Here is a 72,089-nt window from a genome sequence, read left to right on the forward strand (position 1 = left end):
ATAGCTAAATAAATAAAATTATAACATAAAAATAAATAAAGGAAAAGAAAAAAATTAAATAAAATAAAACGAGTCTAGTCCTCGGATAATACCTTAAATTCGGTATTGACGATTGAAGTCGGTTGATTCCACGAATCGTGCTTTTCCGGTGTTTTTGGTAAAATTTTAACTTTTAGGAGATTTGGAATTTTTAGGAATACCTGGAGCGTAGATCGAGCTTAGTGAAGTATTTGGCTCCACTGAGTTGATCAAACAAGTCTGATATTACAGGAATTGGGTATTTGTTGCGCACAGTAATCTTATTGAGTGCTCGGTAATCAACACACAACCGCAGACTTCCATCTGCTTTCTTCTGGAACAGTACTGGGGCGCCATATGGGGCCTTTGATGACTGGATGAAACTTGCCTCCAGCAATTCATCTAACTGTTTCCTCAATTCTGCCAATTCAGGGGGAGCCATTCGATATGGTGCTTTTACTGGGGCCTTCGTACCTGGCAGTAGATCAATAGCATGATCAACATCTCATTGCAGAGGTAATGTTTGTGGCAACGTCTCTGGCATAACGTCTTGGAACTCCCTCATCACTCCTTCCAATATTCGAGGGATGATGACACTACCTTCTGAGTCGTCACCTTTAGGGACAATCACATATGTCTGCTCCCCCCTCTTTATACCCTTCTTGAACTGTATCGCTGAGATATACTTCTTCTCTCGAATTGAGCTCATCGTTATAGGTATGATGCACGGGTCCTGGTTCATAAACAGAAGGCACCTTGCTGATGCCATGGGTACTGCAAAACTCTATTTCAGAAAGTCCAGCCCCAACACGACATCGAAGTCATCCATACGTGCTATTGTGAACCCAATCGTGCCCGTCCAGGGTCCCAATTTGTAAGGTACATGTTGGGCCGTTCCACTAATCGACTGAGCAGCTGAGTTCATGGCCTTCATCATTCCTGTCCCCCTTACCACATGGAGTCCTAAGCGGGAGGCTTCAGTGTCTGTTATGAAGTTATCAGTTGCTCCAGTGTCAATCAAGGCTCTCGTGTTCTTGCCATTTATTACTATCTCTACATACATGAGTCCCTTCTCTGAACCGTCTCCCGTCTCCTTTATTTGTGTTGCCAGAGCTCCCATGAATCGAAGCGATCCCATTACTGAGGGTTCTGAAGGTTCGCGTTCCCTTTCCCTTACGACACTCCCTTCTTCTCGTGTTGCGAGTAGTGAGGCTAGAGATGATCTCTTTGGGCAATCCGCGGCCTTGTGTGATCCTGTGCAAAGGAAGCATGACAATGGTCTCGGTGTGTATGACTGGTTCTTTTGCGAAAGTCTACCTTGGGTTTGTGTGTAGGGACTTGCCGTCCTTGGTGGAAGGCTTCTTCTTTCTGAGTAGTTCCCTAGGTAGGGTCGACGCTCAGAGTTGTTGGCGTTCCATGGTCGCCTTTCACTTTCGGATGAGGAATAGTTTCGGTCACCTCCCCCATTCCATGGTCTGCTCCATTTGTCAGTCCTGGGGTTTGAGTCTACTCCAGAAGGGAATTTCCTCTTCGTGTTACTATTAAAATCCTCTATGCTTTCAGCTGCCGCGATTGCTGAGGAATGATCTGTGGCTCTCCTTCTCATCACCTCACTGTGAAACCAAGGGTTCAATCCTTTCATGAAGCTAAAGAATTTTTCTTCCTTTTGCATCTCCGGAATTTCTAGAGTAAGAACTTGCCAACTTCGAACATAGTCTCGGATGTTACTAGTTTGTCGGAGTTCGCTTAGCCTATTTCGGGCTGAGAACTGTACATTTATGGGGGAGAATTGAGATTTTAATTCCCGTTTGAAGTCTTCCCACGTGTTTACTGACCCTGAACTAGTCTGGTGTCTCCACCACAGTTTGGCATCCCCCTCCAAGTACATCGGTACAATTGCTAGTCGTTCCGAATCTAGGCTTGTCTTTGTAGCTGCAAAATAACTTTCCACGTCGAACAAGAAGTTATCCACTTCCTTGGAGTCCCGAATTCCTACAAAAGGTTTCGGTTCTCTAATTTTGATTTTTACGGCCCCTTGATGACTTCCCCTATTTAGGGAGAGAGATTCCACCTTCCCCTGCAGTTCATTCAACTCCCGTCTGAGGGGTATCAAATCCATCCCCTGTTTGGTCACGAGTTTTCTCCACTACCTCGAATAACTTTCTTTGATCTGCTTCGACATGGCCCATGGCCATTCTAAGCGTATTTATCTCTTCTTCACCTGCAAAATGAGCATTCTCATTAATTATGTTTCTCCCTTTTCCTCGAGTCACACCACTCTCCGGTGGTTGACCGGTAAGGGAATTGTTTTTCGCTATTAGTTCTCGAATAGCTTTGGCATTCGTCATCACGAATTCAAAAATTTCTGTTCGGGCTATCATCGCCCTAAAGATATCAGCATGAGCCACAATGGCTTTAAACAATTCAACATTAGCCCCCGTGGCCTCGGCTACCGCCGGATTTTCATTAGCCCTCAAGGCCTCGGCCCCTGCCGGATTTATAATAGCCCTTCAGGCCTCGGCCCCTGTCGGATTTATATTAGCCATCAAGGCCTCGGTCTCTGCCGGATGTATATTAGCCCTCAAGGCCTCGGCCCCTGCCGGATGTAAATTAGCCCTTAAGGCTTCGGCCTCTGCCGTATGTATATTAGCCCTCAAGGCCTCGGCCCCTGCCGGTTGTAGATTAGCCCTCAAGGCTTCGGCCTCTGCCGTATGTATATTAGCCCTCAAGGCCTCGGCCCCTGCCGGATTTTTATTTTCATCTCCGCATTGGAGTTTCGACATTGCCTCCTCAAGGCTATCAATACGTAGAGAAAGTTCTTCAGTACTGGCCCCCTGGCCTACTCCATTTTCATCTTGGAGTCTTATAATGGCTTCTTCAATACGCTCGATCTGCCTGCAGTTTTCTACCACTGCTATAGAAAGATTGTCAAGATCGAGATCCTCAATTCGCTTTTCTATGGCATCCATGCATTTAGCATTTGCAATCGTCATGGTTCCTCCAAGTATCGTTACACCAAGCTCTGATACCAAATGTCACGGGGCCTACCGTCGGGGCCCGTGCGGCGCTTACTTGTCTCCCCCGAAGTAAGCCAGCCAAGGGAACTAGATCACTCTAGCTGCAAAGATCACACGCAAGGGTTAGATAGGAACCACATATAGTGAATATAATAGCATACATACGATACCAACATAAGGGCAACCATCTCAATCATGCACACACATGGATAACATATAGAACACTCAAGAAGGAACAATACACGGATAACGTTATTCATAGATAGGCAACAGTGTTACACCACGGGTCCCATCTCGTAGTAGTAGGGGGGCAACTACTAGAGATGGTAAACTACCAACAACCGAGTGACTGTCCAGTATGACAGGTCACTCCCCCCTATAGTGTTTCTTATGCTAACTCGAGTCCTACCGCCAATGGCTATTACAAAGCTCCCCACAACACAATAGAGTAAGTCTCTCCCCATTGTTACATAGTTTGATTACAAAGATAATCCCCCCTTACACTGCGCACTATGATTTTCAAGGTCTTCCATGGGGGATTGGCTCTATTGAATTAGATCAAACTCAAGTCAGGGTAGTGGCGGGGATGAGCGAAAACGGGAGGGCAGCGGCGGTGATCGACAGTCGTCAAAGGCGGCAGCAGAGCTAGGGTAAAGGACTTTCACTCCTCGTCAATAGCAAGGACTTTCACTCCTCGTCACTAAACAATATGTTACATACAAAAACTAAAGACTACTAAATTATTTACCCAGTATATAATAGATCAAAATACTTGATTCATTAAATTATTGTTTAAATATTTTTCGTGTAAGCAATCAATATCATATACATAAAGAAGTTTTTGTTAGGTGCTTTCTTTTCCTTTCCTTCCATTCCTTTTTAGTGAAAATGAAATTGATGTTTCTTCATGTTTTTTTTTTTAATATTTATATGCTTGACGTTTCTGAGGACAAAGAAAAAGCATTTTATACTATCATAAAGCCTCACTTCATTTGTTGGTCTTGTTAGCACTCATCAGTAATATATTAAAAATACGTTAAACAAATATATGGAAAAAATAAAATAAAAAATTTATCGTATTTTGTACTGGATCAAAGACATGTGTACGTACGAGATCGTTTGGTTTCAATTTTCGAAACTGTTATATTGCTTTTTAAGTCTAAACAAGAGACAAAACGCATTTGGTAAAAATTTGAAACAGTAACAGCTAACAATAGCAGCAAATAGCAAACAAGAACAGATGAAACAAACAGACCCTGCATATACACTCAATGTAGCAAGATGGTAAAAATGATTCTTAATATATTATATTTATTTATTTTCAAATTAAGCTAATACCTATCTTTAACTAAACACATCTTAAATTTTGAGACTCTGGGAGTGTTTGGTTGCTCATTTTCATACTCTTGTTTGCCTTTTCACTTCAAAATGGAGAGTTTTAAGTGTTTGGTTAGTGATTTCCTGTTTGCCTTTTACATCCGGAAAAGCAGCAGTAGGTGTTTGGTTAGTGACCTCATGTTTGCATTTTACACCAAAAAAACAGCATTTTACAAAAGCAGAGAATCTCTGCTTTTTGTAAAAGCAGTTTTTTCCAACAGCAAACAGCAAACCGTAACAACAACAATAAACAACAACAGCAAACAGCAAACCGCAAACCGTAATAGCAAGCAGCAAACAGCAACAGCAAACAATAGGTAAAACAAACGGTCCTTTATGCGGAAAAGCTCCTAACGCCCCATTAGAACCCTATACTCCCGTTACAATAATCTAACCAATTGATTAATGTTGTTTAATATATTTATTTTATAACATTAATCCTCTTAGTAATCATCTCTCGTAGACGAATTTTTTTGGAGATTGATCGAGTGTATTATTCTAAAAATGTGTAACATTTCTCATTAAACAATATAGCAAGATGAAGATGAAGAATTTAATTCTAAAAAAGAAAAAAATTATGATCATTTAGCCTTAGAAGTGCATCTTTTAGGTATATAGCTTCCATTAGATCTATGAAACTTAAGCTGACAATCCAAATGGCATTGAAATCCAAATGAACCAAGAGGTCCAACTCTCCATCTTGCTTTCGCATCCCCTTTCAAACCAAACTTAATCAAATCTTCATTAATCGCCACATCCACATCTCTCTGTTGATTCATATCCAACGGAATCGGTCCGGCCGTCGGCAAAAAGTTAAACACAACGGAATCGTTCTTCCTCACCTCGTACGGCCCCGCCACCAAATGCGCAATCTCCATATCATCGAAAATCAAGGTCAGATTCAGCCTCGAAAAGCTCGCGTGAGCCTTACTGTTATCGTTTTCCGATCGAACATCTATGCTTACTTGAGTTACTAAAACACCTCCCATGTCGAACTGAAATCTATTCAGATGAGCATTAACGACGCTGATAATTGGAATTCTCGGGTGAATTACTATATAGCCGACGAAAATTACGATTCCGGCGATGATTACGGCTAGGGTTAGGATAGAGCAGATGATGGCGGCGCACCACCAGAGGAAGTGCGTTTTTTCTGGCGGATGGTGGGGCTTTTTGCGGGTGGTCATTGGTGGGGAATTGGAAGGTTGAAGAAGAGAAGAAAAGAAGACATTAATGGGGGGGGGGGGGAATTGGAAGAAGATTGGAGAAGGATTTGAGGATGTTGAAGTGTGATTGGTGGGGAAGGTTAGGTATCTTCTTTTCCTAGTTATAAAGCATTTGGTTGTTCATAGTATATGTTTTTGTTTGCAAATGAAAATTATTAAAAAAATTAAAAGCCCTTCGCCATTAAGGAATCCTTGCTTGTTGCTTTTATCTTCTCAATTATACCAAACTTGTTTTGTTAAATAAATTCTATTTCCTTTCTCTTATCTTTCTAATTCACACTCTACTCTTTGTAAATTCTAACAAAAATTACATTATATTATCTTACTTATAAAATGAATCAATTTCAACTTTTTTTTTTCCAAATTTTTCCAATTTTATCCTTCAAACTTCTTCCTTTTCTGCCCTTGCTATCTGTTTCACATTCCACCCATCTATCTATAGGGCTGTAAATGGGCCGAACAGCTCTATGTCAACTCGATAAAAACTCAATCCTGTTCCGCTAGACGATGAGCTGAACTTGAGCACGACGAAAGTCGGTTGGAAAGCTTAAGCGCAAGCTCGATTATAATGTTCATGAACACGCGAGCATGTTCTATTTCTATAAAGGGAAAATATAGTACAAACTAGTTTTGTGTAACGTGTATACAATGAACATGAATATTAGTTAATGAATTGTTCGAGAGCAAAGTTCGTGAACAAGCTTGTGGGCAGCTCACGAACAGAATGTCGAAACTTCTTTAATTGATTACTATCCTCCTCCTTCCCCATCCCAGGCGTCTCTCTTGTCTCTCCATTTTCAGAATTCAGCTTTCTTATCTCTTATGTACATGTTCTTATTAGGTATTTGCAGGTAGATATTCCTTTTGGGTTTAAGTTTTTATGCATTCTTCACTTTAATTTTCCCCCTAATTTAGTATCTGTCATTTTTTTTTTTTTTTGCTCATTCTTTCAGGTTCCTCTGTTTTTACTTTGTTTTTTGGGTTGTTCTTCTAGGTTTGGATGTCTATTACTGTTTGTTTGGCTAAGACCAGATATCTACGACAAAGTTAATAAGAGCGGAGAGATTCTGCTGAAGGTAATTTATAAATTGCATTTCAGTTTTCATATTATACTTGATTTGGTAATGTCAGATTTGTGAAGGGCATTAGAAATTGATATATATACACCAATTTTTGTGCCTGAAATGCCAATTTTTAAGGCACAGAGCCTATTAATATGTAGTTGAATTGAACTAAGTGTGAAAACCTGAAGTTCTCATCCTAGAGTAGCAGCTAGCTGCAAGTGCCTCTCGCAATTTGTTACCATTCGTATGATCAAACTTTTTCAATTTCTGAACTTAATTTTCCATGTAGTTCCTACATGTGAACCATCATCTTTCCTCCTGTTGAAAAAATCAACATATGTGTAGGTGTGATACAGTTTTAATTTATTCACTTGAAAATAGAGAAATTCTACTATGATCCCGGTCCATTGGACCTTGAAAATACATTTTGAATTGAAATATATGGACACGAATTACAAAGGAAAAAATGTGACCATTGATACAAATAACTAATATTTTGTACCTCAGTTTGGTGAGAATTTCCGCTTCAGGTCTGTCTCTGTCACTCAATATGGGAAGGTTGTTTTTAATAGGGTAAATTTCAAATAAAACCCCCGTGGTTTCACTAATTTTCAGATAAAGGATTGTGGTTTACTTTTTGTCAAAACGAGGATTGAGGTTTCACACTTGAATTAATGCTATTAAAACCATCTTTAACGACCTGAAAATGAAAATTTTCAAGAATTAAAGTTGTTCAATGTCATATTTTTTATGGAACTATATTTTCGACTTTTGAAAATCATCTTTTTTTTAACTTTCTCTCTCTAAACATTAACTTTCTCTCTCTTTACCAAACATCATCTAAACAATCTCAAAATAAAAAAGTTGAAGAATTAAAGTTGTTTAGAATATTAGTAGTTCTTAAAATATGTCATTTTTGAAGTCGTTAAGGATGATTTTAATAGTATCAATCGAAAAAGTCCTTATTTTGCTAAAGTTGAAAACCTCAATCCTCGTTTTGACAAAAAGTAAACCACAGTCCTTTATCTGAAAATTAGTGAAACCACAGAGGTTTTATTTGAAGTTTACCCTTTTTAATATGAAGTAGATCTTTAACTATCAGTTTAAGCTTTTAATTTAATTGGCCATTTGTAGATTTGTGGATTTAATTGTAGAACATGGTAATATGAGTCTATGTTGTGCACGTTTTAAGTCCACTGGACATTCATGTGTGAGGGATATCAGATATTAATATGAAGTAAACCTTTAATTGCGTCTTAAACTTTTAGGTCATTTCTTCTCACTTTCATAATATATAATATTCCTTTGCTATGTCTAAAACTAACTTTTTCTCTTTTGGTTGCAGCACCAAACTCAAAAGAACAATGTATCCCAATGCTATTATCAACTATCTTCTCCTTTTAATGTATAAATTCAAATGATCTAATCTAATGTTATCTTTTTTATGTATAAATTCAAATGATCTAATCTCATGTTATCTTTTTAGGTATAAATTCAAATGATCTACTTTGTTTTTGTTGAACTCCTTCCAGCTTTTTATTCCTAAGGTTATTTGTCTTATTTAAGACTTTATGAACTCTTTACTTTAATCTCTTCCATATTTTATGTTATATTTTTTATTTTCTCAAAACCAAATCATACATTCATTTCCTCTAACATTTTTTAATTTAATTTTTATAGTACAAATTTAACATTAATGTTTCCAATCAAAATTAATTTTAATCTGATATTATTGAAAATTTAAAAATGATGATTTGGTTGTTATTTAATTGTTACACCAGTTTTATTCAAAAAAAAAAAACTGTTACACTATATTTTCCAAACAAGTTTATCAGTTCCAATATTTTTTTATATTACTAATGTGAATGGTGTTTATGGTTGAGGTTTGTTTCTTTATTATTTCTAATTTGTGGATTCATATAAGAATGAGATAGAGAAAATAGATATTGTAATTGTGTAGTCTCAATTATGTTGTTGTTATAGATATTAGGTAGAATAAATACGAAGTTAGACCTAGTTGATATATAGGATAGAATAAATCATATTTTGAATTTTAAACTTAGCTAATCCTAATAGGAGAATATATTTAATTGCAACTAATTACAAGTAGGAGATAATTAAGGGTAATTATTTGAGTTTAATAATTATCATTAACAACCCCCTTCACGTCGACGTCGAGATGAAAGACAGAGTCGATCCCAAAGGAGTTGGAAGTGAGTCATCGGTAGTGACTTGGTCAGAATATCAGCAACTTGATCATTTGTAGAGATAAATCGGATGCTGAGAGAACCAGATTGGATGTGCTCACGAACAAAGTGATAATCTCATTCAATATGTTTGGTTCGAGCATCAAACACTTGATAGTTAAGTAGATAGCACCAACATTGTCACACCAGAGGGTGACTGGGTGAGGAATAGGATATCACAAGTCATTAAGTAGATCGAAGGCATACGAGCTCAGTAGTAGCGTTGGCGACGACTTTATACTCACTTTCAGTGGATGAGCGTATATTGTTGGTGGTTTCTTTGTATGCGAGGAAGCAAGACTCTTGCCCAGATAAATACAGTATGCACCCATCAAGCGTCAATCATCGGGGCACCACCCTAGTCACTATTAGTGTAACATTGTACTTGACAGATGGGATCTCGATGGAAAGTGAGACCATTATCAGAGGTCCCCAAAATATAACACAAAATGCGTTTGACTATTTTCTAGTGTCCATCAGTCGGACAATGAAGAAACTGATATAATTGTTGGAGATTAATCATCGAAAATCAACGAAGCGCAGCAGAATGGTACCGTTGGAATTTTCTATAATCCAGTTAAACCGTGTTAGATTGCCACATGATGAACTTCAAAACAAAATTAAAAGATGAAAATTAAGAGCTCACTAGTGATGTCTCTTCAGGAATCCACAAGTCGAATGAATCTCCAAAATCACGTGCACCAACCGTATAGGAATTGAACCGGTGCTAGTCGTAATCAACACAAAATACTATGAACACTAAGAACGCGAAGAACTATGGTGCAGGGATGAGGGGGTCGAAATTCACAGTATAGGGATGCTAGGTTAATTAACTTTTTTAACCTAACGAATATATACCTGCACCAATTAGGTTTAGGTTAAATGGTTAATATCTAACTAGTCCCTACTTGATCCCTAATCATAAATATAACCATATAGATTATATTTAATTCAATTAGGATTAAATAGACCTAATTCAATTACTCCACTTTAAGTGGCTGATATCTAACCAGTCCCTCCTTGATTCCTAATCATACATATAACCCTACAGATTATATTTAATTCAATTAGGATCAAATAGGCCTAATTAAATTACCTCACATATATAATTAAGGCCATATAAAATTAAATTATATTATGGTTCAATTAATAATTTATCCCATGTAATTCAATTAATCAATTGATTGATTAATTACATTTGGAAACTTAATTAATTAACCATAATCAATTTAAAAAAAACATAATCAAATTAATTATTAAATTGATTAACTTGTTAAATAACAAATAATCAATTCATCCCTTTACTAATTAATTGACAATTAATTAACATGTTCCATTCTGATAAAATAGATAACATGTATTTAAGATTATACATTTATTCAATTCCACGAGTTGTGTGTGCACGATCCTAAAGGTCCGTCCTCAACCAGTTATGGGCCTAAAGCCTAATGACCATAAGTGGGTTCTAACAAACCATTAAGGCCTCTGGCTGATACGAATTATTTCAGCCGTCTATAGAAGACACATGAAACCCAGTAGATGATCTCTCAGTATCTTTTACCATTTGCATATCCATATTATAAACCGGAGACATGGTGACTGTCATTCTCTGTGCGGTTTATTATATTTCTTGATCTTAAGTGAACTGATGAATCAGATAAGTAAACTACTTATTGGGGTATGGCCATACACTTCTTCAGTTCCACTTATCAAGTGGTTGTGATATCGACTTACCGTTAGGTGGGTGGTAATTCCTTTACTTCATCTATCTGCAACAATGTGTTCAATGATCCACCCAACATACCCATATTTGGCATCATGTTACGCACCTGTTAGGCGTATATCAAAGTGAACGGCATCCCACGTCATTTACTATAATGAAATAGGTCTGGAGAAAATAGAGTTTTACACTTAGAAAGATCAATGACACGTCCACCATGAATCTTTCTAAAGCGGATCGGTCTAGTCCCACATTGAGCTACATCAATGCGTACTTGCATCCATATTTGATTATACAAGTGTTGTAATGGTGCTACCTATACAACTACATAGATACTGGATGCATAGACCTTTAGTTGTATTCGTTCCTACAAATAGAACAAGTCTCAGACATTTCATGATTATCAATCAACGGATACTCCATACATGTTTCATAGCACAATATATAAACATTATGAATTATTGCCTCTATTCATATAACACATATACAATGTATTCAAACAATATAGAAAATATATAATACATATTCCAGAACCAATGCCTACGAACAAGGGCACGCCAACAATAATTTGTTGACCGAGAAGGAAAGATACAGGCGGGTGATGGTGAGATATAGAAAGGCCCTCACTACACTAAGATACTCAGTCGCCGAGGTGAGGAGTGTACCAAATGCCTTAGATAAGGACGAGGTAGTTGCCATAGGAGTCAAACATAGCTTGATATCAATCATTTTAACACAGTCTAAAATATCATTGATATATTTGGCTTGACAAATATGAATGTCAGTTCGAAGATACCTGATTTTAAAACCCAAACAATATGATGTTTTACTAAGATTTCAAATGGGAAATTGGTGCTCAATTTGAGCAATGGTCCACTGAATGAGAGTTGGAAGTGTGCCGGTGACGAGAATATCATCAACATAGCATAATATATAGATCTTCTTTGCGCTATTTATCTTAACAAAAAGAGAGTTGTCTGCGAGGGACAATACAAAGCCAAGGTGAATGAGAAAGACCTTTAATTGTGTAAGCCATTCCCATGGTGTTTGTTAGAGGCCATAAAATGACGACACACAAAGTCAGGATGATTAATGCATGTGAACCCCTGAGGTTGCTCCGTATAGATTTTTTTTGTCAAATGATCGTGAAGGAAGGCATTGGAAACGTCAAGTTGCTTGACGAACCAACCATTTGACACAAAGAAAAAATGTGCGAACAGTGGTGGTTTTAACCACCCGCTAAAAGTCTCCTTATAATTCAGTCCGAATTTGGTTGCATAAGAACGATTTTGTGTGGAGAGGTAGTAGGACTACTGCTAATGTTTCGTATAGGCTGATCATCATGGTTTGAAGGGATTAGCAGGAAGCAAGTTAAGGATGAACAACATATACTGCCACTATAACTTCTCTTCTTCGAGCAACCCTCATAGGGCACTTCACTCGTCCAAGCATCCAAGTTTGATCCTTAAGCTTAATATTGATGTTTCCGTAATCCTTAAGCTAGTCTATTAAATCATTGGTGTTGTTCTTCTAGACTATCAAGACTCCTTTTGTAGAGCTTTTTCTATGCTTTTGATGGACCATTTTCTAGTTAGAGATGGGAGACGGTGAGGAACCGTGAAAAGTTAAGTTGACTCAAACACATCGGAATGGATGATTGTTTGATTGAATTGGATGCACAAGTTGTGGTTGATCACTTGAAGCAAAATCCAAACTGTTCTACATATGGCCTGATCCTGAAAGATCACAAAAACCTCATTCATTCTTTAATGGTATTAGCATCATATTTATTAACCCTTTCATGATGGTGTGACTTATGAATTAGCTACAACCTTTTATTGTGTGCCAAGACTCATGGGATTTGTATTTCGATTCCAGGTCCGTTCCTGAGCATGGGCAGGAGGGGCACCTGCCCAGGGCCCATTGATGAAAGGGCCCCAATTATAATAATGTATGGTACTATTATAGGCTTTTAAATTATACTTGATTAAATACAAAAAGAAAATATACTTTGATTAAAAACGTTGTTATAAGATTCTTTCCAAATTAAAAATCTTGGCATTAGATTAATTTCAAAATGAAATTATACTTGATTAAAAACATGGGCATCAGTTACTAAGTAGTGTTTCCAAATTCTCTAATTTATCTCACATTCTTTCCAAATTTCTTAATAAAAATGTTTGACATCAATTCCCTAATTTATCTCAGTGTCTTTCCATAATTATCTCTCCCACCCATTATTCCTATCAAAATTTCTAATTTATCTCTCCCGTCTTTGCAAAACTTATTCGATTCTGATTTACTTGGTATTCATAGACAATTTGGGAGAAACGCATCAAAATCTTTCAATTTCAAGAACTTAGCCGCTAAAGCCCGTTAAGTGAGATGATTTTCATATTTGATTTTTCATTTTTCTGTTATCATAATTTGTATCCTGAAGAGCATAGAATCTAGTAGAACTATTTCATAATCTATTAAATTTGAAAATTTTGCATTTAGAAATGCTCATAGACATCATTTTGTATAAGAAATTGGGCACTTAAAGGAATATAAAATGTTTTTTCATATGAAATGTTTTTATTAGATTGTTTGTTAAATGTAACCAAAAAAATGTCATTTTTAAGTAATATTCTTTTATATAATTGACTTTTCTATTTCATTTCTTACTTGTACTTATTTTTTAGGGCCCCAATTAGTAACTCGTCCTTGGGCTTCTAAAACCTCAGGATCGGCCCTGTTCGATTCCTATTAGTATAAGACTATTTTCTCCTAAATAAATAAATAAATAAAGAATTAGGTGCTGTTGGATAAAACTGAAAGTATTGAATGATATACTTTTTTTTATAAAAGTATTAATTGATAATGTTTAACTTAAAATGTTAAGACGCTCTCGAGAGAAGAATGGGTTTCTGCCTAGGTCTTCACTCCGCCGCCGCCGTTGCCACTACACTTTTCTCCTCCGCGGCGATTCCGATCTGGTGATTTCGCTCCGGTTGATGAGTCCCTGTGTGCGATTCATAAATAAAATACAGTTCTCTCCGTCTTTGTCGAGAGCCTTGGTCTTCACTCCGCGTTGAGTTTCCCTACCGCCGCGGTTGCCGTTCGTTTTTCTCCTCCGTTGAGATTCGGATCCTGTGTTTTGGCTCCGTTTGTTGAGTCCCTATCTCCGCCGTTGAGTTTCCCTCGCTGTCCGTGGTTGCAATTTTGTCCTCTGTTGAGATCCGACTCGTTTTTGATCTGTTTTGCTGAGTCCCTGTTTTGATTGAGATTTATCCTGCATAAACACTTGTGTATTTTTTGATGGATCAGCATTTTTCTGATTTGTCTTTGTTGGACGATGAGGAAGAAGAAGTCTTATTGGAGGTTCCGGAGGATGATAGCCGAAGGAACTTGGTGGATTTCAGTCTGGTAGGCCGTCTGCTTACGGAATCTTCCATCAATTTCCTTACTATGAAGCACGGACTTGCAATTTTATGGCATCCCTCTCAGGGATTGTGCATAAAGGATATTGGGGATCAGAGATTCCTGTTTCAGTTCTTCTCTGAGGAGGACGTTAGATTGGTGATTGATACAGGACCTTGGACGTATGATAATCGTATGCTGGTACTTGAAAGACTAAAGTGTGGGGATATCCCCTCACAAATACCTCTTTTTCATGTAGCCTTTTGGGTGAGGATTTTTGATTTACCTGTAGGTTATATGGCGGAAGCAGTAGGTAGACAGTTAGGAGGCTTTGTTGGGGAATTCCTGGAATATGATAGCACAAATACTTCAGGACTCTGGAATACCTATATGAGGATTAGAGTTAGGGTGGATATCCGGCTACCATTGAAACGTTGGAAGAAGATTAAAGTGCCTAATGGGGGTTCATCAATAGTGCAATTCAAATATGAGAGGTTGAATTTATTTTGTGTGTTATGTGGTTGTCTGAGCCATACAGAGAGCAATTGTGGGAATGTGGGAGATAAGGATAAGAAGACAATGACCAGGGAATGGGGTCCTTGGCTCAGGGTTGCCACACGCCAAGGGGGTGATGGGGGGGGCTGATAAGTGGCTCCGGAACCCCAGGGATATCAATCCATCGACTTTTGCTGCGAAAGAACAAGGGAAGAAAGCTACTACTCAAGTAGGGAAGAATGTTGTCGATGGGGTGGAGGGGAGCAGCGGGGGGAATAAGGTGAAGCAGAATTCAACCATGAGGGTGTTGAGCAATACAGTCAGGCAAGTGAAGGAGAGTGTTGTTCTAAGTGAGATGGAGGAAAGGGAGTCTGAGCTTGAGTCACAGGACATGGTTCTTGATGAGGAACGGAAAAGGAAAAGAATTGCAAAGGAGCATACGAGCCCTTTATCAGTTGACACTACAACTCCGATCACTGGGAGCTCAAACAGTGAGAAACATTTATCGGCCGGGGTCCAAGGGACGCCCCGCCGGTTACAATGATAGGTGTTAGCTGGAACTGTCGTGGACTTGGCAACCCGCGAACAGTGTTGGCTCTTAAGGACATGGTTAAGAGCTGGAAGCCGACATTCATTTTTCTGATTGAGACACTTGTACATAGTGGAAGAATGAATGAAATTAAGAGAAATTTGGGGAGAAGTGGCGGTTTAGCAGTGATGTGGAACGAGACTATTCGGATTGAGATCTTGGGCTATTCAAAAAACCACATAGATATGAAGGTGTTGAAGAGCAATTGCATTCCATGGCGATGTACTGGCTACTACGGGAATGCGGATAGGAGTCGGAGGCGGATTACCTGGGATCTTTTACGCACGCTACGTTCCAATTCTGTTTTGCCTTGGTGTGTCATTGGTGATTTCAATGATATTCTGGGGCCTGAAGAGAAGAGGGGAGCTCATGAGCATCCAACTTGGTTGCTTAATGGGTTCAGAGATGCTGTTTTTGACTTTGGCTTACATGACCTTCAGCTGGAAGGGTTCAAATACACGTGGGAGAGGGGACGAGGGGCGGATAATCATGTGGAGGAACGATTAGATAGGTGCATGGTCAATAGGGCATGGCTGGACTATTTTCCAAAGGCCCATCTTACATGTCTGGTTACGACTACTTCTGATCATTATCCGTTGAAATTAAACACGTCGTTGGAAGTTCATAATTGCAGGGGTTGGAAGTTCAGATTTGAAAACATGTGGCTAAAAGAAGAAGGGTTCATAGATTTGGTTTCAACAAAATGGAAAGGACTAGAAGGGACAATATTACTTGAGAAATTGCAAAGTTGTACTAGATTTATGGGAGAGTGGAGCATGGAGCATAGCTTTCATTTTCGGAGAGAAGTCAAGAAGCTCCAACGCCGATTGGCTGTCAAAATTCAGAGTAATGATCATAACTCTGCGGGTGAAATTGCTGAATTGGGGAAGGAAATTGAACATTGCCTAGATCGGGAAGAGGCATTCTGGAAACAGAGGTCAAAATTGTTCTGGCTCCAGGGGGGCGACAAAAACAGCAGGTTATTCCATGCTTCAGCGACTGTTAGGAAGAAAAGAAATAGAATTCTTTCATTACAGACAGATAGTGGGCAATGTGTGAAATCTCAGGAGGATCTCGAAATGCATATCAGTGAGTATTTTACAGATATATATATAGTGAAGAACAAAACAGCTCGGATCCGATGGTAGATTACATTCATCAACGATTATCCCACAATGAAGCATTGTCCCTGCAACGACCATTCATCAAAATTGAATTTGATAGGGCAATCATGGAGATGCATCCGGACAAGTCCCCGGGCCCTGACGGCCTTAACCCAGGGTTTTTCCAGAAATTCTGGGCGGTTATTGGTGATGATGTTTTTCTAGCCTGTTCACAGTGGCTAAGCGATGGTATTTTGCCTCCATCAATCAATAAAACACTGATCACTTTGATTCCAAAAGATGCTAATCCGGTGTCAATTAAAGAGTTCAGACCAATATCCTTATGTAATGTGATCTACAAAATCATTGCTAAGGTGCTTGCAAATCGTCTAAAGCCACTTCTACCGGGTCTTGTAGGATCGGAACAATCGGCTTTTGTGAAAGGGAGATCAATACTGGATAATGTCATGATTGCCTTCGAGATAGTACACTATATGCGCAGGAAAACGAATGGTAAACAGGGTTATGTGGCGTTAAAGATTGATATACAGAAAGCATATGATAGGGTAAGATGGTCGTATCTTAGGGCGGTTATGAGGCGCATGGGTTTTACGGATGTATGGATCAGTTGGATCATGCAGTGTGTCACTCAGGTGGAATAGAAGGTTTTAATTAATGGAGAGGAAAGTAGAGCAATCACACCTAATAGAGGACTTCGTCAAGGCTGTCCGCTTTCGCCGTATCTCTTTATTTTATGTGCGGAGGGGCTGACTCAATTAATTAAGCAAGCGGAAGCTAGTGGTAGTCTACATGGTATCAAAATTTGCCCGCACGCACCGATTGTCTCACAACTTCTTTTCGCTGACGATAGTATCTTATTCTTTCGTGCTTCTCTAGAAGAGGCGGGTATAATACAAATTATTCTGCAGCAATTCGAGATTGATTCGGGTCAAAGTGTCAACTTCCAGAAGTCTGGGATGATGTTTAGCGCAAATGTGAGAATGGACCTTTAGGAACAGCTCAGACTGCTGCTAGGTGTTCAGAGTCCTCTGAATGGAGGGAAATATCTGGGATTGCCTTCTCTGATTGGGAGAAAGAAGAGGGAAGTTTTTGCCTATCTGAAAGAGAGAGTTTGGAAGCGGATAAATTCATGGCAAAACACTATGCTTTCACAAGCCGGGAAAGAAATACTTATCAAATCAGTGTTACAAGCCATCCCGGCTTACACTATGAGTGCTTTCCTCTTGCCCATTGCTTTATGTGAGGAAATTCAAAAACAACTTAATTCTTTCTGGTGGGGGAAGAAAGAGAATGGGCAGCGACGACTGCATTGGGCATCTTGGGATCGGTTATGTAAGAGGAAGGAGGAAGGTGGAATGGGATTTCGTCACTTACGGTCTTTCAATCTGGCTCTCCTTGGTAAACATGTTTGGAATATTGTGCAAAATCTGAATGCTCTTCTAAGTAGGCTACTCAAAGCTAAATATTTCCCTAGAGGGAGCGTCTTCTCGGCATCCTTAGGTACTAATCCGAGTCAGACATGGAGAAGCATTCATAGTGCTATCGATTATGTTCGGGAGGGTTATAGATGGAGGATTGGAGATGGTTCGAGGGTGGGAGTGTGGAGTGATCCCTGGCTTCCTAGAGATGATTTCTATGTTAATCCACAACCTGCAGTGCCTGAAGGTATAAGGATGGTAAGGGATTTATGGTTGCCTGGAACTACGGATTGGAACTTGAATATTCTTAATTCGATTTTGTTACCAGAGGAGGTGGGAGATGTTCTTAGTCTGCCAGGAGGTGACTTAAGCAGGCCGGATGTGCTAAGATGGCACTTTGACTCGAAGGGGCGTTACTCAGTCAAATCGAGTTACCGTGTTATTTTTAACCAATCTTCTCTGGATGTAGGTACAACTACTGAAGGTAGAGCGGAAATTTGGAATAAGATATGGAGGCTAACACTTCCGCCGAGGGTGAAAATGTTCCTTTGGAAGCTTGGTGCGGATTTTTTACCAACCCGTGATCGGTTATGCAGAAAAGGATTGGACATCACGAATAATTGTGGTTCGTGCGGAGAGTTTGGGGAACACGGCCTTCACGTCTTCATGGATTGCCACTACGCGGTAAGCTGCTGGTCGGCAGCGTCAATCACTTTGGATATTCCGCCGGTCGATTCCTTCAGGGACTGGTTCGAGCTTCTGATTTCTCAACATACAGAACATGAAATGGGAAGGATTTGTGTTATTCTCTGGTGCATTTGGCGACACAGGAATGGTAAAATCTGGGATCGGCCGATCCTTCCTCCGTCAATGGTTGTGCGATCAGCGTTGGATTTCCTTTTTCAGTACGTTGCGGCTCAGACTAGGGAGGAACAGGGGGTGGTGAGAGCACAAACAGATAATGGAAGAAAGGAATGGGAAAGGCCAGCTGCAGGTCTTCACAAAGCGAACATTGATGCAACTATCTTTAGGGAGACTCGACAAATTGGAATTGGTGCAGTGGCGAGAGATTCACAAGGGAATTTTCTATGGTGCTATACGAACATAAAGGCTAATTTGGTTGATCCTACAATGGCTGAAGCGATCGGATTAAAAGAGGTTCTGTCATGGCTGGTTCTACAGCAAGCACAAGCAGTTCAAATTGAAATGGATTCAAAACTCGTTGTGGATAGCATGAAGAAGGAAACTATAAATCTCAGTGAGTTTGATTTGGTAATTTGCAATGTAAACATCTTGCTCAACAGCTACCTACTGCTAGCTTTTCTTTTGCTTTCAGGCAAGCGAACTGTGTCACCCATGCTCTTGTTAGGGAGCCACGTTCATATGCTAGCTCGTCTTCATTTTTTAGGATCCCTGATTTTATTCGGTCCTTATTACTTATTGATACTCTTGGTCTAAATATTGAATAAAAGAACATTCTTGTTTGTTCAAAAAAAAAAACTTAAAATGTTAAATTAAATATTTTGACTTATCAAAATAAGTGATTTTTAACTTACTTAGCTAATTTAAGTGGTGGAGAAACAACCGTTATCAAACATATTTAAATTAAATAAATGCTTAATATTTTAGTGCAAGTGATTTTATCAAACGTCGGACATTTCTGAATGCTATATAAGTCAAGAATTAAAGGAGTTTAATTTCTTGTAACTTTTTTTGGTTAAATTAATTTCTTGTTACTTGATATTATTTCCCTCCTTTTCAAATCCCTTAAAAGTCAAAACTCTCGGAAGCCAGGGAGAGCAGTCGTAGCTCCCGAACGACGAGTGAGCAAATGGCCAACTACAATGTATCAGAAGATGAATTATAAACTGCAAACAATCAGGTTACTTTCCATATCCAATTCTCTACACGTGGTCACGAATTTTTGATGATAGGTTTTCATTTTTTCCGTTCGATTTCATATCTAGGGTTTTTCGCCGTTTGTTTGCGAAGATAATCCGTAACCATGGAGGCCGTGGACGAACATTCTCCCTATCGACCCCAATTGCAGCATTACAGCACTAAATTGGGCGCACCTGATGTTCACTCATCAGTTAAACTCTTTTCTGAAATTCTTACCGGAACTGATCTGCAAGATATTGAAGCTGCACTCAATTCAGTTGGAACTGCTCCCACTCCTGAAGTTGTTCATGAAGTTCTTAAGCTATCTTACAAAAACCCTACTTCAGCGATCGAATTTTTCCGCTGGGTCGGGGGTTTTCAAAAACCCTCTCCATATGCTTGGAATCTTATGGTGGACCTGCTTGGTAAGAACGGCCTATTCGAGCCTATGTGGGATGCAATTCGCTCTATGAAAGAAGAAAATGTGTTGTCTATGGCGACTTTTGCTTCGGTTTTTGGGAGTTACTGCTCTGATGGTAGGTTTGATGAAGCTGTAATGAGTTTTGATGTTATGGATAAGTATGGTATTCAACAAGATGTTGTGGCTGTGAATTCACTTTTGAGTGCAATCTGTCGTGTGGATAATCAGACTATGAAGGCATTGGAGTTTTTTGAGAGGATGAAGTCGAAGATTTCTCCAGATGCTGACTCATATGCTATTTTGTTGGAAGGGTGGGAAAAGGAAGGGAATGCAGCTCAAGCAAAGATTACATTCAGTGAGATGGTAAAGCAGATTGGATGGAGTCGCGACGACATTCCTGCATATGATGCCTTTTTGAACACACTCGTTCGAGCTTCGAAAGCAGGTGAAGCTGTCAAGTTCCTTAAAGTTATGAAGGACAAGGATTGCTTGCCAGGTTCTAAATTTTTCTCCCATATTCTTGATGTGCTTTCTAAGCAAAATGATTATGTGCATGCTGTTCCACTGTGGGATATAATGATCAGTAGTGGGTTATTACCCAATTTGACTATGTACAATATGATGATTGGCTTGCTATGCAGCAAAAACGACAGTGACAATGCTTTTCGGTTGCTTGATGAGATGGTTTTATACGGAGCTTTTCCAGAATCTTCGACATATAATATGATTTTCCGATCTCTAATTAAAAACCAAAAGGTTTCTGAAGCGGGCAAGTTCTTCCGTGAGATGATCAAGAATGAAAGCCCTCCAACATATTTTGATTGTGCTGCAGCCATCTCAATGTTGATGCATGGCGATGACCCTGAAATGGCAATTGAAATATGGGACTACATGCTCAAAACCAATGAGTTGCCTCTTGATGAAAGTGCAAATGCGCTTCTCAATGGACTCTGTAATATGCGTAGGTTCTCAGAGATCAAGAGATTTGCAGAAGATATGCTTGATAGAGAAATCAATATATATGAATCAACTATGGCAAAATTGAAAAATGCTTTTTACAAGGAGGGTAGAAGTGCAAGAGACAAGTTTGATAGGCTTTCTAAGCGATGGAAATCGTCCTGATATGATGCTGTAAACTCCTTTTTTATACATGTTATTTATGAGTTATAGTTCCCTTGTTTTGCTCAATACCACTTGTGATATGCGGTAGTTATTATTTGAAAGCATTGAGCAATCTTTTGTCTCCTTGTTCCTTGGTCTTGTCCTCAACTCACATAGTTACGTCTTGGATTTTGATAGAGAATGGTCTCGCTCATTATTAGGAAGGTTCTGGAAGGGTGAATTGTATAGGATAGGGGTATTTATGGTATAAGTCATTAGTATATAAGTTAGTGTTAGAGTAGGGAAACGGGAATTTAAGTTTTGGGATTGTTGTTTGGCTGCTATTGCAGTGGATCTACTTAGTAGAGAGGGAGTTTTCTCCTGTGGGGATTAGGGCATTAGTTCTATCCATTGTTCATCATTGTTTTTCTTCTATATTTATCAATATATATCAGTATTTCTCCTCTCTATTTTCATCTTGGTGTTTGAGTTTCTAACAGATTTGATAGCCAGCAATTTTTGCAGCTCATCCCCCTGTACTTCTTCTAGTGCTCCTTTAGTCCTCACTCTGGGTCCTCTATTCCTATGCAAACACCATTCAGTTTAACCGTTTGTCTTGTTATGCCCGTCTCGCTATTCCACTTTTTCTATCAAATGTGCTAGAAATGTCAGTAACTCTGTGTGTATGCATAGATAGATATAGATATTCTATTCTGTGTTGGCTCTAAACTTTCTTTTTACTCTAACTCTAGATTTTGTGACTGTGTTGTGCGATCTATATGTATGTGTATAAAGAACATCTGCATTTTAGAATGGTTGGGGGATGTGACTATGAGGAACATGGATGTTGTAGGTTGATTTTGAGGGGATGGAGAACTTCCTAGATGCATGATTATTGAAGGAGCAAGGCACAGTTGAAGCTTAGGTCCAAGGAGCAGTTGCGTGCCTTTTAAGAGGTAAAGAGAGAAACAATAAAGCCCCCTAATTAATAGTTACTAGTTGCTCTCTCTTTTCATTTATGGAGCTTGAGAACTTATTGACAGTTGATAAATCTCTTGTATTTACCAAGCCCGAGTTGTCCATACAATCTCAACTTAATGATTGAGATTGACGTTCCATGGATGTACAAAGGCATCAGGCAGAGGAGTTGAGAAAAAGGTTAGATTAGAATCCAACTGGTTTGGACCAGAAAATGTAAGTTAGTTCCCAGCTTCATATGAATGTAGGAAAAAATGTTTTATGTTTTTCTTAATATTGAGCTCTGTAGAATATAGGAAAATAAAAAGAACAAAGAGATTAACAAAAGTGAGAGATTAAGTAAAAGATGTTGAATAGTCTGAATAGATAAAGGAAAAGAAACACCAGAAAGCCAGATGGAGGAAAGAAAAGAGTAGCAAAAGACAAAATGAAGGAGGATATGCAAGAAAAAAGATAAGGAAAGTGGACCAACTAAAAAAAAAGGTGTTCCAGCAAAAGATGAGTGGAAAATAGAGGAGAACGATAAAGGGAAAGAGCTTCTGTGAACTTGTTTGCTTGTTTTCACTAGGGTTGGGCACGGTGGGTCCAGTTCGGAGATTAGAAATTCTCCGGAATTGAATTGAAAGTTAGAGATTTCTAAATATAAATCCCCAAAGTTGAATTGTCCTAAAAATTTGGTCTGGTTCAGTTCGGAGATCTGGGTTCCGGTTCAGTTCGATCCGGATACTTAATGCCTAGCTGACACGCTGTAATGTTCCTATTGCTGTTTCTGTTTGAGAATTTATATGACATTAACTTGATGAAAGTCTTGTTGGCATATTCATTAATGAAATTTATAGAATTCAGTCATTTTTTACATAAGACAAGCTTAATTTGTTAGAATTGTAAATCATATAAGAATTCATTTCTTTTAAGTGATTTGTTCTAAACAGTGCCTTTCTGCTTTGAGATTGCAGGTTTCTTCTGCTTTTTATGAACTATATCATTGCATTTTTAGTTCAGTTCTGTTATTTTATTTCAATCTATGATTCTTGCCTGAGGATTTTCAGTTTCTTTGTAAAATCATGCTAATCTTTGATGAATTTACAATGTCGTTATCGCAAAACGGTTAATCAGATTTTTTCAGGTGCTTGTTTTCTTTATGTTTTGATTGAATGTCTTGGACATGAAATGTTAGTCACCACAGTCCCTCTGAAAACAACTATTCATATTTTTGCTCTTTTTTAGGCTTAATATATGAATTCCCCCTTAAACTTGGATTGTTTTCCAATTGGCACCCCAAACTTTTTGAAGGACCCGTAAACTTGGATTATTTTCCATTTACTCCCCTTTTTAACTCCATTTCTATTTTCTTCCTCCCTCTTTCATGATGGGTGTTGCCTTTCCTTCCAATCGAAACCCATCAGAATTTAAGCAACTTAATGAACCAAGAAATCAACTTTTGTTTTTTGGGGTTAACAAAAGTTCATTAGCTTGGAGCAATAAAATCTTGTGGCAATTTATGATATGTTTCTTCTGGTTGTTCATGGTGCTTCAATGAAAGATTCAACTTTCAATTTCGATTTTGTTCCTCATAATTAGTTCACAGCCAAAAATAAGCAAGTGTTTATATATAACGGAATCAAGATTGTATTTGTTAGTTCATAATTACTGTTCACTTAGTTGCTAATGGATTAATAGATGAAATAAGAGAAATTCTTAATGGAAGTTGAATCTTTCGGTTCTTGCTAATTCTGTGGATTTTTTATAAGTTGAAAATTCAACGAAATTAGTGAGGACGGTATTCCTGCATCAGTAGGGTTCAAGTTGTGTTCACTTGAACCCTGAAAGACACAAAAATCATACAATCTAATGTGATTCCTATATTCAGCGCCGAATACAAGATTGTTCGGTTGGGGGGCCGATTTTACACGTGGTGTGTAAAAAAAAAATTTGCTAAATTGAATTTGTTCAAATTTTTTTCGGATATATACGTGTTATAATCAGAATGGTTAGTACCAATGTAAAACTTTTCAAAATTAAGCTATATTATGTTTAAGATTCTTAACATGTAAAAAAAATTTGTGATTTTTTTTTTTTGTGTGTCTAATAGAAAAAGTCGGATTTAGGAAGCCTAATAAGGCAAAAAAAAAAAAAATTTGGATTCAAGGAGGGTCTAACAGGTTCAAAAAATTAGAATTTTGGATTTAGAGTCTAACAGGATTAAAAAAAATTGGAATTTTGGATTTAGAGATAACCTAATTAGACATGGGCATGGGCCGGGCTGGGCCGGTCGGGCCGAACCTGTCGGGCTTTTAATAAAGCCTGATGAGCCAAAGCCCAGCCCGCAGGAAATTTAATCGGGTTCGGGTTTGGGCTCGGGCTGGCTCGGGCCTGAGATACGAATCACAAGCCCGCCTGTCCAAGCCCATCTGTATATTTAAAAAATATATATAATTAAACTTAAAAGTCATTTTGCTTCATTGATGTTGTTAAATTTAAAATATAATTGGTCCGACTAGAAGCAATTTTGCTTCATTGTTGTTAATTTTTTTGAGAATATACAATTAGAGAAGGGGGGAAGGGAAGTCCAAACATGTCAGAAATTCATATTCCAAATTTACAATTATGAATCAAAACAACATCAACAATGAAAAGATTTTTTGGGGAGGTGATGGATGCGGCCGCGGTGAAGGAGGGTTTCATTCAATAATGATCTTCTCTGTGTTTTGTTGTGCAGTGTATAGGGCTGTAATCGAGCCAAGCTGAGCCGAGCTTTTGCCTGTTCAAGCTCTGCTCGCTATAAAATTAACGAGCTCGAGCCCGAGCCGAGCTTGCTATAAAATTAACGAGTCGAGCCCGAGTCGAGCTTTGGCTTGCTCAACGAGCTTGAGCCGAGCTTCGAGCTTGTTTCGAGCCCAAAATCCTCTTTTGGACTTGGTTCATTAAGAAAATTATCTAACCATGAATTGTTTGTGAGTAAATTGTTAATTATATTTGTGAAGTTTACTTGCAAATAACTCTTTAATTGTGTACATAAACAAGCTCACAAGCAAAGTTCGTGAATAAATAAACAAGATGCTTACAAATAGTTCGTCAATTACTCATTTATTATGTTTGTGAACGAACTCATCTAATAGCAAATGAAATAATATTAAGTTTAGATATTTGTGAACTAACACAAAATTATATAGTTTTCTACAAAACTAAAATTTGTTCATAAATGTTCTAATCGAGCCTGCTCGTGAGCTTTAGCCTGCTCAAGCTTGGCTCATTTACGAACCGAGCCAGTAAATCGTGTTCACGAGCGGCTCGTTTACAAATCGAGCCGAGTCGAGCCGAGCTTTTATCGAGCCGATCACCGAGCCGCTCATGAGCGGCTCTGTTCATTTATCGTCCTAGCAGTGTAAACTTTGAATGGAGGAGAAGAGATTAGGTTTTAGAAGCAGCAAACCTTAAATATTTTCATTTTTTTTTTATAAAATTATAATTAATATTTATATAATTATATAATATATTTAAAAAATATATATATGTGTTATATCGGGCCGGGCCGACCCGATGTAAAATGTATAAAGCCCAAGCCTGCCCAGTTTTTGACGGGCTTATACGGGCTTGGGCCGGACCGGGCCTGAATGCATTTTCATGTGTCCAAGCCCGGCTAAATGGGCCTGGGCCTGGGTCGGGCGGGCGGGCTCGCCGGTCCATGCCCAGGTCTAAACCTAATAGGACCTGAGCCTATTTTGGGATGCTAATTCAACACCCGATCATTATTTTTTGGAAACAGGAGGGCCAGAACTACTCGTGGACATGGTGGTTTCGGCGGCCGGAAGAGCCCGGTCCCCCGGTGCCCCTCTGTCTCCACCTCTGCATATATTGTTGGTTAGGTTAAATTTAATTGAATTATAGAGGATAAATTGATTGACTTGGATTGGATTGGATTGGATTAATTGATTTAAATGGTAGGATTAGGATCCTTTTCTTGCTTGATTTCGTGATTCAAAGGAATTGACTTAAGTTGGTTTTTCACTTTTATTTTTTCGTTTCGTTTTTTTTTTTATTTTTTCGTTTATTTTCATTTTCCTCCATTTTCTCTTATTTTTGTTTTTTTATTCATTTTTTCATTTTTTTGCTTTTTCCTATTTTTCTCCATTGCTTTTTTGTTCTTCTTTAGTGTTTTCTCCTTTTATGTTGTTTCCCTAATTTTTCGTATTTTCTGTATACCAAATAAGGATAAAACAAATCCAATTCATAACAAAACCATTCCAATAAGTATCGATTTCTATCTTGAATTTGAATAACAAGTGTGTCTTTTTGTTCGAATTATTCACATTTCTTTTATATTCTCGTTTTCACATCAAATCTTCCATTGATTAAATTCTAACTGCAAACATTGCTTCCCATTTGCTAGTATTTCTTTTGCAACTTTATTGTCCCTTATTGTCGATGATAGTGACAGAAGCATTGTTTTTCTTTGAAGCAGAATTTCCGTAATCCCATGGATTATAATAGCAGACTTACCCTTTCTCATACAAGAAATATCTACCCTATCCAGATAGTATCTATGGTATTACATACTTTCATTGCAAGTTCGTATACTTCTTATTTTATCATTTTCTGCGTTTTTACAAAAAAAAAAATTGTGTTTTTTTTACCGTTTTTACTTTTTTTTTTACCATTTTCCATGTTTTTACCATTTATCACGTGAAATATGAAATAGATGATCAATAGTTAATTTTGGAATTAAAGAAAAAATTAATTACAGAATAGCTACTTAGGTTAAATTAAGGAATCTCATTCTCCGAAACGTGGAATATAAATTTCATAAAAAAAATGAACCAAATGGTGAAATAAAGATTTCCTAAGAAAAACTATTTTGTTCTTAGGTAATGTTCACATAAACTCTGAATAACCAAATGAATTTGATATTTACCGATATCTATGCTTATTAAATCTAAACATTGGGATCCTTTAAAAATCTCCATTTTAAAATTTTCCTAAGTCTGATCTAATAATAAATGATTAAATTCATTTCGTCATCCAGGCTCCACGTGAATTCCATTAACCAAATGCCACTTATAGAAAGTGATACAAACAACAGCGATCATAGACATGCATACATATGAAACTTATATTATATATAAAAAAAAAAGCTTAATACACCAAGAACTTAGCCAAAAAACATTGATTTGCCCAACTCATCTCAACTTGAGGTGTTGGAAAAATTGAATTGTATGTCACTTTAGCAAATTCAGAAAATCAATAGAAATAATCACTTAATGTAATAAGGATAATAAAAAAAAAATGTCCATGTACATACATAGATTGTGTGCGAGTTTATGGCCCTGTTTGGGAATTAACTGTTAGATAATTACATTAGCTGATTTGATTAGCGATTTGACTAGCTGTTTGTGTAGACCTGTTTGGTAAAAATTAGCTGATTGATAATAGCGGTTTGTGCAAAAAGACGAATAAGGGCATTTCTTTTTTTAATACATAAAATAATTAGGGTTAAAGAAGTCCATTAATTTTAATATTGCAAAACGCTAATTGAAAAAGCTCCTAAAATGAGCTTTTTCTAAATTAGCGTTTTCATCCCAAAACTCTCTCACAAACCTCTTTCCACCAAACACTCCAATCAACGGTTTCAATGGTCAAACCGCTAAAGTTGGTCAAAACCGCTCTTTTTATCCCAAAACGCTCTTTACCAAACAGGGCTATGTGCTTGTGAAAGTTTGTCATTAAAGTGTGACCATTGAACATATTAACACTATTAACGTCGGAAATCACAAGAACATATTATAAATGTAATATTGATTTGATAACTCTTGGAAAAGACAAAATTTGTCTATTCAATATAAAAGTATACTGTTACAGTTGAAATGGTTCCTTAAATAGGATAAGAAAAAATCCTAAAACTAAACCCTAAACGGAATAGAAAAAGACTAAAAAAGAAAATTTCACAAAAGCCAAAAAACCAGTAATTTGCAAATTTGAATGCCCAAATGAATGAATTTGATCGAAAAAGCACACACATCACAATGAAGCTGTGAGTTTTGCTCGTTGGCCAGTTTCCATCCAAAATAGGGCCCGAAAACACCAAAAAAAACGACACTTCAAAATTTGGCAGAAATTACAAAGCTGCCACTGCATTACAATTTATCAAATTTCTCCATGAATTTGCAAGCTAATTCTTCAACTACATCAATCAACTATTGACAATACGAACACTACTAAATTAAGAGGTTTTTCAATTTTTCCAAATTTATGCAAGAAGGTGAAAATCAGAAGCTGATGTCTAAAACAAGTAGAAAATTAACTCATGTTCACAAGCTTCATTTTCAGTAGTTGTAAAATAAGAACAAACAAACTAACAGAGTACAGTTAGACACTTTTATATGCAAATTTAGCAGAACAAGAGATGAAATATGTTACTTTTACTTAAATAAACTCACAAAGTTTATGAAGACGAAACTCTAAGAACAATTCCAAGAAGAAGATCATCGTATAACACGGAGCCTATTACTCTTCATGTTGCCCCCGAATTTTCTTCCTCCGGTTCCTTGCTTTCAGATTCATCGGTCTTTTTATCACTAATTTTAAGGCTAATTGGCCGACCCATCAATTCCTGCAGAAAATACAAGGAAAGATCATGTATCCGTACTTAATAACGAATATCAAAATCAAGTAAATGCTGGTGCAACTGATTTGTCTGTGTTACCTTTCCATTGAATGTAGAAACCGCGGCCTCTGCTTCCTCCTTTGTGGCAAATGAGACAAATCCATAGCCGGAAGATCTTCCTGTAGGGCTATCAAAAACAACTCTACTTGAAATTGGATTGAAATTCACAGCAAAAAAATCTCTTAGATGAGTTGATCTAACTTTCCAAGCAAGATTCGATACATAAAGCTTATGTCGTGTTTCCCCTCCAATAAGGGCACCTGGAGGTAGGGGAGGAGAAGGTTTCTTGAATGCCTTTGCAAATTCCACCTTTATGATCCTCCCAGACACTTCCTGCAGTCATAACACGAAAAACATCTCGTATCTAGCCTCCAACATAATGTAAATGGCAATTGAATTCACTGGTAAATTGAATTCCCTGAAACTTTTGGCACCCAAGTTTGAATCATTTTCACTACAATTAAACAACAAAACTGGCTGCTGCAGTACAATACACAAGAAAGCAATACATACAAAGGTATGATGAAGACCAACAAGCTCTGATTGAGCACAAACATAATAAAAAAGATAAAAGCAATCAAATAGATGTACCAAATGTGTATTTGAAAAGGAAATTCTTATCACAACTAATTTCACAACAATGAAATTTGGAAAGAAAATCCAAATAGAAAGAGGGATAGGTATCTATGTGGAACAGACACGGACACGGGATATGTTAATTCTAAAACACAACCTTCATAAAATAGCTTACATGCAAAAATGGACATGAAACGCAGAAACGCTACTAACTAGAAGTGTCCGTGCAACATAGATAGGTATAAAGGTCTTCAGGAGAGAAAACAAAACATCACAATATTCACTCCATGATAGAAACACTAGCACACTTTTTCATTTTTCAAGTAAATATTGATGAGAATTGTTGATGAACCAAAGTTTATCGACAAGGCGATGTACATGAGGAGCCCCCTGCACTTGGCCCAAAAATCCGATTGGCACCCTAAATTTTGGAGCGTCTTTAGCCCTGAACTTGCTTATAGTGACCTACTGACCCCCTAAACTTACTTAAATAGACCTATTAGACTGTTGAACTTACTTAAAGATACTTATCGACCCTGAACTTGATTAAAGTGGTAAGCATTTCAATTGGGGAAAAAGCCACGTAGCAACAGGGGGTTAATCATAAGCAAGTTCCGGGAAAACCGGTTCTAGGGCCAAGTTCAGTGGGGGCTTACCAACAGATTTTTTCTCTGGAATCCCTTCTAAAAGGGCAGAATCTAGACTAGAATTTCCGTCATGCAAGGACACTGCAGCAGTTTCAGTTTGAATTTTGAAAGATAAGAGTTAAATTGCTCTTCAAAAAATACTAGGGCAACATTAGACCTTATCTCATACAAAACAAAAGTCAAATTCTCTGCTAAAATTGAGGATAATTGGGCTAAGTTTTTAGCATGTGTGAACATTACACAATGAAAGATAAGGTTATATTGTTCTTCAAAGAGGGGTCTCAAAATTGGTCCTTAGAAAAAGTAAATTTCTCTATTGAAATTGGCAATTATCCACTAGATTATCAGAAAAGGGGAAGAAAAAACTCTACAGAGGCATACCTGAGAGTCAAATTTATCAATAACCATCTGAGCTTCCTCCGGAGAATTCATAGTCACAAATGCAAATCCTCTACTCCTCCCATTTTTTTGCTTTATAATCTACAATTTCACCACAAAAATCCCAAACCCTAATCAGTAACAACATGAATAGAACATTCACAATAGAAGCAGAAACAGGAAAAAAGAGCAACCTCAACATCTGCCACAGTACCACACTGGCCGAAAAGGTTTTTGATATCAACGACGGAAAGAGACCAAGGCAAATTCACCACACAAAGCTTTCTCTTCTGGAGTAGCTGACGCTTTGTATCTGCTGAAATGTCTTCTACAGCCGTACATCGTTGAATAAAGGAAAGCTTTCTAGTTGCTGGATTGGTTTTGAATTGGAAAGGAGAGAGAGGAAGATTTTGGGTAAAAGTGGAAGAATGGAGATTGAGAAACAGAGGACGTGGTGTGGAAGAAGATAGGGTTTTAAAGGAGGAAGAAGAAAGATGGGGATAGAAGAGAGAAGATAGAGCCTCTAATGCCACCATTGGCAATTGCAGTGATAACAAAACATTTGAGATGGAACCCAATTCAAATATCTTAGCTTTATTTACATTTCTAGAATTTTGTATATTGTTTTTGGGCTAATACAAAAATAAATAAATAAAGAAATAATGCACATTTTAAGTTTTTTAAGTAAATAAAAAAAAATCACCTGGTTTAACGTTTTTCTTAAAATAGGACTTGCGTTTCTTTTTAAGAATTAGTGTATGCGGTTGTCAACGTTACCAAAATCCTTTTTTTAAGAATTTATTTCTTTTTCTTTTTCTTGTTCATATTTGTTGTTCTTCTTCTATTTTCTATGATTTCAGAAGTGCATAAATAGAATGGATGAATCAAAGCTGAAATTCATGAAGAATTCACTTTTTTTTCGATATTCAGATTTCAATGAATCCAATTGGGAAAGAAAAAGAATTAGACATTTTCCTATCAAATCCCAAAAGCTTTTTCTGAACTCATTTCTTCTTCTTAATCTTCGTTCTGGAAATTCAAGAATCAATTCTAGAATTTCCAGAATAATTATAGATTTTTCATAAGCTCAAATAAAAAAATGAGAAGAAAAAGATAACCCTGTGTTTTTGTTTTGTATCACATTTCTCTTTTCTTTTGCAATGGTTTCCTTATGCTAAAAATTGACCCTTTGTTAGAAATTGAGGAAATAGTTTTCTTTTATGTTACCTTTAGCAGGACAAAACTTTACCACGACAGTCATCAATTTCAAAACGCATGGTCTTTAGAAATAACGAGAGATTATTAGTTATAAACTTGTAGTCTAATTTGACACTGAAACTTATTAATTAGTTGAGTCGGTTGGTACAAATTGTTAAAACCCGATCTTTTGTGAGTTGTTTGAGATTTAGCATGAGCATACCTTTACACAAATTGCTAGGAACATTTTTTTGCTTGAGTTTGTCCCTATTAGTCTTTGTTTATGGAATTTGCACCAAATACTCGAGCATACTTAAAGGCTAATTAGAGCTTCAAAAGATTAAGAAACTATGAGTAGTCGTTTGCGTTATTTGACCCTTTATCTTGTTGAGACAAAAATATGTTATACACCGTGTCTAGTTAAACCCCATTTAAGCCTACATTTTCCCCTTTCTTTGTTTTTTTGCCACATTACAATCCCACAAACTTCTTAAATACCATTTCTCACTAAATGAATCTTAATTGTTGTGCACAAAGTTAGAAATTTGTCGAAGCATTGTTAATTAATAAATCCGAGAAAGAAGAAATATAATGTTCAGAAATGGATAAAAGGAACATTTAAAGCTCGTAGAATATTTTGTATTAGGCTTTTATTTTACTCAACATTGAAAAGTTGCAGAAAAAAGAGCCGCAGAAAATGCTTTGAAAAAACGGAAAAGGGAAGAAAACAAAACAAAAGATTTATAACAAGAAAAAACAAACAAATCCTTCCTTGATAGTTCTTTGAGCTTTGGTTTGAGTTATCACGGTGCATGACCTTAGGGATTCATTTTCGCCTAATCTACCCCATCAAAACCCGTCCCTAATCCAAACATTGCAACCCTCAAAAGATTGTAGGATCTTTCTTTGGTTAGTTTAGCAAAATGGTAGAAGTTGGATGCAAATGCAAATTTAATATAGGTAAGGCTAGTAGAGGATTTGTGCGACACAAAAAATTTACACCTGAAAACTGGAGTGAAATTGAGTGCCCACTTGCGAGGTACCAACTTGACTTGCCCTTTTGATATTATGATGTGTTTGAGTTACGCATGCTTGCGAAAGATTATGGAGAAACGGTTGAGATCCTCATGCTTCCTACATTTCTATTGTAAGTTTGAGATTGGTGAATGTCATGTGAAGCTAGTCATGCTTTTGTGAAATATTATTGAATTGTTGTTTTCTTAATTTAAATTTTCAGTTTTAGTCTTGCTTAAGGGCAAGCAATATTCAAAATGTGAGGAAGTTGTTATCCTCACATTTTATTGTGTTTTGTGAGTCTAATTTAGTTTATTTTTATGTTATTTTAGCTATTGTTTCAATGGTTTTTATTATATTTGGATCTCATTACGGATTAGTGCATTTTTTAGGGGTTTTAGCTTTAGGACTTAAACTTTGGGTTATTTCATGAGAACCTAACGCTTTTTTCGTATCTTTATTCTTGACTAGATCAAGGCGAGGATAATTATACAAGAAATATATTAGTCTTAACTGGACCAAAGATGTCTAGTTACTAGGGCTAGTCACAGATCTTAAAGATACTATATTAGATCGAATATCCGAGGAAAAGAATTCAAAATTGGATGAAATTGTTGACTTTTTTTACCGAACTAGTCAATTTTGGTCAAAATTAGATTCTAAACCCAAATACTGACAGTACATTACATTCAGCACGATGCTTTTGCTATGGACTTAATTTATTATTGTGGCAGGTTGATCAATCTGGAACTGCACTTGCGATACTAGTTGAAGATGGAAAACCAATTAGCTTAGACATTGTATATCTCAGTCTACCTCTTTTACTTCATTATTAATTTACTTTTGTATTTAAAGATGGCCTAATATGCGATATATATATATATATATCGGGGTGAGATCCAGTGTAACAATGGGTTAGAGTGTGACAATGAGTTTATTGTGTGACATAACAAAACTACGTAGTTTTGATGATAATTGAAAAGGGCAAGGTGGTAAATTTGTAAATAAAAGGAAAAAGAGGATATAGAAAATTGTTTTATTTCTTTTCTTTAAAATACATTTTCCCGACATCTCTAATATTGTTTTTCGAAAATTTTTATACTATTAGACTCGTCTAAATTAGACGGTCATTTTAAGATCCCTGAAGTTCAAGTAAAAAAATTTCCGGTGAACGGAATCCGGGTGTACGTTTTCCGGTGAGAAAAAAAGTGCCCAGAAAATTCTCAAAACAATCCAGAAAATGTAAAACATTATTCTAAGAAACTTTAATTCTTGGGTCGAAGCGGGATTTCTTATAGTTTAGTCCCAATCAAACTTTTTCCTTAAGTTTATCCATTTTACACGCTTCAACAATTTGTTGGGTCAAAAACTATAAGGAATCTCGCTTTGAGCTAAGAATTAAAGTTTCTTAAAATGATGTTTTAAATGTTTTGGAATTTTTTGATAATTTTCTGGGCACGTTTTTTGTCTTACTTACATTGTTCCAAATTAGTGTACCATTTGTTCCAACATAATACTTATATTGTTCCAATAGAAAATTGTTTTATTTCTTTTCTTTAAAATACATTTTTCCGACATTTCTAACCTCGTTTTTTGAAAATTTTTATACTATTAGACTCGTCTAAATTAGACGATCATTTTAAGATCCCTGAAGTTCAAGTAAAAACAATTCCCTTGAACAGAATCCGAGTAAGCGTTTTCTGGCGAGAAAAAAAAGTGTCCAGCAAATTCTCAAAAACTTCCAGAAAATGTAAAACATTATTCTAAAAAATTTTAATTCTTGGGTCGAATCGCGATTTCTTACGGTTTAATCCCAATAAAACTTGTTCCTTAATTTTATCCATTTTACATGTTTCAACAATTTATTGTGTCAAAACTATAAGGAATCTCAATTTGAGCCAAGAATTAAAGTTTCTTAAAATAATGTTTTACATGTTTTGGAATTTTTTTATAATTTTCTGGACACGTTTTTTGTCATACTTATATTGTTCCAAATCAGTGTACCATTTGTTACAACATAATACTTATATTGTTCCAACAGAAAAATGTTTTATTTCTTTTCTTGAAAATATATTTTCCTAATATTTCTAAATTTTATACTATTAGAATCATCTAAATTAGACGGTCATTTTAAGATCCCTGAAGTTCAAGTAAAAAAAATTCCGGTGAACGGAATCCGGGTGGACGTTTTTTGGTAAGAAAAAAAGTGCCCAGAAAATTCTCAAAAAATTTCAGAAAATGTAAAACATTATTCTAAGAAACTTTAATTCTTGGGCCGAAGCTGGATTTCTTGCGGTTTTGACCCAATAAATTATTGAAGGATGTAAAATGGATAAAATTAAGGAAAAAGTTTTTTTGGGACTAAATCGTAAGAAATCCTACTTTGACTCAAGAATTAAAGTTTATCCAAATAATGTTTTATATTTTCTGGAATTGTTTGAGAATTTTCTGGTCACTTTCGAGTTTTTTTATCGGAAAACGCCCATCTAACCGCCGGATTCCGTTGATTTGCGACTAAACCGTAAGGAATCTCATTTTGAGTCAAGAATTAAAGTTTCTCAGAATAATGTTTTACATTTTTTAAAATTTTTTGAGAATTTTCGGGGTACTTTTTTTCTCGCCGAAAAACGTCCACCCGGATTCCGTTCACCGGAAATTTTTTTACTTGAGCTTCAAGGATCTTAAAATGACCGTCTAATTTAGACGAGTCTAATAGTATAAAATTTTTTGAAAAACGATGTTAGAGATGTCGGGAAAATTTATTTTAAAGAAAAGAAATAAAATAATTTTCTTTTTCCTTTTATTTACAAATTTGTCATCTCCTTTTGGTTAATTACAAAATTGGTCACATCATAAGAAATGTGTCACACCTGATCTTTCCTCTATATATATATATATATATATATATATATATATTAAGAAAGACTTAATAGGTGAAAAAAAATTTAAAAATTTAGATTTAAGGAGAGTCCAAAGGTAAAAAAAAATATTAGAATTTTGGACTTAGAGAGAACACATATGCCAATTTTTAGGTACTAATTCAGCACATGTCTAATTTTTTTTTGGAAATAGGTGGTCGAAACCACTACAACCTTAAATTTTACAGAAACAAAAGCCAGAACTACTCGTCCGAACCCGTGTATCCACCACTACTTCCATCTATCATTTCCTCCTCAATGTCAGATTCTTCACCGGCTTTAGCTACTTTCTGTTTGGTTAATGCTGCCATTAAAGTGACTGTGGTAATTATCTAAAATAGATTCAACTGAATCTGATTAAACCAAATAATAAGAATAATATCCATATTCCTAATTGGTTTATGATATAAGTAATCCTACTTCTAGTCTTAATAATAGGTTTTCCATTATCTATAAATAAGTTTCCTTTTTACTCCATTTTTTCATTCTCCATTCTGCGATCATTTCTATACATTCTTCTTAGTCTGTTTTTCTTCGTACGATAATCTCTATATATCATATTCTTTATTCAAACAAAATCATGCTTTCAGCTTTTTCTAATTTCCTGACTCCTTTTGGTCAACCACCGATCCCGCAATACCCAATTTGTAACCAACATATACAACTACAACCCGGAACCGGTAAAGCACTTAAAATGATAGGTTGGTGTCCTCCTCCACTTGGGTGTAGGGATGGCAACGGGTAGTGTACCTGCGGGTACCCGGCACTATCCGACCCTAATGGGACTACCCATACCCTGTATAAAAGGGTATGGGACGGGTATGGGATCAAAATCATTACCCGTTAGGGTAATGGGACGGGTATGGGAATACCCCCCAGGGTACCCGGTACCCGTTACCCGTCATAAATCTTTTATATATGAAAAAATATTATTGTTTCTTGTATGTAAAATGTGAGATTTGAACCCCAACTTTTTGTTCTTCAACCATTGAGTGATAGAACTAAGTTACTTTATTCTTATTTATTAAGGTTCAATTTATTCAATCTTTAGATCTATGATTGATTACATTTATACTTTGTTAAATTTGTAATATTTTTTGTTTTATTTATTGATTCTTAACGGGTAAGGGTACCCGCGGGTACCCGTGAATTAAATGGGACGGGTATGGGATGCAAAAAGTATACCCGTTAGGGTAATGAGACGGGTACGGGTAATTAAAAAATAAAAGGGTAAGGGTTTGGGATTGGCACTACCCGCGGGTACCCTACCTGTTGCCATCCCTACTTGGATGGGTCAAGATTAATACAGACGGGTCTTTTACAAAAATCAAAAGATTTAGGTAGTGTCGAAGGATTGGTTCGAGATACTGACGGTAACTGGTGTGCTAGTTCTTAGATGAACTTAGGCAGTTTTGTTAGTCCATTAGAGGTTGAATTTATTGGCATTTTGGGAGGTCTGGAACTAGGTTGGAAATTAGGATTCAGAGACATTATCTTGGAAAGTGACTGTCAGGTTGCTATTGAGTTCTTTAGGCACTAATGGTGAGACCGACGATCGATTGGTACAAAGTATCAAACAACTGTTGGGAAGAAATTGGAATGTGATCATACTGTTGGATGATTCGGTATTGAGGAGAGAGAGAGAAGCCGAATCTTAGAGAGAGAGAGATAAATTGAATGAATAATAATTCCCTTAGTTAGGGTTCGTATTGATCACAAGTATATATATTTCAGACACATGAGTGTATACTAATTAGGTTTTCTGTGTCCTAATTAGTTCTATAGTTTAGATACAACTCTAAGACTTAATCCTAGAGATAATAGGAATCTTATCTCTGCACACTAAATAGACTTGTGTACTGAGTACAACTCTATTTAGTGTGAGGATAATTATCGGTAGAGATAATACAAATATTATCTCTAACACTCCCCTTCAAGCCGATGCCGTGGAGAAACCAACAGTCGAGAGCGTAACTGAGTGAAGCGAAGACTAGGTAGCGGCTTGGTTAAAATGTTGGCTACTTGATCATCAGTAGGAATGAATCTAACATTGAGAAAACCATTTGTGACTTGTTCACGGACAAAGTGATAATCCAGCTCAATGTGTTTTGTGCGAGCATGAAACACATGATTTGAGGTGAGATAAATCGCGCCTACATTGTCACACCATAATTGCACAGGAGGCGATATATGAAATCCCAAATCTTGCAACAGTGATCTGAACCAGAGTAATTCTGTTGTTGCATTTGCAACCGCTTTGTACTCACTTTCAGTAGACGGATTTGAACCGTTTCCTGCTCTGATACCATGTTGGATGATTCGGTATTGAGGAGAGAGAGAGAAGCCAAATCTTAGAGAAAGAGAGAGATAAATTGAATGAATAATAATTCCTTTAGTTAGGGTTCGTATTGATCACAAGTATATATATGTCAGACACATGAGTGTGTACTAATTAGGTTTTCTGTGCCCTAATTAGTTGTATAGTTTAGATACAACTCTAAGACTTAATCCTAGAGATAATAGGAATCTTATCTCTGCACACTAAATAGACTTGTGTACTGAGTACAACTCTATTTAGTGTGAGGATAATTATCGGTAGAGATAATAGAGATATTATCTCTAACACATACAACATGAGTATCGAGAAGCCAATCAAGCAGTTGATTGGTTAGAAAACCTTGGAGTTCAATTATCAACGGGTTATTATGAATTTGTACATCCACCTCCAGGCATTTTCAGTCATATCACAGATGATTGTAACGGTGTCAGATATCCTCAAAAAGTTCGCATTTAATCATCATGTACTTTAGTTTTTTATGTATTGTTATTTAGTATCAAATGAGTACATCATTTTTATGTAATCAATATATAAATTTAATATCCATATTATTTTGAAATCAATATAGATTTTTATGTACATCATTCTTCATATATATGGCATAACATTAATTTTTATGTAGAAGAGAGAATATGATTAATTATTTCATTTTTAACATTAATTAGGAAAGAAAATATGGATATTATCAAATCCTTTCATTAATAACTTAATTAACTATGAGAAACTCCTTTTGAAAATCTCATTAAACCCTGTAGAGAGAACTAACAAATTGGATGAAACTGTTGATTTTTTTACCGAACTAGTCGATTTTGGTCAAAATTAGTCAAAATTTGATTCCAAACCCAAATAATGACAGGTTAAATACACTATTGGTCACTGAACTTACATGGTTGTCTTAAAATAGTCACTCAACTTCAATTTGTCTCAATAAAACCACTCAACTTTGAGTTTTGTCTCAATTAGGGCACTCTAGCAATTTCAGTGATTAAAAAGCATCGGAATGATGACATACGTGGTACGTCTGCATGAGTCAACTTAAATGTCTGACTGAAACGACACATGACATCTGCCCCTGCATCCATCGATCGTTTCCTCCTCGTTGTCGGATTCTTCACCGGCTTCTCCTTAGCCACTTTCTGTTTGGTTAATGCTGCCATTAAAGTGATTGTAGTAATTATCTAAAATAGATTCAACAGAATCCGATTAAATCAAATAATAATAATAATAATATCTCTATTCCTAATCGGTTTATGATATAACTAATCTTACTTCTAATCTTAATAGGTTTTTCATTATCTATAAATAAGTTTCCTTTCTACTCGATTTTTTCATTCTCCATTCTGCTATAATTTCTATACAATTCTTAATCTGTTTTTCTTTGTGCGATAATCTCAATATATCATATTCTTTATTCAAACAAAATTATGCTTTCAGCCTTTTCTAATTTCTCGACTCCTTTTGGTCAGCCACCGATCCCGTAATACCCAATTTGTAACCAACATATACAACTCCAACCCGGAACCGGTAAAGCACTTAAAATGATAGGTTGGTGTCCTCCTCCACATGGATGGGTTAAGATTAATATAGACAGTGCTTTTAAAAAATCAAAAGATTCAGCTAGTGTCGGAGGATTGGTTCGAGATACTAATGGTAACTGGTGTGCTGGTTTCTTGATGAATTTAGGCAGTTCTGTTAGTCCATTTGAGGCTGAAGTTATTGGTATTTTGAGAGGTCTGGAACTAGGTTGGAAATTAGGATTCAGACACATTATCTTGGAAAGTGACTGTAAGGTCGCTATTGAGTTCTTAGGCACTAATAGGGAGACCGACGATCCATTGGTACAAAGTATTAAGTAACTGTTGGGGAGAAATTGGAATGTGATCATACAACATGAGTATCGAGAAGGTAATCAAGCAGCTGACTGGTTAGCAAATCTCGGGATTCAGTTATCAACGGGTTATTATGAATTTGTACATCCACCTCTAGGCATTTTCAGTCATATCATTGAGGATTGTATCGGTGTCAGATATCCTCGAAGATTTCGCATTTAATTAGCACATAGTTTAGGTTTTTATGTATTGTTGTTTAGTATCAAATGAGTACATTTTTTTTATGTAATCAATATATGAATTTAATATCAAAATTATTTTGAAATCAAATAATAGTTTGGAGAAAACTAAAAGGTTGAGTAATTATATTTCCCGACTGAGTACATATAAGTTATAACTGTTGAAATTAAGCAAAAAGCCTAGATGAAAATTAAATTAATTATAGTATAATTTTATTTGAGGGACTATAATATTCTTCATACATCACATAACATTAATTTCACTAATTTTCAGATAAAGAATTGTGATTTATTTTTTTTTCAAAGTAAGGACTGAGGTTTTCAACTTTAGCAAAATAAAGTTTTTTTCGATTGATACTATTAAAATCACCATTGACGACTTCAAAAATGACATATTTTAAGAATTACTAATATTCTAAGCAACTTTAATTCTTCAACTTTTTTATTTTGAGATTATTTAGATGATGTTTGGTAAAGAGAGAGAAAGTTAATGTTTAGAGAGAGAAAGTTCCAAAAAATATGATTTCCAAAAATAAAAAATGTAGTTCCATAGAAAATATGACATTGAACAAGTTTAATTCTTGAAAATTTTCATTTTCAGGTCGTTAAAGATGGTTTTAATAGCATCAATCCAAAAGGTCATTGTTTTCTTAAAAGTGCGAAACCTCAATCATCGTTTTGACAAAAAGCAAACCACAGTCCTTTATCTGAAAATTAGTGAAACTACAAAGGTTTTATTTGAAATTGGAAAAAAAGCATCCTGAGACCCCTGATCTTTCATTGTTTGGTGCATTAAGCTCTCGATCTTTCATTTAGACACATTAAGCTCTTGATCTTTCATTGTTTGGTGCATTAAACCCTCGATCTTTCATTTAGACACATTGAGCCCTTGATTAAGAGTTTATTAGGCCCTTCCATAAATCAATTCATATATAGGTGTATTAAGGGACTGTTTGGTTAGATTTATATAACCGTAACGTTTAGCATTTTCTCTGGACACTGCAGCATTTTTTAGCTTTTCACGAAAATCTCTTTTTAAAGCTTTTTATGAACAACTATTTGTAGTTACTTATTATTAACAAAATTATATTTCTTATTTCCACAAAATGTGTTTCCTTTTTGACATTATTTTTATTTTTAGAACATAATTATCGAAAAACAAGGTCTTGTTGCGTTCAGTAAATTTTTTTATTTTTTATTTAAATTATTTTTATTAATTTGTATAATATATTTTTTATTTTATAATTTATTTATTGATTAATTTAAAATATGTCCATATTAGACATTTTAAATACTAACAGCAACAACTCAGTATAATTTTACCAACCACTAATAATTAAACAGTTAATAAGAAACAACCAACAACAATAACAAATAGTTTACTACAACCACAAAACAACTAACATGAACAACAACGTTTATTAGCTAACAGTTGAATCAAACAGGCCCTTAATACACCTATATATGAATTGATTTATGGAAGGGCCTAATAAACTCATATATGAAAGATCAAGGGCTCAATGTGTCTAAATGAAAGATCGATGGCTTAATGCACAAAACAATGGAAGATCGGGGGCCTCAGGATGCTTTTTGCCTTTGAAATTTACCCTAACATTAATTAGGAAAGAAAATATGAATATTATTGTTTCATTAATAATTTAATTAACTATGAGAACTCCTTTTGATAATCTCATCAAATCCTGTACAAAGAACTAACAAAATTAATTGGTTAAAAATGAAATGGTGTTTGAATTTAAAGGACTAATTAAACAGATATATCTATTTATTCAAATTTTTATTTAGTCTATAAAATTTTTTTTTTGTGACATTTGATATCTTCATCCTATTACCCTGGCAAACCAAGGATTAGAAGGGTAATTGAAAAAATTATTAGAAACTACATATTTCTTTTTAGGAATTAAGCATCACTTATAGGAACATTTTTCTATCAACACTGTCAATTCTGAATATAATGAACGGTTTTGATCATATAGACTTTACTGATTATGTTTATCTCATATTTGTTTTAAAAAGATAAGAGATGGATAATAGTCTTATTTCCAAATCTTATTTGGAATAATTTGAATGCAATGAAAATGTTTATATTATCCCTTAAATCTGTTAGGTTGTTTAATAAATCCCTGATATGTAGGGATATCTAGTAAATCCCTGATATGTAGGGATATTTAGTTGTTTGAATTGTTCAAACTTGTGGAGTACTGGACTCCTTTCTTTTCTCTTTGTTGTTGTAATGTATGGCTATATAAAGCCATTTTCCCTATTTCAACAAGACAGTTTTTCCATCTATCTCAGATCTCTTTTCTTTATTTTAACATTTGGTATCAGAGCCATTTGATTAAATCAGAAAGCAGCAGCTGTCTAAAGTGAGTGAGTGAGTGAGAGAGTGTTTCAAGATGGCAACAGAAAGCTCATATGTTCAACCAGCTGTTCCCAAATTTGATGGTCACTATGAGCACTGGGCAATGCTCATGGAAAATTTTCTACGATCCAAAGAATATTGGATTGTAATTGAGAATGGGGTACCTGCAACAGCAGTGGGAGCAGCAACAGAGGAGAATAAATACGTTGCGGAACAAAAACTGAAAGATTTGAAGGCAAAGAACTATCTATTCCAAGCATTAGATCGTTCGATTTTAGAGACAATCCTTACTAAGGATACATCCAAAAGCATATGGGATTCTATGAAATAGAAATTTCAAGGAGCAACAAGGGTGAAACGTGCACATCTACAGGCTTTACGAAAGGAGTATGAGATTCTCGAAATGAAGGCCGGTGAATCTGTCAATGACTATATTGCTCGAACTCTCACAATAGTCGACAAGATGAAAGCAAATGGCGAGAACAAGACAGATGTTGATGTGGTCTCTAAAATATTGAGATCATTGACCTCCAAGTTCAACTATGTTGTGTGTTCCATTGAGGAATCTAGAGACACAAGCATCTTAACTGTTGATGAATTACAGAGCAGCTTATTTGTAACATCCCTAAAACCCTAACATATGAGTCTTCCCACATTCATATATGTTTTCATGATTGAATACATACATTTTAGATTCATCTCATTGTCAGTAGAAGTTTTGTATACATAATGCGATTATCGTGCGATTAGTAGGCGATTAGTGTGTCGTTAAGATGTAACAATTGGTTAATTGAGTTAGGACTTAAATGAATGAATAAATGAATTCATATGTCCTAAATTGATTAACTTACACTTTAGGAGGGCTGAATTTGAGGTTTGTGGGCAAGCACGAGGTGTCACCCCAATATCAAGACAAAATACACCTCTTCATTTTACAAAGGATGTGCACAACTCAATCCTTATGATATTCAGCCACAATTTCGACCAAAGCTTCAGCAAACCTTCCTTTTCATTTCCTAACACCCTCCAAAGAAAACTCTTCCAATTTCTTCCATTTTCAAGCCAAACAAGTCAAGTTAGGAAGCATACTAGGTGATAGACACAAGTTGAATGTTAGTATGTTGTTTTAGCTTGTTTTCTATGAGTTGGAGATTCTGAAATACCTAGGTATGATTATAGAATTTGTTTTGGATGAGTTGTGATTGAGTTTGTTGAGTTTTGGTGTTGTTTAAAGTGGTTATAGGCTGTCCAAATGAAAGATATGTATAAAGTGCCCTAAACGGAAATCTAGGGTACTGCTTTCAGTCATGTTGGAGCATGTTTTTCATATTGATATTGTTCAAATTTGAAGATACATAAAGAATAAACTATGTTCATATATGTGTTATGAAACCCTATTTAAAATAGGGGACTCTAATTCCATATATAGAGGAAGAAAACCTAGATGGATCATGACTGCCTCGAAATTGAATGTCATGTGAGGTAGACATGTTGATGTAGCCTTTTTAGGACCTTAGAGTCATAATTTAGGAAAGTTTATTTATACAAAAGTGTTCCTAACTACTTGAAGTATATGTCTGTAAAAGTATTTGACAATCCATTGTGTTTAGTGTGATCTATGTTGAGTGAATTATGGTAGATGTAAATCTGGGTAGTCTATTTCTTGGCTGGAAATAGGACATAATAATTTTGCATGCCATATATTTTTTAGAAGTGATATTAATGTTAATTTTGGATATGTTATACCCATATATGTCTAGTTTCAGTAGGTTCAAGAAACAGGACATTTGGATTCATATAGAGAAAGTTATGGCAGAATGTGTGCAAGTAGGTCATGTGATGATCTAAGACAAAAGGATTAGATTGCATGAACTTTGTGGAGTTAGTGTCTTGTAAATCATAGAGCATTAATTAGTTTATATTTTCATTAAGTTTATGTTAAGGCTAATTGTATAAATGTTATGTGACATTAGGAGGACAGGGTGCAATTGAACGCACACCCGATCGTGTTGAATAGATCGAACCAAGTGCGACGATAAGCATATTGCTTATATATGTGTGTATGAATGTATTGTGCCTTGTGACTTGTTGAGTGTGAGATGTGGTTGAATCTGATGTGAATGATGTGAATAATGGTTGGATTAGAAATTAATATGAGCTTGCTTAGATGGATATGTGAAATGGTCCAAGTTGAGAGTGCTATCCGAATATTGTGAGTCGGAAGCACATGTGTTGAGATATATGAGTACGTGAGTTTAGTTTAACTCCCCCGTAGCACAGATGATTGTATTCCGAATTTAGTGAGCCGGAATATAGATTGGGCCCAAGGACCATTTTATATATATTGTCTAAGTACAACAAGGCCTTTCTAAAATAAGTATTACTATAAACTTGGTACTGATGATATATTTTGATCTGTGTTCTTTACATTACTTTTGTATATACATATATGCATAATATGTTTATTGAGTAGGCAGCTCACCCCTTGCCAACAGATTTTACAGGTTAGGTGGAGTTCTTCTTGCTTAAGGTCGCACCGGCAGTGTCATTCCATTCTCATCTAGGCATTTTGGAGTCTTGTGATGTACTTTTGTTTTGTAAATCCTCTATGCAGGATAATGACTTAAACGTGTATTGTAAATTGTAAATGCTTTCTCTTATGTATAATATGTAAAGTTTATATGAGATTGAAGTTTATATGATTGAGAATTGAAAGCATGTCTATAACTGATATTGTGTGAGATATCATGTGATCCAAGTGAGGGGGTTACATTTAGTGGTATCAGAGCGGGTCTACTTTCCTATGGATTAGGTTGTGTATGACTTGTTTTTGATTCCTAGGTTAAGACCATATAATCATGTTTTCTTATTTTAAAGCATGTTGACATGGTCATGTTTCATGTAGGGTTATGGAGTCTGATGGTGAGAATGGACAATCCGGTAATGTGTCTAGTCATGGTTCAGTTGGTTATGTTCATGAGTCTGGGGGCTCAGAACATATAGGAGCTTCAGGACATGCAGGTTATCCTCAGGGTTACAACCAGTTTGAACAGATGATGGGAATCTATTTGGCTCAAGGTCATCCTCAGCCACGTGTTCAAGCTCGTCGAGATGTGCCAATCTTTGATAAATTTTTTGAAAGGCTTAAAAAGATGGGTGCAACTGAGTTTGCGGGTAGCACAGATCCTGATATAGCTGATAAATGGTGGTCCAAGATTGAAGATGTACTTGAGAACACAGAATGTCGACTAGACTCAATGGTCAAATATGTTTCTAATCTTTTCACTGGAGAAGCTTTAGAATGGTGGAGATCTATAAAAAGGACAAGAATTAGAACTGAAATAACATGGGATATTTTCAAGAAGTTGTTCACTAATAAGTACATGCCAATGATATACAAAGATAGGAAACAAACAGAGTTTTTGACCCTTATGCAGGAGGATATGTCTGTGGCTGAATACGAGCTTAAGTTTAACACCTTAGCCAAATATGCACCTGCAAATGTGGCTACAGAAGAAGCAAAATGTCGTAGGTTTGAACATGGTCTACACCCAGATGTTAGAATGGGGATTCATGCACATGAAACGAGCTTTAGATTGTTAGTAGAATCTGCACTCAGAGCTGAGGAAATTGTGAAAGATAGAGAACAACTTTTTGTAACCAAAAGGGCTAGATTTGATACAGAGGGTCAGTCTAGCAGGCCATCAAAGAGAGGTGGATTCTCAGTTTCTTCTAGAGGCTATTCTCAACAATTTAGAGGTAGTAGTAGTATCCATCGTGGTGGGACTAGATCACGGGGCAGATTTGGAGATGTTTTGAGTAGTGCTCCATCTGTTGGTAGTAACAGATTTTCAGGTGGTCGATTTAATAGTGGGTATAGAAGAGGAGCAAGGATAACATCTTTTCCAGCTTGTCAGACATGTGGACGGGTACACAGAGGTGAGTGTTGGGGACCTTCCCTGGTTTGTGGCCGATGTGGCCGATCTCACACAGGAGAGTGTTATGGTTCATTTAAGAAGGGTACATGTTTTGAGTGTGACGAAATAGGCCATTATCGTAATGATTGTCCCTTATTAGTTGATAGAGGAGAGAGAGTTCAACCTCAGTCTAATATAGGAGGTGGTGCAGCTGGAGTGGATAGAGGCAGAGGCAGAGGTCGAGGAGGAGGTAGAGGGGGTAGACATGATGCTCCTATGGGTGGACAGACACAAAATTTACCATGAAATAGAGCCTTCAATATGACGAGGGGTGAAGCTCAAATAGCACCAGAGGTTATATCCGGTACAATTTCTATCCTTGATACCTTAGCTTTTATTTTGATTGACCCTGGATCCACTCATTCATACATAACACCTGAGTTTATATTGAAAATAAATGGGAAGGTAGAACCATTAGGATATGATTTGGGAGTTATCCTACCAGTTGGGAATAATGTTATTGTAAATCAGGTTCTGAGAGATTGTCCTATAAAAGTGAGGGGAAGTGAGTTCCCTATAGATTTAGTAGTTATGGGGTTTAGAGAATTTGATATTATTTTGGGGATGGATTGGCTGTGTAAATATGAAGCTAAAGTTGATTGTTGTTCAAAGGAAGTTGTGTTACATTTTAATTCAGAATCAACTGTGTTATTTGTTGGGGAGAGAAAGGTTGTGCCGTCTTGTTTAATATCTTCAATTCAAGCAATTAGATGGATTAGAAATGGGTGTGAGGCATATTTAGCTCATGTTGTGGACACTAGGGAGGATGGAGGCGAATTGGAGAATATTCCAGTGGTGAGAGATTTTGCAGATGTATTCGTAGATGAACTACCAGGATTACCACCTCATAGGGAGATTGATTTTCCTATTGAGACCATGCTAGGAGTATCTTCTATATCAATTGCTCCATATAGAATGGCTCCAATGGAATTACAAGAATTGAAGAAACAAATAGAAGAACTACTTGAGAATGGGTTTATACGACCCAGTACTTCACCGTGGGGAGCACCTGTATTATTTGTGAAGAAGAAAGATGGAAGTATGCGATTGTGTATTGATTACAGACAACTGAATAGAATGACAGTGAAAAACAAGTATCCATTGCCTCAGATTGATGATTTGCTAGATCAGCTTAGAGGAGCTCGTCATTTTTCAAAGATTGATCTAAGATCGGGCTATTGGCAGTTGAGAGTTGCAGAAACTGACATACCTAAAACTGCTTTTCGTACAAGGTATGGTCATTTTGAGTTTCTTGTGATGCCTTTTGGCTTGACTAATGCTCCTGGAGCTTTTATGGCATTAATGAACAAGACTTTTCAGCCATATCTAGATAAGTTTGTTGTGGTGTTCATTGATGATATCCTAGTGTACTCAAGGACTGTGGGTGAGCATGAACAACATTTGAGAATTGTTTTGAAATTTTTAAGAGATAATCAGATGTATGCAAAGCTGAGCAAATGTGAATTTTGGATGGATGAAGTTGTATTACTTGGTCATGTGGTGTCAGGTGAAGGGGTTCAACCCGACCCTTCCAAAATTAAAGCTATTGATGAATGGGAACCGCCAAAGAACATTACAGAGCTTAGGAGTTTTCTTAGGTTAGCTTGTTATTACAGGAGATTTGTAGAGGGTTTTCCTCGGATTGCAGGTCCATTAACTAAATTGCTAAGAAAAGGAGTTGTATTCCAATGGAATGATAAATGTCACCAAAGCTTTGAGGAACTAAAGAAGAGATTGACTTCTGCACCAGTGTTAGTGTTACCTTCTGAAGGTGGTGGCTTTGTTGTTTATACAGATGCCTCGGGACAAGGTTTGGGATGTGTTCTAATGCAAAATGGGAAAGTCATTGCATATGCTTCTAGGCAACTGAGACCTCATGAGATGAATTACCCCACACACGACTTAGAGTTGGCAGCAGTCATCCATGCATTAAAGTACATCTTTACACAAAAGGAGCTGAACCTAAGACAAAGAAGATGGATTGAGCTATTAAAAGATTATGATTGTACAATAGATTACCATCCAGGAAAGGCTAATGTGGTTGCAGATGCTTTGAGTAGAAAGAGTGTTGATATTGTGGCTAGTATGAAGAGTTATAGTTTAAATTCACTAGTGGAGATGCGAGCCATGGATGTGCAGTTAGAAGTAAATGAAGTAACAGGTTTGATGGCTACACTACGGGTAAAACCAGATTTGAAAGAAAGGATCCAAGAAGCACAATGGCATGATCCTTATTTACATAAAATGCGAGATCGTGTACAACAAGGTAAAAGACCTGATATTTCTGTGGAAGATGATGGAACTATGATGATAGGTAGTCGATTTTGTGTTCCAGATGTAGCAGATTTAGCACATAATTCTCCTTATGCTATGCATCCAGGAATGACAAAGATGTACAGAAATTTGAGACCTTTTTACTGGTGGCCTACAATGAAGAAAGATGTATCTGATTTTGTTTCCAAATGTTTGACATGTCAACAGGTCAAAGCCGAACATCAAGCTCCCGTGGGAAAACTAAAACCTTTAACCATACCAGAGTGGAAATGGGAGAGGATCACTATGGATTTTGTGATGGGATTACCAAGAACAAGGCATAGACACGATAGTATATGGGTGATAGTGGATAGACTTACGAAATCTGCTCACTTTCTACCGGTTCAACAGACAGACTCGATGGATAAATTGGCTAGACTTTATGTGGAACAAATTTTGAGATTGCATAGAGTACCTATATCTATTGTTTCAGATCGTGATCCTAGATTTACATCTAGATTTTGGGGCAGTTTACAGCACTCCTTGGGAACAAAATTGCATTTCAGTACAGCTTTTCATCCACAAACAGATGGACAATCATAAAGAACTATTCAGACCTTAGAGGATATGATGAGAGCTTGTGTTCTTAATTTCCAAGGTGAGTGGGATATACATTTACCTCTTATGGAGTTTGCTTATAATAATGGTTATCATTCGAGTATAGGCATGGAACCATATAAGGCATTATATGGAAGACCGTGTAGAAGCCCTATATATTGGGATGTTGAAGGAATGAGGCAATTGGAAGGACCTGAGTTAGTCCAGGAAACTGTTGAGAAGATCAATGTCATAAAGAAGTATTTAAAAGCTGCATAGGAACGTCAGAAAGCTTATGTGGATCAGCACCGAAGGGAGATGGAATATAAAGTTGGAGATAAAGTATTTTTAAAAATATCCCCATGGAAAGGAATAATTCGTTTTGGCAGAAGAGGGAAGTTGAATCCAAGATACATCGAGCCTTATGAGATCATTGAGAGAGTTGGACCATTGGCTTATAGGTTAGCTTTACCACCAGAATTGTCTTTAATACATGATGTATTTCACGTGTCAGTATTAAGAAGATATAGATCAGACCCAAGTCATATGATTCCTGAACCTGAGATTGCGATAGTGAACACAGACTTGACTATTCGTAAGCAACCTTTAGAGATTTTGGGACGAGAAATGAAACGACTCAGAAACCGTGAAATTCCAATGGTTAAGGTGAGATGGAGTCATAATCAAACACTTGATGAGGCAACTTGGGAGGTAGAAGAAAATATGAGGACACAATATCCTTACCTATTTGAAGCTTCTGGTAAGTGAATTTCGGGGACGAAATTCTTTAAGGGGGGAAGAACTGTAACATCCCCAAAACCCTAACATATAAGTCTTCCCACATTCATATATGTTTTCATGATTGAATACATACATTTTAGATTCATCTCATTGTCAGTAGAAGTTTTGTATGCATAATGCGATTATCGTGCGATTAGTAGGCGATTAATGTGTCGTTAAGATGTAACGATTGGTTAATTGAGTTAGGACTTAAATGAATGAATGAATGAATTCATATGTCCTAAATTGATTAACTTACACTTTAGGAGGGCTGAATTTGAGGTTTGTGGGCAAGCACGAGGTGTCACCCCAATATCAAGACAAAATACACCTCTTCATTTTACAAAGGATGTGCACAACTCAATCCTTATGATATTCAGCCACAATTTCGACCAAAGCTTCAGCAAACCTTCCTTTTTCATTTCCTAACACCCTCCAAAGAAAACTCTTCCAATTTCTTCCATTTTCAAGCCAAACAAGTCAAGTTAGGAAGCATACTAGGTGATAGACACAAGTTGAGTGATAGACACAAGTTGAAGGTTAGTATGTTGTTTTAGCTTGTTTTCTATGAGTTGGAGATTCTGAAATACCTAGGTATGATCATAGAATTTGTTGTGGATGAGTTGTGATTGAGTTTGTTGAGTTTTGGTGTTGTTTAAAGTGGTTATAGGCTGTCCAAATGAAAGATATGTATCAAGTGCCCTAAACAGAAATCTAGGGTACTGCTTTCAGTCATTTTGGAGCATGTTTTTCATATTGATATTGTTCGAATTTGAAGAAACATAAAGAATAAACTATGTTCCTATATGTGTTATGAAACCCTCTGTAAAATAGGGGACTTTAAGTCCATATATAGAGGAATAAAACCTAGATGGATCATGACTGCCTCGAAATTGAATGTCATGTGAGGCAGCCATGTTGATGTAGCATTTTGAGGACCTTAGAGTCATAATTTAGGAAAGTTTATTTATACAAAAGTGTTCCTAACTACTTGAAGTATATGTCTATAAAAGGATTTGACAATACATTGTGTTTAGTGTGAGCTATGTTGAGTGAATTATGGTAGATGTAAAAGCATCCACAATGGTTTATACTTACAACCACTCAATGTACATGCCACATCATCAATTTAATAAATTTCATTTTATTAAACTATATAACTCCAATGGTTAAACTTTATAACCACTCAATCATAATGGACCCACCAATCACAAAGGCTCCACCAATTAATTAAACCAATCATAATTGATCCACCAATTAATTAAACCAATCATATTATTTTAAAAATAAATAAATATATATATATATATAAATAAGCAAAAGCTCAATAAACATTGAGTGGTTGATAATGATTACTTTTTATCATACTCTCTTCAATGGGAGAGTATGATACAATGGAGTATATTGAGTGGTTTATTATACTCCATTGGAGATGCTCTAAATCTGGGTAGTCTGTTTCTTGGCTGGAAATATGACATAATAATTTTGCATGCCATATATTGTGTAGAAGTGATATTAATGTAAATTTTGGATATGTTATACCCATATATGTCTAGTTTCAGTAGGTTCAAGAAAAAGGACATTTGGATTCATATAGAGAAAGTTATGGCAGAATATGTGCAAGTAGGTCATGTGATGATCTAAGACAAAAGGATTAGATTGCATGAACTTTGTGGAGTTAGTGTCTTGTAAATCATAGAGCATTCATTAGTTTATATTTTCATTAAGTTTATGTTAAAGCTAATTGTATAAATGTTATGTGACATTAGGAGGACAAGGTGCAATTGAACGCACACCCGATCGTGTTGAATAGATCGAACCAAGTGCGACGGTAAGCATATTGCTTATATATGTGTGTATGAATGTATTGTGCCTTGTGACTTGTTGAGTGTGAGATGTGGTTGAATCTGATGTTGATGATGTGAATAATGGTTGGATTAGAAATGAATATGAGCTTGCTTAGATGGATATGTGAAATGGTCCAAGTTGAGAGTGCTATCCGAATATTGTGAGCCGGAAGCACATGTGTTGAGATATATGAGTACGTGAGTTGAGTTTAACTCCTCCGTAGCACAGATGATTGTATTCTGAATTTAGTGAGCCGGAATACAGATTGGGCCCAAGGACCATTTTATATATATTGTCTAAGTACAGCAAGGCCTTTCTAAAATAAGTATTACTATAAACTTGGTACTGATGATATATTTTGATCTGTGTTCTTTACATTACTTTTGTATATACATATATGCGTAATATGTTTATTGAGTAGGCAGCTCACCCCTTGCCAACAGATTTTACAGCTTAGGTGGAGTTCTTCTTGCTTAAGGTCGCACCGGCAGTGTCAGTCCATTCTCATCTAGGCATTTTGGAGTCTTGTGATGTACTTTTGTTTTGTAAATCCTCTATGTAGGATAATGACTTAAACGTGTATTGTAAATTGTAAATGCTTTCTCTTATGTATAATATGTAAAGTTTATATGAGATTGAAATTTATATGATTGAGAATTGAAAGCATGTCTATAACTGATATTGTGTGAGATATCATGTGATCCAAGTGAGGGGGCTACATTATTGGTACATGAACAACGCATGAATATGCATTGTTTAGTTGAAGAAACGCAGGCATTGCAGCTTTCCTCTGGAGAACAATTCAGCATAAGAGGTCAGGGACGAGGTGATTACAGAGGAAGAGGAAGAGGGAGAGGCAGACAAAGTTTTGACAAATCCACTATAGAATGCTACAAATGTCACAGGCTAGGACATTTTCAATGGGAATGTTCCAGCAAAGAAGTAAACTATGCAGAAACCCAGGAAGAAATGTTGCTGATGGCAGTTTTGGATGTGGAAGACATTAATAAAAAAGATATATGATTTCTTGATTCAGGATGTAGCAATCATATGTGCGGAAAAAAAGAATATTTCATCGACTTTGATGAAAATTTTAAAGATATGGTGAAGCTAGGCAACAACACAAGCTTGGCTGTGAATGGGAAGGGCAATATAAGACTGCATGTAAATGGGTTGGTGCAGGTCATCACAGGAGTATTTTACGTGCCGGACTTGAGGAATAATTTGCTGAGTATAGGGCAGTTACAAGAGAAGGGGTTGGCTATTTTGTTTCAAAATGATAGATGCAAGGTGTATCATTATGACAAAGGTTTGATCATGGATACAAATATGGTTGCGAATCGAATGTTCAAGCTTTATGTTGTAACTGCAACACCTTCCTGTTTCAGCACTCTCACAGAAGAAAAAACTCAGCTTTGGCATTGCAGATATGTGCACTTGAGTTATAAAGGTTTGAAGACACTTCAACAAAGGAATATGGTGAATGGCTTACCCGAACTCAGATCTTCATCAGAGATTTGCAAGGACTGTATGGTGAGCAAGCAACAAAGAGCGCCATTTCCAAAGAACAACACTTGGAGAGCCCCACAAATTCTTCATTTAATCCACGCTGATATTTGTGGACCAATTAAACTTGCTTCAAACAGTAGAAAAAGGTACTTGATTACTTTCATCGATGACTTCAGTCGAAAAATTTGGGTTTATTTTTTAACAGAAAAATCGGAAGCCTTCATTGTTTTTCAAAATTTTAAAGTTTATGTTGAGAAAGAATCAGATTCGTTTATTAAATGTTTGCGAACTGGTCGAAGAGGAGAATTTACATCACATGAATTCACAAAATTTTGTAATGACAATGGCATTCAACGACAACTGACAGTTGCATATACACCACAACAAAACGGTGTCACGAAACGCAAGAATAGAACCATTATGAATATGGTACGCAGCATGCTCTCCGCAAAGAAAATTCCTAAAACCTTCTGGCCTGAAGCTGTCAATTGGACAATACATGTTCTGAATCGAAGTCCAACTCTTGCTGTTAAAAATCAAACTCCAGAAGAAGCATGGAGTGGAGCCAAACCTTCAGTTGAGTATTTTTGTGTATTTGGTTGCATTTCTCATGTTCATGTGTCTGATAAAAAAAAGAACTAAATTAGATGACAAGAGCATTGTTTGTGTTTTACTGGGAGTTAGTGATGAGTCAAAAGCTTATAGACTTTATGATCCCAATTCCAAAAAAATAATCATCAGTAGGGATGCTAGGTTTGAAGAAAACAAGATTTGGGATTGGGATCCAAAGTTTGATAGCTCTGTTGTATGTGACTTAGAATAGGGAGATCAAGAAAATGAAATAGATGGAACTGATGAATATGCAGAAGAAGATGAAGCTGAACTCAATACAGATGTTGAACTTGATACAGATGCAGAAAATCCTTCCTCGGATTACTCGAGTGGAGATTATTCTTCAAGTAGAGATGAAGGGAGAAATAGAGCAAGAGCACCACCTACCTGGATGAGAGATTATGCGACTGGAGAAGGGTTGTCAGAAGAAGATAATGAAGCTTACATGGCGATGTCCACAACTCACGATCTTGTTCATTTTGAAGAAGCTGTTAAAAGTGCGAAATGGAGGAAAGCCATTGATGCAGAAATTGAAGCTATACAAAAGAATAACACATAGGAATTAACAGAATTACCAAAGGGAGCAAAGAAGGTAGGAGTCAAATGGGTGTATAAGACCAAATTTAATGAGAATGGAGAGGTGGATAAATACAAGGCTAGGCTCATGGTGAAGGGGTATTCGCAGCAGCACGGAGTAGATTATACGGAGGTATTCGCACCTGTTACACGCATGGAGACCATTAGGCTGGTTGTGGCATTAGCAGCTCAAAGAGGATGGCCTATCTATCAACTAGATGTGAAATCGGCCTTTTTGCATGGTGAATTAACTGAGAATGTTTTTGTGGAGCATCCAAGTGGTTATATTCAACATGGAAAAGAGAGGAAGGTGTATAAACTGAAAAAGGCACTCTATGGGCTTAAGCAAGCTCCACGTGCTTGGTATAGTCGCATAGAAGCATATTTCATGAAGGAAGGTCTTGAGAAATGCGAATATGAACATACTTTGTTCATAAAGAGACAAGGCAATAAAATGGTAATTGTTAGTTTATATGTTGATGATCTTATTGTCTCTGGTAATGATGAGTTGATGATATTTGAGTTCAAAAGTTCTATGAAGAATGAATTTGACATGACAGATCTTGGGAGGATGAGGTACTTCCTTGGTCTTGAAATTTCTCAAAAAACTGATGGCATTTTTATTAGTCAACATAAATATGCATCAGAGGTGTTGAAACGTTTTGGAATGGATTAGAGTAATTATGTTTGTAATCCAATAGTTCCTGGATTTAAGGTTACTAAGGATGAAGATGGAGTCAAGGTGGATAAAACGCATTATAAGCAAGTTGTTGGGAGTCTCATGTACCTTACTGCAACAAGACCAGACATGATGTTTGTGGTAAGTCTTGCCAGTAGATATATGGAAAATCCTACTGAGTTGCATCTACAGGTGGTGAAACGAGTTTTGAGATGCATGACATGTGCCCTTTAATGAGAGTGCATTTGTGATGGAGTTTGAAATTAATTAATTCTCAATTATTTTATTTATACTTTATCCTAATCTTTTATTTTTACTTATATCCCAACATTATGAACTAGATGCATGACATGTGCCCTTTAATGAGAGTGCATTTGTGATGGAGTTTGAAGGGATCGTGGAGGGGTCCACCACTTGCGGGAAATTAAAAATATATATAATTATCGTTAGATCTAGACATATTAAATCTAAACGTTATGATGTTTTGAATCTCCACTCTAAGATTCTAACAAGCCTAGATTTAACGATGAATAATTTAATACTACATGATCAGTAAGGTTCATATGATCACCGTTATTCCCTATGTCAAATACCCTTTTTATGGGTAAATTTCATTAATGGTGTACAACTTTTGTTCCATTTCATACTTTGGTGTACAACCTTCAATTTGTCTCACTAATATGTACGAACTTATAGGTAACCTCCCACTTTGGTGTACAACAGGTAAAAATGATCTTTTTGTCCGGTCAAAAAGTCAAAAATTGATCCACCTAATATGAAATTACTTTTATACCCTTCTTCTTCCTTTCCCCTTTTTCTTATTTCCAACTCTACCTTTCCCTCTCTAAAACCAACCTCACTCCTCTCAATATCTTTTCATTTCTCTCTCTAACTCCTCTATCTCTTTATGGTTTCATGTTCTACAAAAAGCTTCCTTCTAATTCTCGAAAGGCACCGTCTTTCTCCTAAACAAATTCAACTTCTCCAAATTGGTTTTTATTTGTTTATCTTGTTTGGATATTCATTTTTTTTTGTGAACTAAAATGTGGGTTTGTTGAATTTTTATTTTTAGATTAAGGTCTACTTCAGTTTATTGTGTTGTAATTTTGATTTTGAGAGTAATCGAATTTGTTACCTGACTTTTGTTTTTAAATTTTTTATTAGTTAATGAGAGTTTGGTTTTTATAGGAAATTTTCTTTTCTGTCCTGCACCATTTTTTACTCACAGTTGATTTCCTGAGTGGTTCGATATACCACTGATACCCGGGGCTAGCGTCGTCGAAGAGGTTCAACAGAAGCAGACTTGTGATTGTGCAGATCACCTCCAATAGCCAAGCAAACTTGTGATTGTGTGGATCTTTTAACATTTAGCATTTAAAACTCATTTAATTATTTATTTTAAAGTAAAAAAAAAAATCAGAAAACCTTCTTCACCTTCTCCGCCAATCAAGTGCTTCCTATAAACTTTATATTCTAATTCTTTAGGTAGTTGGAATGTTGCTTCAATTTTTGATATTTTAGGTAGTTTAAATGAAGTTCAATATAAATCTTCACATTCTAATTCTTTATGTTTATAAAAAAAATCAATTCATAAAAAACAGTTTTATAGACCAACTCTCTTCAAATAGTTATCAAATAGGCTCATCACAGAGTTAGAGAGAGGAGTTAGAGAGAGAATTTTAGAGAAAGAGAAAGAAATAGAGAGAAGAATATGAATGAAGAAGATGAAGAGATTGAGGTATAAGGGTAAAAAGAGAAATAGATAAAAAAATTATAATATGTGGGCCCCACTTTTATTAATGCATATGATGAAAAATGCTGATGTGGTGGGTTGACTTTGAGTTGACCGGTCAAGTAGGTCACTTTTACCTGTTGTACACTAAAGTGAGAGGTCACTTATAAGTTCATATATATTAGTGAGATAAATTGAAGGTTGTATACCAAAATGTGAAATGGGGCAAAGGTTGTACACCATTGATGAAATTTATCCCCTTTTTATTAATTTAAGAATAATGCGACGTTTGGTTTATGGAATAAAATGAAATAGAATATGTATTACTAAAAAATAAAATATGAGAGAATACAATAAGTATTACTTAGAAATAACGATACATGTGTTTAGTCGAGGAAATTAGATAAAATGGAATAGTTAATTTTACAGTTCAAAAAACAACCTTACTCCTAAGGAGTGACGGATCCAGAAATTCTCAATCATTGTTTTATTTTTAATTAGCTTCATCCCAAAACGAGGTCATTTTAAAAGAATGGTGCCCATCTTATCCCATCCCAACGGGTTGGGCACCATTTCATCTCGAGAAGGAGATTATGGTTATCTTATCTCCATATCTGTGGAGAAGGAGATAAGAATAATTGCTAGCCCCCACCATTGGTCGGAGGAAAAGGAGTTGGCACGAAGAGGAATACTAGTATTCTTGGGGGCAACGTCGACGTTGATGTCGGGGGCTGGAGCCTTTAAGGTGTCGAACTGCCTCCGCCATCGAGTATCATTACAGACCTCCCTGGCCCAAATGATGTATCTACAAAAAATTTATATGGATTATTTAAAAAAAAATGACACGTCACCAATCGTAATACTATTAAAATTACCTGACTCGAGTTAGAGTTAACAATGAAATGGGTATAGATAAAAAAAATTTGACATAAACATGTTGGATTGCATTTGATATTTCATTTAAAAAAAATCAATCCACGTAAAAAAATTGGTCCATGTCTCGTTAAGTCATTTCTAAATCCAAAATTTCAATTTTTTTTACCTGTTAGGCTCTAATTAAATCCAAATTTCTAATTTTTTTTGGCCCGTTAGGTCTTTCTTAAATCTAAATTTCTAATCTTTTTCACCTAATAGACCCTCTCTAAATCCGAATTTTTTCTATTAGACACTGATTCAACAAATTTTTTTTTTTACACACCACGTGTAAAATCGGCCCCCCAACCGAGCAATCTTGTATTCGCCACTGGGCCTGAATCTTTACGGCTACAGACATCGAGGATGCCGGAATTGCATCAGTTTTTCCAGTGCAATTTTAGCTCGAATTGCTATAGGGTGGACTGCTTGTGATCTCTTGAGCTCTAGCAGTTTACTTCACTTCCATCTAATGGCGAATACATGATTGTTCGGTTGAGAGGCTGATTTTACACGTGCATGTGTATTTTTTTTTGCTAAATCGAATTTGTTCAAAAAAAAAATCGTATACATACTGTTATAATCTGAGTGGTCAATAACCAATTTTAAAATACCTATATAAAACTTCTCAAAATTAAGCTACATTGTGTTTAAGACTCTTAACATGTAAAAAAAATTATGTCTAATAGAAAAAAACGGACTTAGAGTGTAACCCCCTCACTTGGATCACATGATATCTCACACAATATCAGTTATAGACATGCTTTCAATTCTCAATCATATAAACTTCAATCTCATATAAACTTTACATATTATACACAAGAGAAAGCATTTACAATTTACAATACACGTTTAAGTCATTATCCTGCATAGAGGATTTACAAAACAAAAGTACATCACAAGACTCCAAAAATGCCTAGATGAGAATGGACTGACACTACTGGTGCGACCTTAAGCAAGAAGAACTCCACCTAACCTATAAAATCTGTTGGCAAGGGGTGAGCTGCCTACTCAATAAACATATTACGCATAAAGTAATGTAAAGAGCAAAAAGCAAAATATATCATTAGTACCAAGTTAGAATTTATTCATTTGTTTCGCTTATTATAGTAATACTTATTTTAGAAAGGCCTTGATGTACTTAAACAATATATATAAAATGGTCCTTGGGCCCAATCTGTATTCCGGCTCACTAAATTCGGAATACAATCATCTGTGCTACGGAGGAGTTACACTCAACTCACGTACTCATATATCTCAACACATGTGCTTGCTTAATATGCCAAAAAAAATTAGAAATTTAGATTTAAGAAAGCCTAACAGACAAAAAAAAAAATTAGAAATTAGGATTTAAGGAGAGCCTATGGATAAAAAAAAATAAAATTTTGGATTTATAAATACAAAAAAAAATAGAATTTTGGATTTAGAGAACACATGTCAATTTTTGGGCATTATTTCAGCACCGTCTAAATTTTTTGGAAACAGAAGACCAGAACCACCAGAACCTCAAATTTTACAGAGTCAGAGAGCCGGAACTACTCGTCTGGAACCCTATGTCCGCCTCTGTTAAGCCCAAAATATACCTAAAATATCATTAATATTTACATCATTATTATTACAAATTTGTGTTATTTATATCTGTTTAGATTACTTTTACTCTCGAATATCTTTCTTTCTTGCAAGGTGCCTAAATATTTGGTAAAATCCAAATATGAACGAAAAAGGATCAAAAACAGAAGAAAACCCTACAAAAAGGAGTCAAAGATGACGTAAATCAAAAGCGCCAAGTCAAGAACACGAACGAGAGCTAAGAAGTAAAAAACACAGCGAGCCGCGACAGTGACCCACGGCCGCGACACGCGTGGTTTAGCCATTTCTTCCCTTCGTCCAAAGCTCAACTTAATGCTCCCCCATTCACGGCCGAGGATCTCCATTCTCGGTAAGTGCAGAAATTCTGCCAAAGTACAATGAACACATGTTAAAATCCAAGAAACGCGTTCTTTCGGATGGATAAAGACGTCTCTTCAGAACAAACACAATTCTTAACCAACGGACACATCACTTCAAACACAACCCTTCAACATCTATAAATAAAGAGTTGATAAGGAGAGAAAAAGAGGATAATATGTTATGTTATGTTATGTAATGTAATGTAATATTGAGAGAGTTAGATTAGTGCAGAGTTTATGCAGAAACTCTGACTCAGAAAAGAGTCAGAGTTTAGATTTTATTTCTGTTCAAAGCAATATGCTGTACACACATTGTTTACTCAATAATAACAAGTTTAGTAGCATTTAGACATTGTTCCAGTTTAGTTTACATTTTGGTGGTAGATGAGATTATTCTCCATTCCAAAGATTCGGCGAGAAGAATTAGTAAAAGGATCCGCCCCTGAGCCTGACAACCTCTAAGGAAACCCAAGGAAGGGACTGATCATCCGTTCACTTGCACGCCCTCGAAGGGTCCATGCGATTTCACTCTGTAAACTTGTATCAATTTATATTTCATCTAATAAAGTCCGTTCTATTCGATAAATCGTTATGCAGCACTTATGGTAACCAATCCAATATAAGTGAGGCTGGTGTTTTCATTAATACGCAGTTGAATTCAAAATCATTACAAGGAAACTTTGTTGAACACTTAGGCAAATTATCATCTCGAAAGAGTTTTAATTTGATTAAGGGCAACTATCCCGAAAGGGTTTTGTCGCGTTCAAAGCCAATTAATTAGAGGTTCCGTCATTTATTTCATCGTTATAATTTGTACAAAGTTTAAAGTTGTTTTCTTTGCTTAATGCAAACGAATACATTTATTTGTTTTTCTAAAAGTTCTAAACGTTCCTGTCTTGCAAATTAACTTTTAAATCATAAATAATTTCTAACATCTAAATACTTTAATCTAATTCTATTTCTAGCAATTTCAAAACCAAATCAATTTCAAATAACGTTTATCTATTTAATAAACCTTAAGTCGTATTTAAACTAAATTAATATAAGTTTTCGTTAAAAAGCGTTCTCTGTGGGATCGATATTTTTATTACTACAAGCGAAACCGTGCACTTGCGGAAATCGCTCAACAAGTTTTTGGCGCCGTTGCCGGGGAACGCCAAATTTTTAACAAAAAATTATATTATTCGTGTTTTATTTCGAACTTTGGTTTACATATCTATTTATTTATTTTTATATTTTTTTTATTTATTGAGGATGGTCACTAGGACTAAACCCTCGTTGTTATTTAACGTTTGCAATTAAATGTTTGCAGATAAGAAAATCCAAGTTTTTTCAAAGATAAACTGGAGATTTGATCATCAGTATAAATTCACAGAAGGAGTCTACAGAAAAGAAATCCAGTTAACAGATATATCATAGAAGGAAAATTCGAATAATCTCTTCTAAAACCTTTAACCCTTTTCTATAAACTTAACCCTTCACCAAAATATCATATCTCTTTGTTAAGAAATTTATTCAATTCCTACACTAAACCCAAATAATTTCCTTTTTATCATTCCCTTAAAACACCTACATTTATCTCTCTAAGAAATCACCATGGAAAATCTTCTCAGACAGATGAACAAGTAGGATGAAATTACCTTATTCGCTAGGAAGGAATTGTATACTTTTAATATAGTTTTGAAAGTTTCAGTTAATGTACGTAGTTTTTGTTCACGTACGGAACCAAAAGTTCGGGCATTCAACCGAAATCATTAGATCCTTAATTTGAGAAAACGCTAAAAAAAGGGCCTAAAAAAAGAAAATACCAAAAAAATAAAAAACCCAAAAGAAAGAAAAAATATATATAATAATAATTTCAAAGATTTGGGATGCAATTCTAATTTTTGATTCCAAATTGAAATTATCTCCAGGTAAGTTTTCAAACCTTTTGTTGTTTATCTTTAGTCTCGTTTGTTGTTTTATTTTCATCTTTACTTGTTTTAAATTTAATTTACATTTGTTTATAATTTATAATTTTTAGTTTTTAAATATGCGTATGTCGAGTTTTAAATCAATAAAAATTTATTTAAGTCATGTTCTAAGTTTGTCCAAGCAAAAGGAAGAAAAAAAATGAATTTCTGAACTTACTGAGAATGTGAATTCTCAGTTGAGAATTTTACTTTCTTTGCCTTATAAATTTCTGAACTTACAGAGAATCTGAATTCTTAGTTGAGAATTCAGAATTTTAAAATTTCAAGGGAAATGAAGAGAAAATAAAAATTTCTGAACTTACCGAGGATTGAAATCCTCGGCCGAGAATCAGAATTCTCTGTAACATCAGCGAAAAAAAAAAAAATTTAGCGTGCCGCGACCGCGTCTCAGTATCCTCGGTCGCGACACGGTGAATTCCTGCAGAATCAGACCTATATTCTTCTTTTCCTGCAGACACAACTTTTCAGAAACGAAAAATTGAGTTTCTTCATCTTTAGGAGGTTTGATTAACACCTTTTCACATCAAAACAACACCTACTTTCATCCTAGGATTTTATAAATAAGTTATTGAGGATCAAAGTTCTGTTACATTCTTTTCATCTCTGACAGAATAAATTTCTGATATTCTTATATCTTAATTAACCAGAAACTAAGTTCAGAGAACTTTGCTTCCTTACCTATTTTTCAACACCATGACTTCTGTTTCAGACAATAAACGTCCTGACTTATCAGCACGCTATGGTTGTTTCTTTCCGGTGTATAATCATGATGAGGGACACCGTTATTATCAATTTCGATATACAATGCCCGTCGGGATGTTATATATGGACGAGTTCTTGAATGATGAACTCGGAATAAGCGACGATATGAATCGCTATTTGGAGAAATTGGGGTGGACTAAGTTTGCTCATATGAAATTTCCAATAATTAGAGATTGGATTCTGGAATTTCTCTGTTCTGTACGTTTTGTTAACAAACGTCGGATGCGTCTTAGTTTTTGCCACGACGGCAAAACTTACACATTTGGCTACCCAGAGTTGCATGCCTGGTTTGGTTTTCCCCTACGGGAGACATCCACACATCGTCCTGGCAGAAATATGACGTCTAGAGACATTTGGCGAATGCTAACTGGTTTTTGGCGTTTCAATCCCAGACTCGCCTACGATAAAAGTATCAAATCCAATTCTATGGTTTATTTACATAAATTCTTGTGTCACAGTTTGTTTGGACGCACTTCTAGTAGTATGGTCCAAGACACAGACCCGTATGTCTTAGGCGACATCTTCCGAGGCAATACCGTGAATTCATCGAAGATTTTGATGGACGGTCTGGTTGCCGCTTCTAGGTTGAAAGGGAGAAAGTCAATGGGATATGGGAATATAATCTGTGGCATTATACTCGGAGCGAAAGGATTAGTCGATGTTCCGTGGACCGATCCAGAACCCTTTCCATTTATGGATTATGAATACATGGAAAAAGAGGGCCTGGTTAAAAATGCTTTTAGGATTGGCCCACAATTTCTTTCTGCAGAAGAAAGACAGATCTTCGTGCAGGCGAAGATTGATCGTTATCGGGCCTGGTTAAAAATGTTTTCAGGATTGGCCCACAATTCAACGGGATGACGTTTTAATTTGCCTTTCTGTTGTTTAGTATTTTTGTTTTCACACAGTATGTAAATAGGTTTGTTTGTTTATAATTAAATTCATATTTATTTCATGCAATAATAATAAATCCATTCTTTTTATTATTTCGTCTGAGTACTAGTTTTATGTCTGTTTAAATTTTATCAGAGATAATTAATCGATGACGATACTTCTCAGTTTATATTTAATATCTCATAAATCTATTAAATAAGACATTAATAAGTACATGACTAAATTAAATGTAAATGACTAAATAAAGATTCATTTAACTTACATTAATAAATGCACATAAATGCTTCAATTAATTTTAGTTCCAAACCTTTCCTATTCTTAATTTAACATCCATTAATTAAAGCATTTACATTTATTTTTCCATTAATAAGGACAAACCTTTGGTTTTCCTTATCATTTAATGTTTTACATTTATGTTTTTAAGTACAGATTACATTTTCAAGGAGTTCAGGATATAATTTCTCAAGAAATTACACAAAACAGAGTTCAAATGCCAAATATGGATGATCAGGGGCTGATCCGCGGCCGAGAATGTCAAATTCTCGGTAACTTCAGCGAGCAACGCAAGAAAATTCAGAGAAAATTTCTCTGAATACCGCATGCCGCGGCCGCGGATGGGTATCCTCGGTCGCGACCCGCGGCCTGTAGAGCCACCAGTTCCGGATTTTTGACTTCAATTGAGCCAATTCCTATTCCTTCCATAACTCCTAAACACCTATATTTTACCCCTATATATACCTATCCCTTACACAAACCTAACATCACTTTCCATTTTACCCAACTTACACAACCCAATCTCTTCCCCGTACAATTAAATCCACACCATATCACCTTTACTTTTACCATATTTTTTTATAATTCTTTCCCAACAACAACATTCGTAGCTTAAAATGCCTAGACAACGCAGATTACTCTTTCCCATGCTACAAAGGAATGAGAGGATTACATTTAGGGATTTAAGTTAATTTATGAAGTTGGGGATGAAGAGATGCGTATTCGGTTTGGACATATTTTGCCTCGTTTAGCCGAATTTAAAGTACACTTGTAGCACACTCCTACAGAATAATAGTCCATGCTTCCAGTTTCGACACATAAGCATGTTACTATGCGTACTTTGATTACGGTTTTGCAAGTTCGATGTTGGTACTACAAGTTCACAGGGCAATGGTATTACAGAGGATGGTAATGAGCAGCCCATTTTTGGTAAGGATGACGATACGCCATATGACGATGAAGCAGATGCACAAGGGCATGTTGTTTCCTACACACAAGCACAACAGTTTGGTTAGATGATATTGTTACAAGCATCTCAAGATAATGATCCGGTGGATTTAAGGAGAATTTTGAACCAAATCAATGCCAATAATCGACAAATGAATTTAAGAATTGATGGTTTGGTGGAGAACAACATGGTGATGAATGACAACCTCAATACTTTGAGGCGTGCGCAAAGATCGACTCGGCATCGGATGCTTTCATTTTTCCGTCGCCAAAATGTGGACACTTCACCAACACCTCCGGATTCCCCGCCGCATGCTTAGGTTTTATCTTTTATTTTTTCTTGTTTTAATTTCAGTTTCGTACATTTTTCTTTCTTATGTTTCGTACAATTTCAGTTTTAATTTAATTTTATGATGCATGTTTTCTTTGCTATATCTTTCATTTCTTTCCGTTTGTTTTATCTTTAACGTTTTATCTCCATTTTTGCACCAATAAGGACATGGTCCAATTTAAGTGTGGGAGGAGATATATACATATATCATTTTTATACAAACGAATGAATGAACGAATATATGCAAATGAATGAATGAATGTATGCAACACTTGTTTGTTTTCAATAATACAAAATGCAACGTATATTGCAACACTTTTAAATATATTGCAACAAATGAAAAAACTTAACATTTTTTATGAAATATCATTTTTACATTTATCAAATAATCATAAGTTAAATTTCTTTTATGATTATTTTTAGGTTATTATTATTGATAGAAATAAATATTTCTATACGGGTAATATTTTTCAAAATATTTTTCACAAATCTTCGACACGATTTTAAGTAAAAAATTGTCTCGAGTGAATGTATTTAAGTAATAAATTCTTTATTTTCAATCTCTATTTCATATCATGAAATTCATGATACAATAAATCTTATTTTAAATTTTCAATTAGGTTTATAGGCATTAAATTGAACTAACAAATTTTTAGCTCGGTTTTGATTTTGTCTTACATTAACACCAATTGAAGTTTTTAAGGAAACTTTAGCCATAATACATGTTGAATTTTAAGTCAATATAGGATGAATGTGCTAATTTTCTTTTTCCCAATTCATATTAATTAATCAATAAATCGTATTCTTAACTTTTGGCCACGATTGAGACCAACCTTATCACAGTCGAGGTATGAAAGGGAAGAAATAAATAAGTAAAGCGTACTTTTGGCCACGGTTGCGACCACCCTTATCACAATCGAGGTATGGAAGGAACGTTTAAATAAGAAAAAATTAAGCGTGTTTAAAGTTTAAAGTAACGATTGCGTCCACCCATGGCATGGTCGGTACCTCTTAAGCGAACACAAATCAAATGCATATAAAGTTACGATCGAGACCACCCTTATCACGGGCGTAACTAAGCAAGTAAATTAAACTTAATACTCATATATCATAATTTAGGTTTGGGAAAGGAAATTTGGTGCTTTGAAATGCCTTGAGATGAAAGACTCAATAACATGCGTGCTTACATCGTCCCGAATACTTCAATTTAAACATTGAAATACAAGACGAATGATATATCGTATTAATACTAAGTTAGTTTGATATTTTGCGTATAAATTTGCCATGCGAAGTTAGTCTTTTCGGCTTAACTAATTTAAAAGGTAAACACAAAGATATATGTTTTATTTTCATAAAGAGATTAGTTAAAGAATAAGTTCAGTGAAATTTTGCTCGAGACTAGCAAAAGATTAAGTGTGGAGATTTGTTAAGCCCAAAATATACCTAAAATATCATTAATATTTACATCATTATTATTACAAATTTGTGTTATTTATATCTGTTTAGATTACTTTTACTCTCGAATATCTTTCTTTCTTGCAAGGTACCTAAATATTTGGTAAAATCCAAATATGAACGAAAAAGGATCAAAAACAGAAGAAAACCCCTACAAAAAGGAGTCAAAGATGACGTAAATCAAAAGCGCCAAGTCAAGAACACGAACGAGAGCTAAGAAGTAAAAAACACAACGAGCCGCGACAGTGACCCACGGCCGCGACACGTGTGGTTTAGCCATTTCTTCCCTTCGTCCAAAGCTCAACTTAATGCTCCCCCATTCACGGCCGAGGATCTCCATTCTCGGTAAGTGCAGAAATTCTGCCAAAGTACAATGAACACATGTTAAAATCCAAGAAACGCGTTCTTTCGGATGGATAAAGACGTCTCTTCAGAACAAACACAATTCTTAACCAACGGACACATCACTTCAAACACAACCCTTCAACATCTATAAATAAAGAGTTGATAAGGAGAGAAAAAGAGGATAATATGTTATGTTATGTTATGTAATGTAATGTAATATTGAGAGAGTTAGATTAGTGCAGAGTTTATGCAGAAACTCTGACTCAGAAAAGAGTCAGAGTTTAGATTTTATTTCTGTTCAAAGCAATATGCTGTACACACATTGTTTACTCAATAATAACAAGTTTAGTAGCATTTAGACATTGTTCCAGTTTAGTTTACATTTTGGTGGTAGATGAGATTATTCTCCATTCCAAAGATTCGGCGAGAAGAATTAGTAAAAGGATCCGCCCCTGAGCCTGACAACCTCTAAGGAAACCCAAGGAAGGGACTGATCATCCGTTCACTTGCACGCCCTCGAAGGGTCCATGCGATTTCACTCTGTAAACTTGTATCAATTTATATTTCATCTAATAAAGTCCGTTCTATTCGATAAATCGTTATGCAGCACTTATGGTAACCAATCCAATATAAGTGAGGCTGGTGTTTTCATTAATACGCAGTTGAATTCAAAATCATTACAAGGAAACTTTGTTGAACACTTAGGCAAATTATCATCTCGAAAGAGTTTTAATTTGATTAAGGGCAACTATCCCGAAAGGGTTTTGTCGCGTTCAAAGCCAATTAATTAGAGGTTCCGTCATTTATTTCATCGTTATAATTTGTACAAAGTTTAAAGTTGTTTTCTTTGCTTAATGCAAACGAATACATTTATTTGTTTTTCTAAAAGTTCTAAACGTTCCTGTCTTGCAAATTAACTTTTAAATCATAAATAATTTCTAACATCTAAATACTTTAATCTAATTCTATTTCTAGCAATTTCAAAACCAAATCCAATTTCAAATAACGTTTATCTATTTAATAAACCTTAAGTCGTATTTAAACTAAATTAATATAAGTTTTCGTTAAAAAGCGTTCTCTGTGGGATCGATATTTTTATTACTACAAGCGAAACCGTGCACTTGCGGAAATCGCTCAACAGCCTCCCATCGACCGTTTCCTCCTCATCGGCAGATTCTTCACGGGCTTTAACCACTTTCTGTTTAGTTAATGCTACCATTAAAGTGATTATTATAATTAGGGCTAATTACTAATCATAGCCCATTTGAAAGGGTCCATTAACATATTTGACCCACTTTGCTTCCATCTCACCAAATTAGACACTTTCATCCACTTTGGACAAGAATGCCCTTATTTCAATTCACCTTCTTCCTCAGACTCTCAACGTCTTCTTCGCCATCCCAAACCGACGAAAAGACGGTGGTTTATAGAGAGAAGAGATTATGTTTCGTTCAACCTTTGAAGAATTAGTGTCTACGGAAGAGGATTAGGATGGAAAGCTAGAAAGAAAAACAAAATCTAACAATTGAACTGTTGCGATGTTGCATTTGTGACGAAATGCGACAAATTTCATCACAAATGCGACAACAATGAGGAAAATAGAGGAAATTGAAACAATACTGTTACAGATGAAGAAAGAGGTAAAACCAACGAGAAAAGCAAGCGTATAAGCTAAAAATATACAATTTCTATGGAAAAGTGAACATAATACTTCAATAATCTAAAAAACGATTGGTATCAGAAATTGAAGAAGATGAACCGAAGAGAATTAATGATGGATCGATCGAAGAGAATTAAGGATAATTTGTCCAAAATGGATGAAAGTGTCTAATTTGGTGAGATGGAAACAAAATGGGTTAGATATATAAATGGACCACTTTAATTGGACTAGATTTATAATTTATCCTTGTAATTATCTAAAATAGATTCAAGAATCCCATTAAATAAAATAAAATAATAATAATCATCCTATTCCTAATCGGTTTATGATATAACTAATCCTACTTCTATTCTTAATAGGTTTTTATTATCTATAAATAAGTTTCCTTTTTACTCCATCTATTCATTCTCCATTATGCGATAATTTCTATACATTCTTCTTAGTCTATTTTTCTTCATAAGATAATCTCAATATATCATATTCTTCATTCAAACAAAATCATGCTTTCAGCTTTTTCTAATTTCTTGACTCCTTTTGGTCAGCCACCGATCCCGCAATACCCAATTTGTAACCAACATATACAACTTCAACCCGAAACCGGTAAAGCACTTAAAATAATAGGTTGGTGTCCTCCTCTACATGGATGGGTTAAGATTAATATAGACGGTGCTTTTAAAAAATCAAAAGATTTAGCTAGTGTCGGAGGATTGATTCGAGATACTAACGGTAACTGGTGTGTTGGTTTCTTGATGAATTTAGGCAGTTCTGTTAGTCCATTCGAGGCTGAAGTTACTGGTATTTTGAGAGGTCTGGAACTAGGTTGGAAATTAGGATTCAGACACATTATCTTGGAAAGTGACTGTAAGGTCGCTATTGAGTTCTTAGGCACTAATAGGGAGACCGACGATCCATTGGTACAAAGTATTAAGTAACTGTTGGGGAGAAATTGGAATGTGATCATACAACATAAGTACTGAAAAGGCAATCAAGCAGCTGACTAGTTAGCAAATCTTGCGATTCAATTATCAACGGGTTATTATGAATTTGTACATCCACCTCTAGGTAATTTCAGTCATATCATTAAGGATTGTAACGGTGTCAGATATCCTCGAAAATTTCGCATTTGATCAGCATGTAGTTTAGGTTTTTATGTATTGTTGTTTAGTATCAAATGAGTACATCATTTTTATGTAATCAATATATTAATTTAATATCGAAATTATTTTGAAATCAAACTATAGTTTGGAGGAAACTAAAAGGTTGAGTAATTATATTTCCCGACTGAGTACATATAAGTTATAACTGTTGAAATTAAGGCAGAAAGCCGAGATGAAAATTAAATTAATTATAGTATAATTTTATTTGAGGGACTATAATATTCTTCATACATCACATAACATTAATTTTATGGTGCTTAATTATTTCATCTTAACATTAATTAGGAAAGAAAATATGAATATTATCATTTCATTAATAATTTAATTAAGGGTAAATTTTTTAAAAAAACCCATGTGGTTTTTTTGCAGAAAAAAGACTGTGATTTTTTTATTTTCAAATACAGGACTGTGGTTTATTCCGTTACACTATTTACAGATTTGATGATGATACCGTTTATTTGCTAACGTGGCTGAAGGGAAAATATGAGTTTTTAAAAAAATTGGGGTAAATTTAAAAAAAAAAACCAATGGTTTCACTTTTTTTTTTTGCAGAAAAAGGATTGTGGTTTTTTTTCTTTTTAAATGCAGGACTGTGGTTTATTCCATTAAACTATTTATGAATTTGGTGAAAATGTCGTTTATTTGCTGACGTAGCTGAAGGACAAATATGAGTTTTTAAAAAAATTAACTATAAAAGGCTTTGAACAACCATGTGAGATTTGCGCTCATGTGAGATTTTATAGTCAATATTGTAGCCACAAAATAGTTATAAAAAATCCATTGGTCAATATTGTAAACCCAAAATAGTTATAAAAAAATTCATTAGTCAATTTTTTTAAAAACTCATATTTGCCTTTCAGCCACGTCAGCAAATAAATGGCATCTTCACCAAATCCGTAAATAGTGTAACGGAATAAACCATAGTTCTGTATTTGAAAAGAAAAAACCACAGTCATTTTTCTGCAAAAAAGTGAAACCACAACATTTTTTGTTTGAAATTTACCCCAATTTTTTAAAAAACTCATATTTTCCATTCAACCACGTCAGCAAATAAACGACATCTTCACCAAATCCGTAAATAATGTAACAGAATAAACCACAGTCTTGTATTTGAAAAGAAAAAAAACTACAGTCCTTTTTTTACAAAAAAAAATGAAACCATAAGATTTTTTTAAAAAAAATTTCCCTTTAATTAACTATGAGAACTCCTTTTGATAATCTCATCAAACCCTGTACAAAGAACTAACAAAATTAATTGGTTAAAAATAAAATGGTGTTTGAATTTAAAGGACTAATTAAACGATATAAGCTTTGGTCTTCCATTTATTCAAATTTTTATTTAGTCTGTAAAATTTTATTTTGGTGACATTTGATATCTTTAATTTGATGATTCTTTTAAATTCATCCTATTACCTTGGCAAAACCAGGGACTAGAAGGGTAATTGATAAAAATTATTAGAAACTACATATTTCTTTTTAGGATTTAAGCATTTGTAGGGACATTTTTCTATCAACGCTGTCAATTCTTAATATAATGAACGATTTTGATCATATGGACCTTACTGATCATGTAGTATTTGATCACGTTTATCTCATATTTGTTTTAAAAAGATAAGAGATGGATTATAATCTTATCTCCAAATCTTATTTGGAATAATTTGAATGCGATGAAAATGTTCATATTATCTCCAAGTCTTATCTCCAAATGTTCATATTATTCCTTAAATCAATGTTATGTAGTAGGAGTAATATAGTAATATATTTTTATTCCTATCTCTATCCAACGTATGAAATTAATTAATTCTCAATTATTTTATTTTTACTTATATCCCAACATTATGAACTAATGCATGACATGTGCCCTTTAATGAGAATGCATTTGTGATGGAGTTTGAAGGATAAAGGGGCAAGGGATCGTGGAGGGGTCCACAACTTACGGGAAATTAAAAAAATATATAATTATCGTTAGATCTATACATATTAAATCTAAGTATTATGATGTTTTGAATCTCCATCCTAAGATTCTAATAAGCTTAGATTTAATGATGAATGACCAAATACTACATGATCAGTAAAGTCCATGTGATCAAAACCGTTATTCCCTATACCAAATACCCTTTTTATTAATTTAAGAAATAATGCGACGTTTGGTTTATAAAACGAAATAGAATATGTATTACTAAAAAATAAAATAGGAAAGAATACAATAAGTATTACTTAGAAATAACGATACATGTGTTTAGTCGAGGAAATTAGATAAAATGGAATAACTAATTTTATAGTTCAAAAAACAACCTTACTCCTAAGGAATGACGGATCCAGAAATTCTCAATCACTATTTTATTTTTAATTAGCTCCATCCCAAAACGACGTCATTTTGAAAGAATGGTGTCCATCTCATCCCATCCCAATGAGTTGGGCACCATTTCATCTCGAGAAGGAGATTGTGGTTATCTTATCTCCAGCTCTGTGGAGAAGGAGATAAGAATAATTGCTAGCCCCCACCATTGGTCGGAGGAAAAGGGGCTGGCACGAAGAGGAATACTAGTATTCTTGGGGGTAACGTCGACGTTGATGTCGGGGGCTGGAGCCTTTAAGGTGTCGGACTGCCTC

The 72,089-nt window shown here is 35.5% G+C and overlaps 3 protein-coding genes across 4 annotated transcripts; 1 reads left to right on the plus strand and 2 right to left on the minus strand.

Moving 5' to 3' along the window:
* Nucleotides 1–4,875: 4,875 nt before the first annotated feature.
* On the minus strand, nt 4,876–5,964 carry LOC136232038 (NDR1/HIN1-like protein 2). Its single transcript, XM_066021079.1, has one exon. It carries the CDS (start codon nt 5,597–5,599, stop codon nt 4,994–4,996), a length of 606 nt encoding a protein of 201 aa, XP_065877151.1. The 5' UTR covers nt 5,600–5,964; the 3' UTR covers nt 4,876–4,993.
* A 13,463-nt stretch (nt 5,965–19,427) lies between these two features.
* On the plus strand, nt 19,428–22,919 carry LOC136232739 (pentatricopeptide repeat-containing protein At1g77360, mitochondrial-like). 2 transcript variants are annotated; one of them, XM_066022121.1, is made up of 3 exons: nt 19,428–19,578; nt 19,664–21,129; nt 21,953–22,919. In XM_066022121.1, exon 2 carries the CDS (start codon nt 19,702–19,704, stop codon nt 21,118–21,120), a length of 1,419 nt encoding a protein of 472 aa, XP_065878193.1. In that variant the 5' UTR covers nt 19,428–19,578; nt 19,664–19,701; the 3' UTR covers nt 21,121–21,129; nt 21,953–22,919. The 2 variants fall into 2 exon arrangements, with proteins under 2 accessions (XP_065878193.1, XP_065878192.1); XM_066022120.1 differs by lacking the exon at nt 21,953–22,919 and having other exon boundaries at nt 19,429–19,578; nt 19,664–21,186.
* Nucleotides 22,920–28,336: 5,417 nt separating this feature from the next.
* On the minus strand, nt 28,337–30,920 carry LOC136233943 (33 kDa ribonucleoprotein, chloroplastic). Its single transcript, XM_066023679.1, has 4 exons — nt 30,534–30,920; nt 30,343–30,441; nt 28,778–29,071; nt 28,337–28,684 (listed from the first exon to the last, which is right to left on the minus strand). The coding sequence occupies exons 1-4, from the start codon at nt 30,873–30,875 to the stop codon at nt 28,586–28,588; spliced, it is 834 nt and encodes a 277-aa protein (XP_065879751.1). The 5' UTR covers nt 30,876–30,920; the 3' UTR covers nt 28,337–28,585.
* Nucleotides 30,921–72,089: the final 41,169 nt, after the last annotated feature.

This window comes from Euphorbia lathyris, chromosome 6, assembly GCF_963576675.1.
Source record: "Euphorbia lathyris chromosome 6, ddEupLath1.1, whole genome shotgun sequence".
Classification (NCBI taxonomy): domain Eukaryota; kingdom Viridiplantae; phylum Streptophyta; class Magnoliopsida; order Malpighiales; family Euphorbiaceae; genus Euphorbia; species Euphorbia lathyris.

Coding starts and splice junctions, on each gene's coding strand:
- LOC136232038 (XM_066021079.1), bottom strand. CDS start 5,599: ATGACCACCCGCAAAAAGCCCCACCATCCGCCAGAAAAAACGCACTTC.
- LOC136232739 (XM_066022121.1), top strand. CDS start 19,702: ATGGAGGCCGTGGACGAACATTCTCCCTATCGACCCCAATTGCAGCAT.
- LOC136233943 (XM_066023679.1), bottom strand. CDS start 30,875: ATGGTGGCATTAGAGGCTCTATCTTCTCTCTTCTATCCCCATCTTTCT. Junction 30,442..30,533: donor GTACTGTGGCAGATGTTGAG/GTTGCTCTTTTT, acceptor GTGAAATTGTAG/ATTATAAAGCAAAAAAATGG. Junction 29,072..30,342: donor TTGATAAATTTGACTCTCAG/GTATGCCTCTGT, acceptor TTATGACTGCAG/GAAGTGTCTGGGAGGATCAT.